Below are 72,089 nucleotides of genomic sequence, written 5' to 3' on the forward strand. Positions count from 1 at the left end.
TTGGTTCCCTGGGCCTGTCCTCCCCTGGCACACAGCACTCCTCCCAGTTTCTCTGTTGTCCTGTGCCTCTGTCCCCTGAACCGTGTGTCCACTGCCATTGACCCCAGGTCTGTGATTGTCTTGGGTATGAGGTTTGCTCTGGGGTCCCTGTAGAGGTGGACACACTGCTGATTGACGTGTCCTGAGGACATAGGTATGGGTATGCTGGGTGGGTGCTGTGGTGGTGTTTCCTGATGGGGGAGGCTCTGTGGTGGTGTGTAACGGGGCCTGGGTAACTGGCTGTCCAGAGGTCCCTGATGGGCCAGGTTGGTCATCCAGATCCTGAAGTCCAGAGCTGCTGTCATTACTGTGGGCCTCTTTTGTCGGGAGACTGGATATTGCTGGCACCTCCTCTCCACTGACATTGGCTGGGGTACCTGTGGGGATCTAAATGATGTGTTATAATTTCAGTGTCTGACATATTGTGCATTCGTGGCTTGCCCTCTTTGGTTGTTTTGGCCCTGGCAGCTTTCACTTGTGTATGTTGGTATGTGGTGGGATAGCTGATTCTTTCTAGTATGCATGCTTTAGTGATAGGTGTCCATGCAGGACTGTGAGTGGTGTCCATGCTTTGGTATGGCATGCAGGGCTTGACATTGGAATGAGTGAGATGTGATGGTGGGGGTGTGGGATGTGGTGATGTGATAGGAGTGAGGGTGAGAGTATGTGATGGCATGCAGGTAGGGGGGTGATAATAGTTGAGAGTTGACTTACCAGAGTCCAGTCCTCCTCCTACTCCGGCCAGGCCCTCAGGATGCATGATTGCCAAGACTTGCTCCTCCCATGTTGTTAGTTGTGGGGCAGGTAGGTATGGGTCCCCCGCCAGTCCTCTGTACAGCGAGTTGGTGTCTTGCTGCAATAGAACGTACCTTCCCCAGTAGGTCATTCCCCCTCTTCCTGATGTCATCCCTAGTTCTTGGGTGCTGTCCCACGGCGTTGACCCTGTCCAAGATTCTCCGCCATAGCTCCATCTTCCTAGCTATAAATATCTGCTGCACCTGTGCTCCAAATAGCTGTGACTCTACTCTGATGATTTCCTCCACCATGACCCATAGCTCCTCCTTTGAGAATCTAGGGCATCTTGATGGTGCCATGGGTGTTGTGTGAGGTGTGTAGGTGAGGGTGTTTAGGGTGATGTGTTGGGGTGTGTGATGTGGTTAGTGTATAGGTGTAGGTAGTGTGTGGCTCTGGTTTTGTCTGTGGTCATAGTGGCTGTCTCGTACCAATGGTTTGTAGTCGTAAAGGGTTGTGGGTAATGTGGGTGTGTGTATTATAGTGGTCTGGGTGTGTGTATGGGTGTCAGGTGTGTGTTGTTTCAATTGTCCAATGTGTTGTTGTTTTGTTTGAGTGTGTGTATTTTGAACGCAGCAGTATGTACTGCAATGTCCTACCGGCTGTGAATTTCCGCCGTGGTGATTAGTGGGTCATAATGTGATGGGCGTCGTTCTGTTGGTGTAATGGTGTGGATTTTGATACCGCCATTTTATCACTAACCTTTGGACTGGCAGAATTGTGTCTGTGGCTGAATAGTGATGTATTGGTGTGTATGTGTGTCATAATATGGTGAACGGATATCCACTGTGGCAGCAGCAAGTTGGAGGCAGTCAGCGTGGCAGTAATTAGGATTTACCACAAATGTTATAATGAGGGCCTATGTGTGCGAGGGGCCACCTGGCCCCCACAGCCCAGAGGATCACCACCTCTCGGGGGCACTAATTATAAACAGTGCAGGGGGCCATATGGCCCCCTTCAAGCCCTGGGGACTGTCACCTCCCCGGGGCACTATTTATAAGCAGTGCAAGGGCGCCCGACCCCCCGCCATAGCCACAGGGACCACAACGTCCCTAGGGCTACAATAAAAGAGTGAAGGGGGTCTGTTTTGGACACCCGCAGCCCCGGGGACCACTACCTCCCTGGGGCTATACTGGTTGGAGGGGGGGCCATGCAGCACCCCTCAAGGAGCCACTGATGGCCCTGGGTACCACCACCCCCCAGGGCCGGCACCTGCTATGCCCCTGGGTGCAAATCTTTGGGACATAACTGTTTGCTTTTGCTTGATGGTAGCTAACAGCTTCCACCAGGCAAAAGCAAACAAAGTCCACTTTCTGCAAGAGAGAGCTGTCAAACATCTCTCCATTGCAGAAAACATAGTTTTCATCTGTCTTCCCTGCATGCAAATATGCGTGCAGGGAATACAGATGAAAACATTGCTCCCAAAAGCAGAGGACTGCTATTAAACTATTAAAAGGAGCTTCCTTCTAGAGGGAGAAATGCTGGCTCCCACAGGACATGGGAAGCCGGCTATGCCTGCTGGCACCTTGAGGCTCCCCCTGCAGTCCTGTCACTCTCTCTCTCTTCCATCGCATAATGGAATGAGTGAGAGAGAGAGAGAGAGAGAGAGAGAGAGAGAGAGAGAGAGAGAGAGAGAAAGAGAGAGAGAGAGAGATAGTCATTGCAATGGTCTTTCCATGCAATAACTATAACAAAAGTTACTGATGCCCTAATGTTCTGGTCACAGACCCTCTCACTGAAAGTTGAGTGTTCTAGTCCAGGCGTGTCTATGGTCATTTCACTATTACAAGCTTTAAAAGTTTAAGGTTCATACTGAAAGGTTATCTCACTCTTTTGAATTGAAAAATACATTTTTCTTTTCTATTTGTTCATAAATATCTTATTCAAAGTATATCATTCACCTAAGCCTAAAAACTCACTCTCTATCTACCTCTCACTTTTTTTTTCTCTCTCAATTTCTCTTTTTCAATCTTTCTCCCACTCACATACCCACTCAGACCCTTAGGCACCCACTCACAGAACCACTCAGACACATACCCACTCAAAGACCCACTCAGACCCTTGTGCACCCCCCACAGCCTCACAACCCCACTCAGACACACATGCACCCACTCACAGGCCCACTGAAACCCTCTCTCACTCACAGACCAACACAGGCACTGACACACACACTAAGACACTGATGCACCCACTCACACCCAGACAGACACTCTCACAGCCACTGTCACACCCAGATAAATCCTCTCACACCTATTCTCACACCTAGAGACAGACTGCAGCCATCTCCTGTTATGCATGGCCAAACGGCAGTGAGCAGTGTGGGGTTGGGGGTTAGTGGGGTTGGCCGCAGGGTCTGGCCACAGTGACTGGATTAACATATAGTAATGAAAATTACTTTAAATTAGAAAAAAACATAGAAATTCACTGAAAAAACAAAGATTACAGGGATGTTGTAGTTAGGAATTAGAAGTAAAAACATGGAAATTCACTTAAAAAAACAAAGGTTAGTGGGATGTTATTGTTAGGCTCACATTTTAAACATACAAAACCAAAGAAGTTACTCTGTCGGAAACATGACAGATATTCTATCCACCTCGTTATAATTGACATAGGATAAAATGCACTTGTGATACAGCCGACGGGATAGCTAAATATTTGTGAGGAAATAACATATCCTTCAAAGTCCAAATCAGTCCCCAAGTCTCTACCATACATCACACTTTGCAATAATTGAATTCAGACACAGTCTTGCCAGAACCATTTGCAAATGATTGCTAACTCAGAAGAAACAGAGTGATTACCTTCTTTAAACTCTGGCAACTTTCTTTTATCACACTAGGGGTAAGGAGGCAGGACAGGCAGAGTCAGGAAAGTGAAGAAATACTCTTTGTACAATAAAAGTGAGATGGTCCATGTATCGGTGTAAATGTGCCTATGTGTGTATTCTGTTTCCCTGCCACTCTTGGTGCCTGAGTTGCAGCCATTTAAGTAAAAAAAATGTTTGTGCTGGCATGCTCCCAAGGGTGTGTTTCTCTATCCAAGTTGAGAACGTATTTCCCCTACAAGTGAGGTGCTGTATTGGCTGTACACCTCTCTGAGTGTGCCCATGTGAAGACAGGCATGGAGTCAAATAGTCCACCATAAGAAACCCCCACAGTTGCTTATTGTACCCACACACATGTTAATTCGTACACCCACTTAAAAATTAGGCATATCCAATTCACAGTGAAGAACGGAGCTGCAGTTTCAATTTGCGGTTGTGCCTTTTCCTGTTGTGCTCCCCATTACAGATGTGAACTGTCAGAAATGTCATCTGTACTGTGGACAATGCCATTTGTTCTAAAGTGTGGTGCACTATCCTCTTTTGTACTAGGCATACCCTGTTAAACGTGGGGTATTGTGTACACCAGCACAGTGTGTGTGGGATATGTAATTTGGCTCCTCTTGGCCATGTAGGGGAGAAGACATCTCTATCTGAAGAGGTTTCTTACCAAAACTGTGAAAAAGGCCTGTCACAGTTCAAAGTTTGTGTTACAATGAGTTGTTATGGCTGCTTTAGAGCTCTCATGGGAAGCCGGTGATGTATTACATATGTTCTAAAGTGACAAAATGGGTTACATTATATAAAGAGGTGTGATCTAACATTCTCCTAATCAAAATGTACGTTACACTTTCAGTCATCAGAAAGTCATTGGCATACAGCTTTAAAAATGTCACACGCACTTCAAGGACAATCTGTCTTTGCCATCTGCAACAATAGAAGAAGGAATCACAAGATGTTTCCAAAATGTTTTTGCATAAACTCATAATCAGCTCATATTCGGCTTAGGCTATCTATGTCAAGAGGGAAATAACACTGAATTGTAGAGAATGTTCTGCCACAATAGTAATTTATATGGTAAAGTTGAATATTATTACCATACCTAGCTCTAATGTCCTTTTAGTTTTAGATTTTTTCATTGAGTTTCTAAGCTTTTCAACATAAATTAAGAACTTAACACAGATGTCACTTTAACCTTTTATTTGTCTGTGAATTTCTGGGGATTTTGTTTCAACACAGCAGATCCTAGATATATAATATCAAAACTAAAGTTTCTTAACTAAATGGGTATTTATTTACGGCATTCAGGAAACGTTCTCTTAAAAACTATTAACAAAGGTGGCGGGGATGTTAAATGTACTCTCATGTGTGTGATACAAATATGTGACAAATGGTGATGAAAATGCATATCTGAAGACAACAACAGCGTGGCCTGTTCATAATTTGTAAACAATGTAAATAGGGTCCATGATCAAAGGCAATGTTTTGATGCTTTAAAAGAATAGCAGGATCATCATCAGGACTCTAAGCATAATTATGCATGAGAACAAAAGGGTGAATAGCAGCGTTACAAAAGCCCACGTTTGTTTTTTTAGCCCCTCCCCATTGGACCAGTTTCCGGGGAACTATTTATAATAATGTGGAGGAGATTTATGTGCCCCCCCCCCTCCCCAGGCTGCTTTTGGTTTGGGGAACCCACCCCTGGGGCCCAGCCAGTGCAGTACAGGGGGAAGGGAACTGTGCGGCCCACCTCCATGAACAATCAATTGCCCTGGGGACCCCATTCCCCAAGACCGGCTCATGTGCTATATCGTGGAATGCCCACACCTGCGACATAGCAGTTTTCCTGCCCGCACTGGCATGGACAGGGAAACCTTTGTTTGCTCTCGCTCGGAGGGAGCAATTTAAATCCCCTGCCAAGCAGGAGCAAACATGAAGTTCACACCCAGTGTGCATTAGCAGGAAAAATGCTCCCACCCACTGGGAGTAGACTTCAGATCCGTTTTGTTGCCTACAATGATGCAAGCAGAGAAATAGATCTCAGTAGTGGTTCCACCCACAGAGAGTAGCATTTTTAGCAGGGCAGGAGCAATGCCGACTCCCACTAGATGCAGATGGCAAGCTGGGGCAGCGGGGGCTATGGGGCACCACCACAACCCCCAATGACGGTGTGGTGGGTCCCCTGTGTGGGTGCCGGAGCACCAATCCTTTGTTGGCTGGGACTTGGGGGATGGGGTCCAAGGGGCCGAAATTGGTCTGCAGATGGAGGTGATATGTCCTTCTTCCCCATAGTTATAGTTTGGGACCCCAAAGGACTGAGACTCGGAGGCCAAAATCAGCAATGGGGCACAAGCCCCCATCCCTAAAACAATATACCAAGCCCCAGAGGATGGGTCTCCTGGGGCCACACACAGCCCAGGGAGAGGCCCATATGCCCCCTTCCCTAAAAGAATGTACCAGACCCCAGGAGATTTGTCTCCTTGCAAAAAGAAGCCCAGGGAGGAGATTAACATGCCCACTTCCAGCAAAAACTACACAAGTGATGGAGTCTCTTGGGCCTAAAGCTGCTTGGGGAGGGGGGCCATGTGCTACACTCCCAAAACAAATGTGCTGAGTCATGGAGGATGGTATCCCTGCCCCCTCCCTGGCTTGATTCAGTTAGTTCTATTTGTGGCCATAGGGAAAAGGTCACCAGGACCTTTCAAGACTTGGGAAGGGGTACACATGGCCTCCTCCCTTTTAAAAGTGATAGTTGTCCTGCTGGCAGGGTCCACAGGGCCTTAGGAGGGGTGTGGATGGGGGGACCATGAGGTTGCTATCGCGTGCTGACCTCAGCTTCCAGTGCGACGAGAAGAGATATGCTTCCTTTTCTCCTCCAATCAAGTGGTGGGAGATGGCAGAGAGGCATCAAAGGAAAGGAAAGGACTTTCCTTTCTTTTCATGTCTGTCTGAGCATTTTTGATGCCTGATCGTGAAGCGACTAGGCACCAGGGGTTTGTGTTTACATAAAGTAAACAATAAAGGGGAGCATGGGAGCATTTTTTTAAAGACCTTTTCTGCCCCCCCCCCGGGTCAGATCGGCCTATTGTAATTAGGCCAATCTGCACCAAGGAGGGGGGTAGAAACCTCTAGACACCAGGGTCTTAGGTGCCGGCTGAGATAGAGACAAAAACCCACAGCTTGGTGTGTCTATTTTGCGTTTTGGGGCGTGTCCTGTCACAGGCTCTAGGCCTACCAACACTAGTGAGGTACCATTTTTATTGGGAGACTTGGGGGAATGCATGGTTAAAGGAAATTTGCAGCTCCTCTCAGATTCCAGAACGTTCTTTCACCGAAATGTGAGGAAAACTTTTTTTTTTTTTTTGCCAAGCTTTGAGGTTTGCGATGGATTCTGGGTAAAATAACCTGGTGAGAGCCCCACAAGTCACCCCATCCACAATTTACCTAGGGTCTAGTTCTAAAAAATGCACAGGTTTGGTAGGTTTCCCTAGGTATCTGCTAAGCTATAGGACAAAATGCACAGCTAGACACTTTTCAAAAAACACGTCAGATTTCAACGTAAAAATATGATGTGGCCATGTTGCGTTTCCTGTCATGTGCATTAGACCTACTCACAAACATGAGGTATCATTTTTTTCAGAGGCTTGGGGAACACAGAATAGAAGAACAAGTGTTATTGCCCCTTGTCTTTCTTTACATTTTTTCCATCCAAATGTAAGACAATGTGTAAAAAAGACGTCTTTTTGAGAAATGCCCTGTAATTCACATGCTAGTATGGGGACCCTGGAATTTAGAGATTTGCAAAGGACCACTGCTTCTCAACACCTTATCTTGTACCCATTGTGGAAATACAAAGACTATTGTTCACTCTTTATAGTTCACCAATTGAATTGCTGTATACCCAGTATACAATGAAAACCCATTGCAAGATGCAGCTCCTTTAGCGGCTTTGGGTACCTAGGGTTCTTGATGAACCTACAAGCCCTATATATCCCTGCAACCAGAAAGGTCCTGCAGATGTAACTATATTGCTTTAAAAAATCTTCCATAGATGGAAAAAGTTATAGAAGAAAACGTGGACAGAAATGGCTCTTTTGTCCACCTCAATTTCAATATTTTATTATTGTAGCTGTTACTTTCTGTAGGAAAACCTTGAAAGATCTACTCAAATAATCCCTTGTTGAATTCAAATTCTTGTCTACATTTCAGGAATGTTTAGCTGTCCAGGATCCAGCATTGGTTTTACACCCATTTCTGTCACTATCTGGAAGGAGGCTGAAAGCACAACAAATAATAAAAATGGGGTATGTCTCAGTAAAATGCCAAAATTGTGTTTAAAAATTTGGTTGCCTGATTCAAGTCTGTCCATTCCTGAAAGCTGGGACGGTGGTGATTTAAGCACCCCAAACCCTTTGTAGATGGCATTTTCAGGGGGAAAGAAACACTAGCTTTCATCTGCAGCTCTTTTTTAACAAAACAAACACATTTTAGCTGTATTTTGGCTAATTTCTAGGTCTTCTCCAGGGCAACCCACAAACTCTGGGAATCACTAGAATCCCTGGGATGTTGAAAAATAGGACACAAATTTGGCATGGTTAGTTTATGTGGACGAAAAGTTATGAGGCCTAAATGCGAACTGCCCCAAATAGCCAAAAAAAGGCCTTCCTTGCACCTGAGGGGGAAAAGGCCTGGCAGCGAAGGGGTTAATAAGCACTTTACTAAACAACATACCAACAATATTATAATTGTAATGTAGTGATATTCTAAAAACAGTAAAAGGTTGAAAAAATTTCATTTCAATTACTCTGACTTACTCAATTTTCACTTCTATATTCTACTATGGATATCACATCCTCCTCAATACAAGTGCATTATATCTTATGGCACTAATAGTAAGGCAGACTAAATATTCTCTCACATTTGTAATGGTGTAACTCATCTAACAAAGTCAAAATCAGGACTGTAGGGTCAGTCTTGCTTTTGGATAAAACAAAGGGCCTCATTACGAGTTTGGCGGTCAGACTGCCAAACTACCATGTTGGCTGCCTGAAAAGACCACCCTAGTAGTGGTCTTACAGACTGCCGTATTACGAGTTAAACAGGCAGGACTGCTGACTGCCAAACAAAAATGTTGGACCTGCAGCGGAGCAGAGGCCCAGAAATAGGTGGTCTGAACTCCAATCCGACAGAACAACGACTGACCACTGACCTTTTTACAAGCCCAAAGTCACAGTGGTTGGTACCCATGGTGGTCAGCCAATGACGGTCTGAAGTACGACGGTTGACAGTCACCAAAATAATACACAACTGCACATTGGATGAATCTGAAACCACACAGCTGAGTCACTTTGCCACAAAGGACTCTATAGAAAACACCCCTTCACACACTACAATCCTTTGTATTTACACTGCAAGACCCAGCAAGACAGAGCAACTCTTCACTGCACAGATACCAAGCACCTTTTTTTTCCACCATCCCTTACAGCACCCTGCACATACTTTTATACAGGCATCTACTTTAGCACTACCCCACTATAGTAAGTCACTGTCAGTATTCTAAATTTCAGTTTTGTTCCTTTTTTTCACCATGTCATGTTCCAAAATCCCCGTTTAACAGATGAAGAGCTAAGTATCATGGTGGTCCTCTCAGCAGGAAAATGGAAATGTGGGACAGGATAGTTGACAGAGTGAATGCTGGAGACACCACCCTGCGCACAAAAGAGGACTTTAGGAAGAGATGGAATGACCACAGGCAGCAGCTGGAGGCCTAGAAAACTGGTGGTGGCCTTCTCAGTACCACATTACAACTCTATCTCTGGGAGGAAAAGTACTTGGCCGTTCTGTATCCTGAGGGCTTGACAGGAATACCTGGGGAAGTGTATTCTAGTAATTCAAAACACTACAAATGTCACTAAAATTCTTTGCCCTGCATGGTCATTGTTCACGTTTTGCTACCTTCACTGTCACTCCACTCACCAGCCCAGTGTTCACCTGTCCAAAGACCCCTGCCTGACAATTGAAGTGTACTCATCTGGGGGGATGCCATCTGTGTATAGTGTGTATATTATGGAGAGTTACATGACTGCAGCTCCCAGCAGGAACCCTTCTACAACTCCAAGCATCAGACCAGTGTATCCTTCACCAAATACCCTTGTTTGTAAACTCCCAATTGTAGTGTACTCACCTGGGTGGATAACATATGAATAGTGTGTGTAGTACAGGGACTGACATGAATGCCAAGGCCAGGAGGCACTGTAACTGTTACTGCACTCAGGCAGCCCTGTGTCCTCTTCAAAACATACCTTTGTTTGTTAACTCCCATTTGTATTGTACTCACCTGGGAGGATAACATATGAATCATGTGTGTAGTACAGGGACTGACATGACAGCCAAGGCCAGAAGGCACTGTTACTGTTACTCCACTCAGCCAGCCCAGTGTCCTCTTCACCAAATATCCTTGTTTGTTAACTCCCAATTCTAGTGTACCCATTTGGCAGAGTAACATTTGTCAAGTGTGTAGTACAGGATATACATGACTACCAAGGCAAGGAGGCACTGTTACTGTAACTCCACTCAGCCAGCCTATGTTTTCTTCACCAAATACCCTTTTTTTAAAACTCCCAATTGTATTCTTCTACCCTGGGAGATTAACATATGAATAGTGCGTGTACTAGAGAGGTGACATGACTGTCAGGCATTTGGAACGGAAATTACACTGCAATGAGACTGACATAAACGATGTAGCTACAACAAGGTGGAGATATGTCAAATGCTAATCCTTCAAGTGCCCTTTGGCTGAATTTTGCAGAGTATTAGCACCCCAGTTTTTGCCAAAACACTCTACTCCACACATTCTAACAGCTACAGTTATTTGTACAGTCGCAGTCATTATCTTTGCCCTGTTCAGCGGTGCTTAGCCATGGCGGTCTTTGCCCTGGTTAGCGTTCTTCACCATGGCGGTCTTTGCCCTGTTCAGCGGTTTTCACCATGGCGGTCTTTGCCCTGTTCAGCGGTCTTCACCATGGCAGTCTTGGCCTTGTTCAGTGGTGCTTAGCCATGGCGGTCTTTGCCCTGTTCAGTGGTCTTCACCATGGCGGTCTTTGCCCTGTTCAGCGGTCTTCACCATGGCAGTCTTGGCCTTGTTCAGTGGTGCTTAGCCATGGCGGTCTTTGCCCTGTTCAGCGGTCTTCACCATGTCGGTCTTTGCCCTGTTCAGCGGTCTTCACCATGGCAGTCTTTGCCCTGTTCAGCGGTGCTTTGCCATGACTTGGATCATCAGTCCTAGGTACACTATTCCCAACCCTACACCTGTGCCTGATGGGGGTGGACAATCAACTAATAATTTCCAACAACAAGGACACCCTGGAAGCTTTGGAAAGATGGACATGGGTTTGGCCAGCACACCACAGGGAAGGAGGAACTCCAAATAGGATACACCCAAACCTTGGACAATGCCATCAACACTTATCTTTGGAAATGCATACCTTTGTCCACATCAGTTACTACCAGTAAGCCATGACATACAACAAACAGATAGATGCAAGCACACCTCTGGCCATAAGCTGAATGCACACCTAGGCCATTGTACTCAAGTGCCTCATACTCGTAGCACTACATGTGGAGCTACATGCTGCTAGGACGTTTAACATGCAGTCAAACATGTCCATTAGTGAATAGGGAAGCTGAAATCTGTGGCTAACACTTTGGTATCCCTAATCTGGGAGAATCAGGGTCGGACTGGCTGACTAATTCACTAATATGGTGCACTGCCACTTTTTCAGATTCAAGTTTTATCCACATGACTCATCCCTATTCACATTGCCGTGTCTACAGGACTGACCTAGAATCCCAAATTATGACAATACGATAAGGATCGGCCAACTCAAACATGGTGATAAAATGATATTCCACTAATGGAATAAAACAAATGATTGACCAGCGCATCACACCTTGCTAGGTGTCCAACACACAGGAGTCAATCACACATCATCAGCTAACACAACACAGAACATAAATTTCAACACTTACTGGAGATGTCTGGGTCCGCAAATTGAACCACCTCTCCAATAGTGTAGGGTGCCGGTCCACCTGTAAGGCATGGAAGCGAGAAATGTCCTCAATGTCTGTGCACTGTACTACAATTCAAAATATAAATAGTATGTGTAATGTGTACTCAGAAGGTAAAGCCTATCAGACATGATGATACTGCATCCTACATACCACTGCAAACATGTATAGATCCGGGGACTCCAGTGAGTGATACACACATATCTGCACACATGCAGTGGCCCTAACTATCATGTGGTGGCAAACATGCTCCTTCATTAGTGAGCAGACAAAATCATGGAGTGTATTCCTCTCATCATGTGTATACATGAGAGACATCCAAAGCCACTTTCTGTGAGGACTGCAATAGCAGTCACCCAGACATTGTGACTAAGACCAATTTTAGACACACAGGTACAATGTACAGAGGGCAAGGGATAGTTGTTACGCCTCAATTTGTATAATTTTCTTCAATTGATGTGCCACAGCTATGGTGAGGTGCACCAACCATAGAGATATGAACCCATGTGCATACCTTTTGTCAGCCATCCCTAATTGAAATGTGGCACTACAAACTTCAAATATCAGTCTAAGATGTTAGCTGAACGCAGCTATAACTTGTTACTTATGTGTCCAAATCCAGTTCAGACATGTATCCGAAAACAGTGGAGGGACACAATATTTCAGACAATTTTCGGGATTTCCATGATCTGTTCCCTGACACACTCACCGACCACAAATGAAACATTTGTTTGGGCCACATTGCCATCATCAATTGACGTGAAGGCTGCACTAATTGTCTGGCTACTATTGCATCAACAAATGACGGTAATGTGTCAGAAATTTCTACACCACACAGGCAACTGTGGCCCATATCTAAACATATTTTTCACCACATTTATGTTGCTTTTTGACACACATGTGGCACAAACTTACTAAATACAATTGTATTTTGTAAGTTTGTGCCACTCTTGCTTCAAAACAGCTCACAATTGCGGTGCTAACAAAGTAGAAAAATGGCCCTGTATGTTTCACTAGCATTCCACATGTTCAAAAACATTGCCAGCAGATTCTGAAAAAATCAGCTACTGTCACCACAGAGCATTTAATGTGCACATTACCCTGATTTGTACTCACCAACAGGGCCACCAATCACAATGCCCAGGTGGTCCAGCAGATCTTGCTCCCTGGATACAAGGTCAGCCCAGCGGTGCTTCAGCTGGTGGTCATTTTGTGGTGTGTTGTATATCCTCTGCAGATGGTGCAACACCTTTGTCCACCGGAGCCTCCGTGCCTCGGTGTGATAACCTTGGATCACACAACCACCTGCCTCAATCATCAGGGGTAGAAAATGGCACACCAGCCAAATGAACCCACCCAGCTCCTTCTCTCCCATCCTGCCAAGACGAGGCCTACCCAACATTATATCAGAAAAATAAAGAGGGGAGAAACGGAGAATAGAGAGAAATTAGGACAGAAAAAATGCAAAAAATAAAATAAAAAACACAGCCCAACTATACCCAAACTACCACTACCCACAACAGACTCCCAACACAACAAAGACAAATGTTGACAACACAAATGACCACAAAAACACTCAGACAGGATACCACAGACAGTTATTATACACAAAAAGACAATTTAAAGACCACACTGGAGACAAAATCACAAAATGCACAGAGAGACAATTCTAGACACAGCCACACAGTCAGGAAATATCAGACTGCAAAGTGAAAGGGAAAGTACGCCCACTTTACCAATTCTGTAAACAGGATATCCTATTACATCACTTCGTGCCTCAAATGCGGTGCGTTTTTATTGTTATGCGTCAAAATATTATGACGCTTACAGTCTGTGCGTCATTTTATTTTACGCACATGAGTAGATTTAACCCCGCATCCATATGGTTAAAAAAAAATTCCAACTTAATTAATTTCAGGGGGTACAGTGTGAGAAATACCGCTCAGGGCCTATGTATGTTTCAGGGCATTGTGCATCATATTTCTAAGCATAAGTGTAATTTTTTGACCCATGTGCGTCATTTTTGATGCGTATGCATCAAAATTTCTGACATAAACTGGGTTTGAGTCATTTTTCCATTTGAATGGTACATGACAGTTGTGACAATACAGAGATAGGCTGATTGCAACCACTTTGGGCATTATGGTGTATGGGCACATGTGACAGATCATACTACTGCGGACCATGATCCGCTACTTGGTGTACAGGATTGTCACTCTTCACTGACGCAATAGATGGCCAAACGTGTGGGCTACAAATAGGTATTACCCAATTTGGGCATGTTTGGCATCAAGAGAGGATAGCAAGGCGACGCACATAAGTACAATAAGTCAATGCCTATGGGTCAATGTGTGTGATTTGGCTACTATTGTTGTTGACCCACTGTGTGACCATCACAAGATGCATTGTAGCAAATATGCTTGTATGCATGTGGAGTCATTGTGTCCAACCCTCAGATGCAAGTCAGTGTTGAAATGAGAGAGGACATGTGTTAGTCATACATGTAGCAACAACTCCTGGGTGCACTTTCTAGTTTTTTTGTAACATAAACACCACACGTGACAAAGCATGCACTGGATAGATAGCAGATGGTTGTTCATGTAACTGGTCCAAAACCTGGCCATCACATGTCCTGGAATTTTGGATACTACTTCCCAGGCACTTGTTTGTTGAGCCACCATGAGTCAGGCACGGGTACATACTATGTGGGTACCATGTTTGTGTCACGGAGAACCAAAGATAAACCACATTTGTATTGTTACACCACAGTTGAAGTCATATAACTGAGCCATGCCTCTCCTGTGGCAGTGGAGGACCAGCAGACCAAGCAGCACATGTTCACATATTTCCAGTGGTCAAATGCACAGAGGTGTCTGGTTCATGTGTGTGGGCCAATGTTTCGCCTGTATAGTTATTGGGATCTATGTTGTCACAGTTATGTGCAGGTCTAGTCATGAGTCTGTGGCGCCATTTCCTGTATCTACAAAGTATCCTTCGCAGATCTATAGAAGTAAAGCCAATGAGGATTTGAGAACACACAGACATGTTATGAGACTGTCAACAGGGCAACCTTGATGTGCTGACAAAGTTAATATCTCAAGATTATTGTACCAGCAGCTGTCATCACAACATTTGTACACAGGTTGGCCTCTAAAATTCCCATTACATCTGGGAACATCATTGCCTCTGTGCTGATTAATCTCACAGCCATTCACCACGCATGCCCCATCAATATGTTGGGAGCAATGTGAATCAGTGTGTGGACTGTCAGGGTCCTAACATGTGTAGACATTTCATGCACATTAGCTGACGTTGTTGGTTCTGGTTGAGGCACCATACCCAATCCCTGCATACAGCCATGGTACATTGTCACAATTTGTCACTCATGCATACATGAGACCCAGACAAGGGATAGTCTATGATTCATGTATTTGGAGATAGGTTCCCACCCATGGTACGATACATAAACTGATTATGCTATACAATGTATTTGAGTATGCATTGTAGACTCACCTGACACAATACCCCAGGAGGAGTATGAGGTTTGGGAAACCAACTATGATACAAATGTAGCCACAAGGAACGTTTAGGGTAACGCAAAGAGAGGAGCCAGTCAGGCTGACAGGATGCAGGGCAATCAGGATCCAGACAGTTCACAAGGTAAATACACAGTGGTCAGACTGAGACTGGTCAAAGGAGGAACAAGACAGTTGAAATAGAAAACTGTTTTTGTCCTGTGTTTTGGAAGGTAAGACATTAACCCAAGGTCTGTGTTACACAGCTGAGTTAAACAGCAAGGCATAACAGTGTTATAGATAAAATAGCAGCTTCTATGCTGTTCCAAGCATCAGCAAGTGCAGTGCATGTTCAAATGGCTGGTCTCCATGGAGGTGCTCACAGGTGTGTGCAATATCAGTCTCTCACAAGTCCTGTATGTGAGATTCAAGTTCCAAGGGCCAACAGTACCTTTCTCATGGGAATCACTGTACAAGTGATAACAGGTCTTAGAAACTACAAGCCAGTGCATTATTTAATGTGACGTCCATGCAGACAGAAGTACAATGACTATGGCATACCATACTAAAGGGTAAAGCACACTGGATTTAGATTGTGAGTCTGGGAGTGTGTAGAGGAGGGATTATCTGGGCACACATATTTCCATTCCAGGGACTTCTGAAGACGGGTGAGGTGAGACCAGGAACATGGGTGTGTCAGGACTTAGGACATGGGCTGACATGTGCAGGGGATGTCATGTGAGCAATGCTTGTCATACCTGGGGCACTTGTGCTATGACTTTGCTGCTTATATGGAAATCTAGTCACACATTGTCCTTGCAAAGATAGGTGATGTAACAGTTACTGCTGTCAAGGGTCTGGTCATACATTCCTGTTACTAATTCAATAGCACATCCACTGTCTCATGTATGATAATTTTATTTTTCCATTATTGACTGATGGTGTCTTAGTTGTGTGCCATGTGCTGAAATGAACCTTGTTGCCAACATGTATGTGTGAAATAGGTGTGGTCCTCTGCTATCGCCCGTCAAATGTGACATGTACAGGATATATGTCATTTACAGTGTGAGTGAATGTGGCTGTACATTCATACGCATCTAACTAGTTTAGCAATGTTCTGTGTCCTAATCGGTATTTCAGCAATGCTCCATGAGGCTACACTCTGAGGCTGATAGTTAGAGATAATGTTATGCAAAAATGATTTTCCAGACCATGATATGGTGATTAGTATAGGTGTTTATTTACATATGGTTAGACAGTGGTGATGGGTGAGTAGGGTCAAAAGAAATTTTGTGCAATCTGTTGTCTCCGATGAAATCCTGCTGCTGTGTTTGGATGGTCCCCCTCATGTTGAGGGCCAGCATCCTCCTCTTCCTCGTCTTCGGGCATTTGTGGTTCAGGTTCATATAGGGGAATGTTCCTTCTTACACATATGTTGTGCAGGATGGCACAGGTCAAAATTATTTTGCACACCATTTCTGGTGAGTATAGGAGGCTGTCTCCGGTGATATCGAGGCACCTGAATCTTGACTTCAGGATGCCAAAGGTCCTCTCGACTATGGTGTATGTCTTCCTATGTTCCTCATTATAGGCACGCTCTGATGCAGTGCTTGGGTTGCCAAATGGTGTCATATTCCATGGCTGGATCCCATACCCCTGATCAGCTGAAAGAGAAAATGAGTGAGAGCACGTTGATGTAGCTTGCCCCATAAATATCACCTTGCATGGCAGTAGGTCTCTTGTGTTGTCTGTGACTCATTGGTGTTTGTGTTATTGTGTCGATTACTATGCTTCTAGGATGCACCATCAGCACTGGATTGTTTCCTTATCTGAACGGGTGTTTGGCTGTTGACTGGATGTCAGCAGTATTTTTGGAAAGATGCAGTAGAGTGTATACTCCTTTGCATTGTGACTTGTGATACAGGTGTCCCTGTGTCTTAACTGATGGTGAGATGATAGTTGCATACACAGAATCAATTAGACAGTGGTGGTAACACGGTTGCATCTATGTACCTTGGACATCCCATACAATTTGACCTGTGCAATAGACTAATTTAAGCATCAGTGAGACCCTTTGATTTGGAAAGGTGACATTGTGCAAATTATCTCCGTACGTTGTGAGCACTGACGTGTTAACAATTGACTATACACTAGTTTCACATGTGTGACAAGTTCACTGCAGACCTATTTCTCTGCCTTTGCCAAGTCGACTCAGGTTGTTACGTGTTCCTATACTACTGAACATGTGCAGGTTCCGATGGCTAACTTGGTTGTGAGGTTGTCATTTAGAGTTTCATAAGGTCCGTATGGCAGTACATCTGTTGTGTGTGTGTTAATTTGTCGGAATGCGTATGTGCAGGAATGTGCACTTTCAATATTGTCCCATCAAGATGTGTTCTTTGCAAGGTCCACTTGCTCCTTAGTAGTGGGCAATGTGAGAGCAGGAGTGATGTGAGATATTGGAACAACCTTAATGATTGCACGTGACCTTCATTGTAGTCGTCATCATGCTATGTGTGTCATAGTGTTTGACCTGCAGCTAAAAACATTACACACCCCTTACACAGTACGTATTGATTTGAAGGGTGTTGTTGATGTGATATTGAAAGTTTCATCTTCCCAGATGGACTGCCAGTTGGGGTCATGTGTTTGTCATTGTGTTGTTTTTAAATTGTTCCCTTGTGTCTGTGGAGTGGCATCAGTTGTTATTTGGAACAGTCATTTGTCCCGACGCGTGTCTCCCACTGTGTTGGGGAAGCAGATGTGGCGGGTGTGAGTGAGATGAAGGCATCCAGTACCTTGGGGAGGAAGGCAGAGAATGATGGCTGTGAGATCCCAGCAACCAGAGCACCAGTGGTTTGAGAGGAGCCACTTGCCAGCATGTGTAGTACAGCTAGCAGCTTGGTTTCTGGTGGAATGGTGCTGGTGGGTGTCTGCAAGCTGGGTGCCAACTGTGGCTTAATGTTGCGCAGCAGCTGCTGACTGGCTTGCCAGTTCAGCCTGTACCTCTGAATGATGTCTTGTTGGTGGAGTCCCATAAGGGTTGTCCTGGCGCGGAATATCCGCTTCTGCCTTCTGCGTTGCCTTTGGGGTCCCTGCTGGTGGTGTGGAAGCTGCTGTTGTTGTTCCTGTGCTCTGCGTCTGCGTGCATGCTGGATGAGAAGCACCTCCATGTCTTCCTTTTGGAGCTCTGCTGTTGCTTCTGTGTGGTTTCATTAAATACAGGTGTGTTTGCCCCATTTTAACACCTGCCCTGACCCAGGCAGTATTTTTTGACACAAATCGGGTTGAGCGTCATTTTCCACCTCCGCCTCCTGGGCGTGCGTCATTTTTACACGGTAGCATAAATAAGGCGCACGGGTGTTTAAGTAATTTTTGGGACGGGAACGCCTATCTTGCATGTCATTAACGCAAGGTGGTTTCCCGCATCCACAAAATGATGCACACTGCGGATTTTGGCATTCGTGGGCTCGGGAGTCAAAGTTTAAATATGGTGCACAGGTTGCGCCGAATGTGCGTCAACATTTTTTATTCACATTCGGCGCAAACACAGTATAAATATGCCCCCAAAGGTCCTCTCCACCACATTTCTGGTCCTTTTGTGGATGTTGTTGTATACCCTCTTGGCATCATTATGTAGGTTATAATATGGGGTCGTGACCCATGGCTGGATACCATAAATTTGGTCTGCTCCAATGGAAGGGGAGAAACGGTGTCAGACTTGCATTTACGTATTTTTTCAAACTGACCTGGCAACATATTTGTCAGTGGAGTGGAGGATCAGACTTGCATCTGGCATTGTGTGTGTTCCTGTTTGCATGCATGGTCGTAGTGGCATGTGGTGATACACTCTCCAGTCACGGGTTGCGCTTCAGGATAATGGTGATTGTGGGATTTGTCTGGCATGGCAGTTCACCCATGCAGGATATATGATATTTAAAGACATTGACTCCTAGTCCCATGACTTTGACCTGCAAAAAAGCCATGTTGTGTACACTTGTACCTATTTTGTGTGTTGAGTGCCTTGAGGCATGTGTTGTGCACTGTGTGTTGCCTGTGTCCCCACCCCCTTGGACATGGTACACCTCCCTTGCACACATAGCTATTGTAGCAATTTCCTGGCTAGCATGCATGTGTGTAAGCAGAAATCATGCAAAGTGTGGCAGAGTAGCTGGAGATGTTTTGCCATGTATTTGACAAGCTTACATACACCTATGGCACAGGACATGGCATGGGCTGTTTTTCTTCACTGCCTTGCATCGCCAGTATAGGCAACAATGTGCCATGTCACCATGACATGTTTGATTTCTGGCCTCAGCCAGGGCGCTGGCAGTAGTTCAGCTGCCAACGTCCACTGAAGGCACGCTTGTAGCATATGAGGAGATGGCTGCTCTGCATATTTAATTGTTTCTGTGCCATAAAGTGTCCCTTCTTCTACATGATCAATCAATGATGGCAAGTTCCAATTTCAATGTGTGTTACACTGTGCACCACACATGGAAAAAGAATACAGATTAAGAATTTCAGGTATTTGACTCAATGGGACAATGGTGGGGCCAGCCCCAGGGTGGAATTATTTGATGGTGCGACCTCAGGTTTCAAGATTGAAGTAACTATGTGGCAGTGCCAATATGCAAGTTTTGGAGGCGGCATGCCCAGTGCAAAACCTATTGCTCTGTGGACCGCTGCAGTGGAGGTGGCGGTCACACCACTGTGGCCTCAGTGGTGAAGACCACCTCATTACGAGTCCGGAGAAGGCAACTGCAGAACACAGCCAAGTTACCGTCTGAACCGCCACTGCGGATGGACTGCTGCGACCGAGGGTATGCATCATCAGGCCAGTGGTCTGCCTGTTTCTCTTTCTCTCTCTCTCTCTCTTTCTTTCTCTCTCTTGCTCTCTCTCTTTCTCTGTTTCTCTTTCTCACTTGTCTCCTGCTTCAAATTCTAAAATATAGTTTTCCTTCACCATGCGCACAGAACCATCATTGTGGGGACTTGAACAGGTGTTACTAACCTTGTGAGGACTTACTACGCATTGTCATTTGTGGTTGAATATACTTAGTAAAAAATGGGTAAATAAAGTTTTTCAGTGCTTTACCCCTATGACACAATTGTTTAGTCATGTAGGAATAGCCCCATTGTGTCCTAGAAGCACATAGAAAATGGATTTTTATGGTAATATATTTTTCACAACAAAGCCATAGCATATCACGTACATGGAAGGGTATTCACAGATGGTAGCCTGGTACTGAGTGCTCACAAACTTTAAGCGATAAGAATAAGACACACGGTTAAATTAATTTAGATGCCAAAAATCCTGCAATGAGATCTCATAGTAAAGCCAGGCTGGGATTATCTGGTTCTTTTTCATTAACTTCACCACTAGGCATCATCTTCCTCATATGGCTGTACAATATTAGTCTCCAAAGATGGCTTTGATTTTAGTAATATTCAAGTGCCAGCGGAGATAGTGTATGATAATAGGGGTATCTAGATCACTATAGAGATCATGTATTATTATAGTGTTTCCCAGGTACTCACAGAAACAGTGTGTTTATAGTTGTGGTCAAGTCCACACAGAGATAGTGTATGATTGTAATGATGTTTTAGTCCTCATAGAGATAGTGTGCGATTATAGAGTTGCCAAGGTCCCAACCAGAGATAGTGTATAAAGGTATCCACATCCTTATAGGGATGATATATGATTAGAATGTTACTCAGGAACTCACAGAGATAGTGTGTGTTTATATTCATGTTCAAGTTTCTGCAGAGGTAGTGTGTGAGTACAGCTATGTTCAATTCCCCACAGAGGTGGTGTGTGAATATAGTGATTTTCAAGTCCCCACAGAGATAGTGTGTGATTATAGTTATGTTCAAGTCCTCATAGAGAGAGTGTGTGAATATAGTTATGCTGAAGTCCCCACAGAGATAGTGTGTGAATATAAGGTTGCCCAGTCCCAAAACAGAGATAGTGTATGATTATAGTGATGTTTAAGTCCTTATAGAGATGATGTAAGATTAGAATGTTACCCAGGTACCCACAGAGGCAGTGCGCTTTTATAGTCATGTTCAAGTCTCTTCAGAGGTAGTGTGTGATTATTATAGTTATATTCAAGTCTCTACAGAGATAGTGTGTGATTATAGTTATGTTCAAGCCCCCACACAGATAGTGTGTGATTATAGTGATGTTCAAGTCCCCAGAGAGATAGTGTGTGATTATAGTTATATTACGTTCCAGCAGAGTTAGTGTGTGATTATAGTTATATTAAGTCCCAGCAAAGACAGTGTGTGATTATAGTGATGTTCAAGTCCCCAGAGAGATAGTCTGTGACCATAGGTTGCCCAGTACCAAAACAGAAATAGTGTGTGATTATAGAGGTATCCAAGTCCTTATAGAAATGATGTAAGATTAGAATGTTACCCAGGTACTCACAGAGGCAGTGTGTGTTTATAGTCATGTTCAAGTCTCTCCAGAGGTAGTGTGTGATTACAGTTATATTCAAGTCCCTACAGAGATAGTGTGTGATTATAGTTATGTTCAAGTCCCCACACAAATAGTGTTTAATTATAGTGATGTTCAAGACACCAGAGAGATAGTGTGTGATTATAGTTATATTAAGTTCCAGCAGAGTTTGTGTGTGATTATAGTTATATTAAGTCCCAGCAAAGATAGTGTGTGAATATAGTGATGTTCAAATCCCCAGAGAGATAGTGAGTGATTATAATGATGTTTAGGTCCCCAGAGAGATGGTTTATGATTAAAGTGATGTTCGTGTTCTCACAGAAATGGTGTGTAAATATAGCGATGTTCAAGTCCCCACAGAGATAGTGTGTGATTATAGTTATTGTTTAAGTCCCCACAGAGATAGTGTGTGACTATAGGGGTTCCCAGGTCCAAAACACAGATAGTGTGTGTTTATAGGGACATCCAGGTATGTATAGAGATGATATTGAATTATAGTGTTCCTTAGGTTCCTACAGCAATAGTGTGAGATTATACAAATATTCAAGTCCCCACAGAGATGGTGTGTGAATATAATGATGTCCAAGTCCCCACAGAGATAGGGTGAGATTATAGGCATGCCAAGGTCTTCACAGAGATAGTGTATTTTTATAGGGTTGTCCTGGTCCCACACAGATAATGTGTTATTATAGGGATATCCAAGTCCTTATAGAGATGATGTATTATTAGAATCCTACCAACGTACTCACAGAGATAGTGTTTTTATAGTTCAAGTCCCTGCAAAAATAGTGTGATATTATAGTTATGTTCAAGTCCCCAGAGAAATAGTGTGTGACTATAGGGATGACCAAGTCACAAACAGAGACAGTGTGGGATTAAAGATGTATCCAGGTCCTTATGAAGATGATGTATGATTATAGTGCTACCCACGTTCTCACTGAGTGGATTATGGAAATGCCCACATCACCATAGAGATAGGTATTATAGACCTGTACAGAAACAGTGTGATGACTACCAAATTTCACTTACTGTAGAGATAGTCTATTATCATCAATCAATCAATCAACAATCAACATTTAATAAGGTACACAGCTCTTTCAAACAGAAGCATCCCAGCGCTCAGAGCAGACAACAAAAAGCTAGCCGAGATATCTTAAGAAACTATAGAGTTCAAACAGTCAGGTTTTGAGTATTCTTTTGAAAGTGGTCAATGATTCAGACCACCGCAGATTAGATGGCAATCTGTTCCAAAATGTTGCTGTAAGAACAGTAAAGCTTCCTCTGTGGCATGTCTTCAAATATTTTGAAACCTGTAGCAATCAGTGTTTTTTTAGACCTAAGTTCTCTTTCTTGAGTATATGGGGGTCAATCTATTATCAGGTAACGACGGGCATCTCTGCAGACAGCTGTGAGGGTCAGCGTCAACACTTATAACTTAATCTGCTGTGCCACCAGAAGCCTGTGCAGTTTTCTCAGAGGGGAAGAGATATGTTTGCGACAAGGGGCTCTCCTGATAAGTCTGGCCTCCGCGTTCTGGTTTATCTGTAGTCTACGTGTCACATTTGCAGGAAGGCCAGGGTAAAGACTGATAGAGTAGTCCAGACAAGAAGTTACCACCAAATGGACTAACATTTTGCGGATCTCCTCAGGGACCAAATGAAGACATCTCTTTAAGGTTTTCATTTTCATGAAGCAGACCAACAAAATTTGTTGGATTTGAGTGGTGAAGGAGAGTGTAGAATCAAATATTATCCTAAAGTTTATAGCAGAAGGAGTCAGTGTTGAGGGGGGCGGATTAAATTCAGCAGGCCACCAGAGGGTGGATGTTGGCAGTTGGTTTTGACTGAGAACCAAAACTTCAGTTTTATCGGAATTTCGTTTCAAGCTATTTGTCTCTATCCAGATCACAACTCTTTAAGGCATTCTTTGATGTTATTAAAGGCTGCCTCCAAATTGCCTTTAAAGGAAAAAAAACAGGTGAGTGTTGTTGACGTATGAAAATGCTTAGGTGAGTGAATCAGTTCAACTGGATGGAATGGGACACTTTTAATTCCTTAGGACACCAGAATCTGCATTCAGCTTTTTAAGGAACTGCTGAAATGACGTGGCATGAGCCTGAAAATGTGTGGGGGGTAGGCTTCATCAGGGGAGCCTGACACTTTATTTTAGCTAATTTAGGGTGATTTCTTCAGGTACAGGAGCAAATTCTGAAAAAGACGGCTCGACACACAAACCAGACTGGAAGCTAAATCCCAATTGGGTGCCTCTGGAAAGGTGGAATAAAGATTCTGAATCTTCTTGTCAACTAAGGCAAAGTTTTTTGCAAATATCTGCTGAAAGGATGATGACAATTTTGGCCACTTTGGGGAAAATGAAAGATTTCCCTAGAATTATTAGCAGCTGTCTCAATATGGTGCTCAAAGTACTCTTTCATAACATTGCGTGCTTTCTTGCAGAAGGTTTCAAGTGCTGCTTTATTGAGGATCTTAGTACTGGAATCATATGATTTACTCCAATTGCACTCTAATTTATTGTACATTCTTTTCTGAGCCCTTAGGGTGGAAGAACACTGGGGTCAAAAGGGCTAGATCTTTCTGCCAAATGCTTTTTCAAGGGAACAATAAGGTCTGGGAGTTAGTGATCCATTTGTCACACAGAAAGATAGGTCACCTATCTCTAGTTGGTTGGGATGAGCTGACGGATTGGGCAAAAGAATCTTATAACATATTCTGCCATTTCCTTTTCATCTGCGGGGCGTTTGCAATACAAAGAGAGGATTCCTGAAATATTAACAAGATACTAAAGTGATCAGAGCTGACCAAAGTCTGAGTATTTAAACCACAAGCTGGGTACAATAAAGAAAATCAGATCCAGCATATGACCAGCTCTATGAGTGGGTAAGATTCAAACCACCCAAAGTTTGAATACTCTGGGGGGCTAAGGCAATGATGGGATCATCTTTGTGAACATTAAAGTCACCCAGGATGGTCAAATTAGTGTTTGAAGATAATGTTGTGCAATACTGTCACACAGTGCAGCATAGCAGCTGCTAAGGCAGTCAGAAGGCCTATAAATGATGATCCCAGAGAAGCAGAAGGTGGGGGGGGGGGTTAGGTTAAAACTGATAATTAAGACCCTCAATATTTCCACACTGGCTTAGCAGTGAGATGAACACTTGAAATATGTCTCTGAAAATATTAGCCACCACCTGCCTCTCTAGAATAGAATTGGGCAGCATGTCCGGCCTCGACCAATAACGGATAGATGCCAATGGGCTTGCCCTTGGTGCACATTTGGCATGCAGAGGGCATATCCATGACATGGTTTCCCTTTTATGGAAAGAAAAGGAGCCTGACAAGTCTAACCACTAGAGTGCTGACCCAAAATGGTGCCTCTATGCGACACGAGAGAAGGAGGAAAAATGGCGCTTCTCTCTTTGTAAGTGTTGATTATAATGAATGAATTTGATTGCCAAACAACTAGCCATCCCCCCCAACCTTAAAAAACAAATGTACCTGCAAGGATAAAGAGCAACAGTTCCAGCAGTAAGAGAGATCAACTGAAGCTCTCTTAGTAGCAGCATACAATGTGTACAACTATATTGTACCGCGTTTTTCATTGCAGCAATCAAGTTCACATTCACATTCAGGTTCAGTTTAACAGTAAAAGCAATAAACACAGTTAAACACATGCGCAATATGTAGGAGGCTGGCCTAGTTTGCAGTGGTACCAAGGGGTACTTACACTCTGCACCAGGTCCAGTTATCCCTTATTAGTGTAGAAGAGGTGTCTAGCAGGTTAGGCTGATAGAAAAGGTAGCTTAGCAGAGCAGCTTAGGCTGATAGAAAAGGTAGCTTAGCAGAGCAGCATAGGCTGAACTAGGAGACGTGTAATGCTCCTACTATTCCACTGGTGTCATATGCACAATATCATAAGAAAACACAATACACAGATATACAAAAAATAAAGGTACTTTATTTTTATGACAATATGCCAAAAGTATCTCAGTGAGTACCCTCAGTATGAGGATAGCACATATACACAAGATATATGTACACAATACCAAAAATATGCAGTACTAGCAATAGAAAGCAATGCAAGCAATGTACAGTCACAATAGATTGCAATGAGAGCACATAGGTATAAGGGCAACACAAACTATATACTCTAGAAGTGGAATGTGAACCACGAATGGACCCCAACCTATGTGAGCTTGTAGAGGGTCGCTGGGACTGTAAGAAAACAGTGAGGGTTAGAAAAATAGCCCACCCCAAGACCCTGAAAAGTGGGTGCAAAGTGCACCTAAGTTCCCCAGAGAGCACAGAAGTAGTGATAGGGGTATTCTGCAAGGAAGACTAACACCAGCAATGCAACAACAATGGATTTCCAGACGAGAGTACCTGTGGAACAAGGGGACCAAGTCCAACAGTCACACCCAAGTCGTGAGTGGGCAGATGCCCAGGAAATGCCAGCTGTGGGTGCAAAGAAGCTGCCACCGGATGGTAGAAGCTGTGGATTCTGCAAGAACGAAGAGGACTAGGAACTTCCCCTTTGGAGAATAGATGTCCCACGTCGTGAAGAAGCTTGCAGAGGTGTTTCCGTGCAGAAAGACCGCAAACAGGCCTTGCTAGCTGCAAGGGTCACGGTTAGGGTTTTTGGATGCTGCTGTGGCCCAGGAGGGACCAGGATGGCGCCAATTGCGTGAGGAGACAGAGGGGGCGTCCAGCAAGACAAGGAGCCCACTCAGCAGCAAGCAGCACCCGCAGAGGTGCCAGAACATGCACTACGAGGAAGAGTGATCCGGAGCTCACCCGAAGTCACAAAAGAAGGTCCCACGACGCCAGAGGACAACTCAGAAGATCGTGCACTGCAGGTTAGAGTTTCGGGGACCCAGGCTTGGCTGTGCACAAAGGAAATCCTGGAAGAGTGCACAGGAGCCGGAGCAGCTGCAAATCATGCAGTACCCAGCAATGCAGTCTAGCGTGGGGAGGCAAGGACACACCTCCACCAAACTTGGACTGAAGAGTCACTGGACTGTGGGAGTCACGTGGACATAGTTGCTGAGTTCCAGGGACCACGCTCGTCGTGCTGAGTGGGGACCCAGAGGACCGGTGATGCAGTCTTTTGGTGCCTGCGGTTGCAGGGGGAAGATTCCGTCGACCCACTGGAGAGTTCTTTGGAGCTTCTAGTGCAGAGAGGAGGCAGACTACCCCCACAGCATGCACCACCAGGAAAACAGTTGAGAAGGTGGCCGGATCAGCGATACAAGGTTGCAGTAGTCGTCTTTGCTACTTTGTTGCGGTTTTGCAGGCGTCCAGAGCAGTCAGCGGTCGATTCCTTGGCAGAAGGTGAAGAGAGAGATGCAGAGGAACTCTGATGAGCTCTTGCATTCGTTATCTAAAGCATTCCCCAAAGCAGAGACCCTAAATAGCCAGAAAAGGAGGTTTGGCTACTTAGGAAGGAGGATAGGCTAGCAACACAGGTAAGATCCTATCAGAAGGAGTCTCTGACGTCACCTGCTGGCCCTGGCCACTCAGAGCAGTCCAGTGTGCCAGCAGCACCTCTGTTTCCAAGATGGCAGAGGTCTGAAGCACACTGGAGGAGCTCTGGGCACCTCCCAGGGGAGGTGCAGGTCAGGGGAGTGGTCACTCCCCTTTCCTTAGTCCAGTTTCACGCCAGAGCATGGCTGGGGGATCCCTGAACCGGTGTAGACTGGCTTATGCAGAGATGGGCACCATCTGTGCCCATCAATGCATTTCCAGAGGCGGGGGAGGCTACTCCTCCCCAGCCCTGACACCTTTTTCCAAAGGGAGAGGGTGTAACACCCTCTCTCTGAGGAAGTCCTTTGTTCTGCCTTCCTGGGCCAAGCCTGGCTGGACCCCAGTAGGGCAGAAACCTGTCTGAGGGGTTGGCAGCAGCAGCAGCTGCAGTGAAACCCCGGGAAAGGTAGTTTGGCAGTACCCGGGTCTGTTCTAGAGACTTGGGGGATCATGGAATTGTCTCCCCAATGCCAGAATGGCATTGGGGTGACAATTCCATGATCTTAGACATGTTACATGGCCATGTTCTGAGTTACCATTGTGACGCTATACATATGTAGTGACATATGTATAGTGCGCGCGTGTAATGGTGGCCCCGCACTCACAAAGTCCGGGGAATTTGCCCTGAACGATGTGGGGGCACCTTGGCTAGTGCCAGGGTGCCCACACACTAAGTAACTTAGCACCCAACCTTTACCAGGTAAAGGTTAGACATATAGGTGACTTATAAGTTACTTAAGTGCAGTGGGAAATGGCTGTGAAATAACGTGGACGTTATTTCGCTCAGGCTGCAGTGACAGGCCTGTGTAAGAATTGTCAGAGCTCCCTATGGGTGGCAAAAGAAATGCTGCAGCCCATAGGGATCTCCTGGAACCCCAATACCCTGGGTACCTCAGTGCCATATACTATGGAATTATAAGGGTGTTCCAGTATGCCAATGTGAATTGGTGAAATTGGTAACTAGCCTGTTAGTGACAATTTGGAAAGCAAAGAGAGAGCATAACCACTGAGGTTCTGGTTGAGACACTTAGTCATCACACAGGTAACACATACAGGGCACACTTATGAGCACTGGGGCCCTGGCTGGCAGGGTCCCAGTGACACATGCAACTAAAACACCATATATACAGTGAAATATGGGGGTAACATGCCAGGCAAGATGGTACTTTCCTACACAATACTACATAGGTAACATTTATTTAAAATATAATGACGGGCAGAATTACAGTCATGGTGAAGTCCAAATTCAATACCCTGTAGAGACAGTACTTTATAATAGGAATTTCGAAGGTCTTGTAGAGATACTGTGTGATAATACTCAAGTTCAAGTCTCCACAAGGATAGTGTGCAATTATAGGGATGCCCAGATCCGCTCAGAGATAGTGTGTGATTATAAGGGTATCCAGATCCTTAAAGAGATGGTGAATGATGGAGTGTCACCCCGGTACTCACAAAGCTAGTATGTGCTTATAGTCATGTTCAAGTACCCTCAATGATAGTGCATTATTGCAGTCATGTTCAAGTCTCCACAGTGATTTGTATGATTGTAGTTATGTTAAAGAACTCAAACAGATGCGATTAGTTGATAGCTCAGTGGACCTCAGTGTACCCTCTTTAGGGATCTGTGTTTGTCCTCCTACACACGTTTTAATCCTGCTGCTTCCACTCAGGCTTTTATCCTTCCATGGTTAATAAATTGTGCATCATTGAGTTAGGGAACAATAAATATCTATTTTTCAGCAGCAAGATACCTCAGGAATGAATGTGCACTTTCTGACAACACATGAGATGCTGTGATGTAAAAATGGTGGTATGCAAGTCCCTACAGGAGCTTGACTGGAAGTATCCCATAGATTTAATAATCTCACTTCAAATGCAACATTAACTGACTTAAACTGTGTTAATCCAAGGAGGTCACACTTCCTTAAATACATGAGCTCTCATGTCTCTCCTAGCCACCACCTTAAGAACAAGTCTGAACAAGGAAAATACAATTGTATTTCTGAATGACAATGAAGAGACAATGCTCTAGGCTGTTTCCCACTAGGCCAGTGGGTGGAAACTCAGGTTTCCACCCACTGACTTAGTGGGAAACTCTTAATGGCCCTGATGTGGAGGTAGCGACTATGTTGGCAACCTCCCCATCGGAAGTTCGGCAGATGGTGTAAACCGTCCGCTGAACTCGTAATGGGCCCCCATATTCTCAAAATGTACCCGTATAAAACAAGGGATACTTTCAAATATGAAAAATCTGTACAGGAACCAGCATTTTACATTTGAGGTGTAAACTAGGAATTCCTGAACAAGGGTTGTGTTTTTTTTCTACAAGTGTAGAGAAAGGTAGTTTGGCAGTGGTGCAAATGGCTTCTTCATGGAAAAGTGGACATTCTCAAAAGTGCCCATGTTAACCACAAGAGTCTTTCATAATATAGAAGGTCCTGTTCTTTGAGGGCCAAATCCTATTAGTTTTACAAATTGAATTCTTGCGCTGAGCTGCTTTGCTTATTATGAAAGAGAAGTGAAACACACAGCGGACTTTTTCATGTGAATTAACATCTCAAAATGTGCCTAAAATGTGCCCAATTTAATTTAAGGATCCTTGCACAATGTTCATTTTTTTGAGGAGCCCAAATGTTATATGTTGGTGTCTTTGGGGTGTACAACTGTGCTTCCTCAAATGGACTGGTAAATCCTTTGTCCAGAAACAGAGAAAGTCAATTTGACAGTTTTGCACCTGTACTTTAATGGGTGAAGAAATTCTAAAATATGCCACACTTAAATATAGAAGTACTTTATAAAGTTGAAAAACACTTTTTTCAGGAGTGGGCATTTGGTACACAGTCTTAAACACTATTTTCTGACTAGGGCGTATGGTACTTTTGTGCTGGAGTAGGGAAAACCACTGAAAGGTGTGCAACAGTGTTTTCATGGGAAGAGGGACATTCTCAAAATAGGAGCATGTTGAATATAGTAGTTTCGCAAAGTTGAAATAGTGGTTGTGTTTAGAAGCACATATTTTGTATGTGGGGCTTACAAGAATATTTCCTAAATGTTGATAGGTTTACCTTAATGGAAAAGTAGATAAAGTCACATTGACAGTAAAACAATGGCTTTTTCATTGGAACAGGCACATTATTGAAATATGGATATTTTAGTTATAGGGATCTTTTGCTAAGTTAAAAAACAATATTTTGGAGGCCCACATTTTTTTGTGGTTACGTAACATGGGTTGCTCAATAGGGCTTGTGGTTCCTTCGTTCAGGAGAAGAGAAAATTACCTTTAACAATCATGCAAAATAATTTTTCGTATGAAAAGAGACATTCTCAAAATGTTACTATGTTAAATAAAGAACTCTTTCCCATAGTTAAAAAAGGATATTTTTTTAGGATGTAAAGCATTAATCTATATTTTCTAAAAGAGGCTGATGATCGATATTTGCCAGGTTGGAGAAAGTCACTTTGAAACTTGTATAACTGCCTTTTTCAAAGGAATAGGCATATTTTCAAAATGAGCACGTTAAATATGGGAGTTTTTCAAAATGTTGAAAGATTAGCTGTGTATTAGAGCACAGATTTTATACTTGGGGTGTGCATATGATTTCCTAAATGGTGCTGGGGATCCCTTTGTGCAAGATAAAAGAAGCCTAGGTTGACAGTTGTGCAACAGCCATATTATTAGGAATACAAACATTCTTGTAATTAGCTGTGTGGCCACCTTCCCCGATTTTGGTCCCTGGGACACCATCTCCCAGGGCCCAGCTAATTATTACAAGAGGAGTGAGGCATGTGGCCCCCGTCCCTGGGCGAATTCTGGCCCTGTAAACTTCATCCCTCAGGGCCCAGCCAATTATTAAAAGGAGGAGGGCCCCCCTCCCTAGGCCAATTTTGCCGTGGGGGACCCCATCCCCATTTGTCATTGTGCTGTTATTATTTTTATTTTTTACTAAGCCATGATGTAGAGCAACCATGATGCTGTACAACATGGCTCAAAACAAGGGCAAAGCCAGTAGGTCTCATAGGGGAGACCTATTGTTTCTACCAATGTTTTTATTCAAATATTCTGGCAACATGAATTCCAGGTGGTTGGGTGTTGCCTAGGTCAGTAAGACAGGAGAAGAGGAAGTGCTCCATGTGAGAAATGTCGGGGTAAGGGAGGTGAGTTTAATACACTGTTTAGCAGTTCATAGAACAAGATGAGAGTTTCTAGACTACAATTGTATTGGTGTTTGTTTCTCCTAATTAGTTCCAGAATTAGTTCTGTACATGTGTTGCAGAGATTCTGTGGGCCTGATTATAAGATGCACTGAAGTATACAAAAAAGTGATGTATGGAATACTTGAATAATTCTCAGCCAGTGATAATTACTCAGAGCTGCATTCCAGGCCATTGTTAGTTTGCACACCATGCCACCTCTGTTTGGACCCAGCCGTATGCAAATCAGTCTTGACCCTGCTTCAAAAGGAGCACCTATGCTTGTAGTACCAAGTTAGGTCCTCCCTGAACCGGAACAGAAGCAAATCAAAACTAGTTTCACAAATAATAGGTCTTATAAGTCTGGAACAACTTGGCTTCAGTGGTACAGTTTGCACAGGACCTACGTCAGGGTCTAATTATGATACATGCAATGTATGTGAAATATTGGTCTACCCTATTATAACTGGCTTGGTATTCCCGCACTTGGATTTCCTGAGTGCAGGAACACAAGAATCTAAACATCAGGCCCAAATTTAGCCTCCAGAAATCCCTGCTATTAAAATCACGTAAAGCTGAGCTGTAAGAGTATCATGGCCTCCACCCCACCAGCCCCACCCAAAGAAAGTCTCTCCTCTGACACTTTGAGGGGGGGGGGGGGGGGCATGCAATGTTGACAGCCCACTTGTTCCTTCTCCCTTGCCACCTTCCCCCGCCCCATTTCCTCATCTACCTCCTGCCTGCCCCATGGTCACATTTACTATCGGCTCAAAGCAGGTGGGAACTGTGAGAGTAATTGCACACAGATTTGAAATTTTGTGCAGAATTCTACCCAAATAAACTCATTAATGAGATATTCTCCATACTGTGGCAATCAACTTGCAAATGCATGGTACTGGCAGGGTGTTATCTCTCTGTGTTCAGAAGTACAGAGTTTCCACTCCACAAGTACTGTGTACTTTATAACCAGGTCCTACGTATTCAAGTAGACTGAGAAAATCATTTAACCCTTTTAAAAGATGAGAAAATTGATCTTGTCAGTGTGTCATATCTTTGCTGTTGGTGCAGCCATATGTGCAGTATCAAAGGTTGAAAAGACATAGGAATTCATGTATTTTATGAAATAAATTTACAATATATCAAAGTAACTTAATTGAAGTTTACCTGCCGCAAAAGGCACTGCTTTGCCAGTAGAAAAATAAAGATTTTAGTTACAATAATAATAATATTTCTTACCATTTCATGAACAGCCAAAAGCAAACAAGCCAAGTAGTAGGTGCAACCAGTACTCAACTAAATTACATTTCCCAACTCAAAACTTAATCTATCAGTGAACCCAACTAGTCAGGCAAAATTATGTGTAAATATACAAAATGCAAATCAAACATTTTACGATATATTTTAGAGCAAATTCGTCCTCACTTCCATTTTTAGTGCAAGGGCACATTTAAACAAAGCACCACAAACATCATCTGCTCGTGTACTGTTGCTATCACGGATTTGAAGAATGACTCAATACGTCAATAGCATAAATATAGTAATTTAGGGAATTTAGCATATTAAGCACAACACGAGAGTCCTGAAATTACATACCATAATTTAAATTTTGTCCATGCCTACTGTATATAAAACTGATGCTCCAATATGATTAGGGATGAGTGTAACGCATGTACTTTGCGTAGAATAATTATACACAATTCACACAGATTATGTGAAATTACACAAGAAGCGCAACTCTTCATTTGGTGCCGTTTTCTTAGTGAAAAATGCACACTTGCATCAAAAATGGACCCAAGGAGGCATTTTCTGCTAAGAAAATAGAACTAAATGCAGCAGAACAGCAGCAGCCACTCGTGCTCTTCTCCTGTGCTCTGGTTATAGGAAGGTTTTTGCCAGATTACTCAAAATTACGCAGGTGTATGCATCAAAGTTACTGTGGCATAATTAAAACTTTACCCAGACCTAATTTAAAATACAACACATTTTATCAGAATTTGAAGTTTGTTACAGTTTCCCTGTTCTGAGACATCCATTCAATCTGTGCTCAATGCACTTCAATGGGGTTGAGGCTGTTCTTCCTGACTCAAAGCATTGTGCTTTCCGCTTCCTTAAAAAAATACTTGGGGATGTGCAATTGAATTCGCAATTCACACTGTCACAGCTGACAGCAATTCATCATTTTCTATATTATCTCTTAATCTCCACCACAATGTTAGTAGGGCTGCGGGTGCGCCAATCTCAAAAAATAAAATATTTTGTGGTCGGTTGGCATTTCCTCTGCTTTCCTGCCATCTCTTTAAGTTGGGTAACAGTCACTCTAGCTGAACAAAGTTATGGGGTAACGTACTGTACAAACAGAAGTTCACAATATTAAACAAGGACATAAACGGACATAAATGAGCTGTACAAGTAGCATTTTACAAAATAAGGATACTCAAACTTTCCCCGGTTTCAGGACATGTTGGAGCAGGAGCGCTTTATTAACAATACAAAGGATTCTATGGAAACACCTTCAATGACTGATATTAAGGTGTGAATGTATACAAACTGCTTCCTTTGACTTCTCCACTTGGAGACAGGGGGCAAATTCAAAGCGCTGAACCCCACAATATACAGAAAAACCTAAGAGGAAGGTATTACATTAGATAGGGACATGTGTCACAGTACTATAATCCTTACACTTTTTATATGACGGTGACATTATTCTGTGCTGTTTATAGAGCTTCAGGATGATGTAGTGACTGACTGGTGCAGTAGCAGCGTAATGTTTCCTACAATCATTTAGACCAGTGGTTCCCAACATGAGGTCTGAGGTCCCTGGGGGTCCACAAAGCCTCCTCAGGGGGTGCAACTGCTCAGAAAATGAAATAATAAACAGATTAGGTTCCCAGCTTTCAGTAATGACTCAGTGGGGGGGTCCACGGATTCCAATAATGATTCAGAGGGGGTCCCCAGGTTCCAGTAATGATAAAGGGGTGGTCCGCAGAAGTCAAAAGCTTTGGAACCACTGATTTAGACCCTGTTTCAGTTTTTCATATTTTCTTGCGTGTTTGTCGCATAGCTGCTAAAAGCGCAGCAATCGTAAACAATGTAAAACACTATTATGTGTCATAAAAAAACACTTCTATTTAATTTTAAATCCATTCACTTCACTGTTTTTTTGCAGCAAAAGTCTTTTGACTCATTCACACACTTATGGGCCTGGTAGAACCAAGGTCAGCTGAATTTTATGAAAGTGTTTTGTATTTTTGTATCTGGTTAGGTTATGGTCTTTTATACAAATACAATTGCTCAGGTATTTTCTGAGCATTTTTTCCCAAAAAATGACACATTCTCAATTTTCCTTAAACACCCACTCTTGTTCTCTAGTCTGTTATATAAAGTGTCCATAAATAGGACCCAAATCAGAGTAAGCATCCTGCTCTGGTAAGAGTTGGTTCAAATGAGAAAAAAAAATTCTGCCACTTTCAAAGCACATTTACACTTTCATGGTCAGCACTGTACTATCCGTTGGTGGCCGTGCTCATGTCTGTATCAAAGCTGGTGTAATAATTGTTTGCTATTGCAGATGCTGTCATTGAAACCTCCCATGAGGCCTTTAAACTCTGTCTGGACTTACTTTGTCTTAGAGAGCTGAGGATGATGTTGTCCCTGGCGTTCTTGATTGTCTATTTAGAACCTCCTAATTTGTAAATCGGCAATCGGCCACATTGAAGCCTTAAGAGGTGTGAATGCACCTCTGTGGAGTTGTCTTTTGTACTTTAGCTAAAGAAAAAAGCATTTTGATAAATTAAAGTAGAGAACATTCACAGGGAGCATGAGACAATTTTCTTGTGACAAAATATGGTACTTTTACCGGATCAAAGTCAACTTTTGAAATAGCACTTAACCCCTTATGTGGTTCACTTTCAAAAGTTTTATTATCAGATAATGTAGTAATCATGTATTTGATTATATGAAGCCAAGTTACATTATTGTAAAGAGCAAAATACCTTGACGCTTATAGGCATAGTCTATGAACATAAAATGGGACACAAGGAGTAAAAGCTACATCTGAAGCAAGTATTCAGTTAGCTGACACTTTTAGCTTTTTTTTTTTTTAAATGGCACAATTTGGGGGTTACATTTCCAAGACCTGAAATTATTACTTATTAATTTTCAATAAAGTTAACTGCGGTAATTGCCCTCGTGAACAACATTTTGTGGTTTTTAAAATAGAATATTCTACTAGCCCACATTCGATGGATACCTGTGATCTCCTGCATTAGAGTTAGCTGATGTACAAAGTCATTTTAACTCTTTGTGGCAAAATGGACAGTCACATTTTCAGATGTGATCGGAAGTCAGAAGCCAAATATCTAAAGTCTCATGCACTCAGAGGTTGTGAGCTAAATCAGCTGAAGGAACTGCACCTGAGTGGGTTGATGCACATAATCGAGTATAGGGACTGGTGAATATTTCCGCTCTGCAGGCAGAGTTCTCGAGTTTAGCCCAATCCGCGCTTCGCTTGGAGTGCAGAGTTCCATCAGATTATTTTGACAATTTGAATTGACTAACAATAGTCCACATAGTTATGGTGATTACCTGTATCATCATACTTAGGACTTTCTGTTATTGGACATGTTTGAGCCATGATTTAACTTTGTCCTGAATAGTTTGAATGGATTTATAATCCTTGAGATATTTATACTTGTTATGTATGACATGTCATCTTTACTTAGTTGACTATACAAGCCTGGACCAATGATGCTTATCGCTATCCCGATGGGGCCCATCCTTTAATACAAGGAGGGTAAGGATTCATCCTCTGAATTGAGAGGAGTCGTTTGATTTATATTTCACTGTGTGATACACTGCACATTAGGGTTTCTCACAGGAATGAGCTCACTGTGCACATGGTTATATTTGTATTTTGAGTCTGTTTTTTTGCTCTTTGTAGGTTTTTGTGGTACGAAGAAATCCCGTATTGGGTTATAACATGTGGATTAGGTACGTTTTTTGGTCCTGACGAATCGCACCGATCTTAACAGACATTTTTTGCGAGAAACATGTTGACTCCGATGATAGAAGTATAGTTAGTTCTGTGCTCTAACTCTCCACATTCCCCTTATTTAGGGACTGACAGTTTTTTTGTTTCTGAGGGTGGACTAGACATTACTTCTAATCCTTACCCACACTCTGTTTTTAATCATGACATGGGTCTGGGTTGATTAAATACGATATTTCCAGACCTTTAGCCATTTTTATTTTCACATACCCATATACCAATCCCACATACTAGCACTCAGCTACCGGCATTATTTACACTCAAAAGATCTCCGGCAAAGAGCCCCCACGAGGGGCCCGTCGGGCATTGCAGTGCCAGCCTGACGAGGAGCAAAGGCCCGATGATGAAGCATGTCACCATTTGGTGAGTGAGGGCTCTTGTTCTAATAAGAGCAGACTCATAGACTCTATTACTTACTGTTTACATTTGTACTAGTCTATTGGCTGGAACTGTGTATGTTTGTTTTTTTGGCAATATTAAAAACTGACTGCTGGCGATCCTTAAAGTTACGTGGAACAGACATCTATTTAGAATCCTTATTGCAACTAGTTGGGAAGGAGAGCGATCTTTCAGAGAAGAGAGCTTGTAACTCATGTAGTCACCAGAAAGATGCTGATAATCTTTGACACTCACATCGTACATTCTGAGGATCCTTGAACCGATACTGTAGATGGAGAGCTCAAATGAAAATGCTTTGCTAACATGTGCCTCACTCTCTAATTCCTTCTGTCTACATCCCCATCAATGGTAAGTCACCAAGTCTTCACCAACATCTCTTTTCCTTACTACTGTATTATATTGTATTGTAATTGGAGTGATATTGGATTTATAGCACTTACTACCCCTGACGAAGCACTGAAGGTCATTACACCAGACAGCACCATACTCCATCTGTAGCTCCTACCCCACTAGTATGTGAATGTATTCCTTGCACTGAACATTTCTCCATGGTCCGATCATAGTAGGGTATGTGGATATGTAATAATCCCATAATGGTTCAAAGGATTTTAGTGTATAAGCGGAAGAAGCTTCTGTATCAGAGGTTCCTCTAAGATTTATATCCTATATTTCGGAAGAGGATCTAAATTTTCCAGTTTACAACCAGTGCCATTATTAACTTTGCTTCACTTTGAAGGGCCTGAGAAACAGCTTTCTGTGAAGTCAAAGCACAGCCACACTAGTCATTTCCAGCTGAAATAGAATAATTGTTGCATTGAACCTGCAACAGGTTAATTGTCTCATGCTCTACTGCAGACTAGACAGAATTTGGTTCTGTCTGCCTCCAAGGTACTACTGTAATTACAACTAAGGTGGAAGTTTCAAGGTCCTACTGTGAGTTTACTTCTGGATTTGCAGCATAATCATGGGAAAAATTAATTTGGGCCATAGCTCATCCAGCCCGACAACCATTGTGCCATTTCTTATTGGCATTCCTACATAAGAGATCACCTGATACCTATAGTAACTTCAGTTGAGAACCCACTGCTCCATACTTACCTCAGTAAAAGTATTGTGATTTGCATTGGAAGTTAGAGGCAAGGCCACATTAGACATTTAGCCATAATGTCTCACACCAGCTGTGTAAGAAATTGATTTATTAGTTAATCTGAATAAGTACCCACCTCAAGTAATAAGCACAATCTTTGTCAGAGTCAAACACTAAAATCACCAAATAAACCTCAGCTCAACCCCCTGTTAGCTACGGTACTGAACAATAACTTAGAGGCAATGTGCAAAGTATTTATGCAGAACTAAAACAACAATAAAGTTGAAATGCAAAACAATAAAAGTATAATGTAATAAACAAAATGACACAAAAATGAGAAAATTCCAAATAGAGAAACCAAATAATGGCATTTTTAAAGTTTAAGTTGCTTAGGGTTTTAGGTAGAACTAGTTGCAAGAGACACAAAAGGCCTCATTTACTAAGAAATGACACAGCAAGGCGCCACAAGCCAGCTTGGTGCGCTGCGTCATTTTGAAAGTGCAGGGATGCATCGTATTTATAGAAATACAATCCATCCCTGTACTTTCCTCAGTGCTAGTGCACAAACTGCTGCCTAGCACCACCGCAGGCTCCCTTGTGCCATGATGCAAGGATACCTGCGTTGAAGGGATGATTGTTTATGTGCAGGCAGGGACACCTTCCTGCACGTAAACAATCATTAATGGTATTTTTCTCTTTCTATGTGTGCTGTAGAATACAGCACACATAGAAGAGGGGAAAAACTGGGAAAATAATTGTATTTTTCCTTTTTGCACCACTTTAACACCACCACTGAGGTGGCGTAGGAATATGACGCATTCCCAGCGTTGTAAATCTGGGAATGTGTCAGATTCCGTCAGGTTCCCTCGGTGTTGCGTGGAAATACCCACAGCAACACCCGTGGAGCACCCCTTTCACGCACAGCTCTGCATGAAAGAGGGCCATATTTAAAAAAGGGCCATGAAAAGCCAAGCAAGGTGGCTTTGTGTTGCCTCATAAATATATGCCGGCACACTGCACCAATGGAGCATCAAAAAAAAGATGGTCCTGTAGCACAGTGCACCACTAGGGGTTTGTAAATGAGGCTCAAAGTGCAAATGCTAGTCAATAGTCACAGTAGAACAAGATGTAGGCTCAATTTGATTCAGACCATGATCGAGCACAGGGCAGATACACTACAAGGGATGTCCTGATCAAGTTTCACCTATTGATTTTAGTCCTTTAAGTCCCAGTGTACCACAGGAGCACACCTCTAATACCCCAAATACCTCAGGGGAGGCATGCCCATTTTCAGCTGGTTCAGCTGGGTAGTTCCAGGGCAAGGCTTTGTTGTGTCCTCTTAGTTTTAACAGGAGGCCAACCTCACAACCCTTGTAGTCCACTTCTTTAGCCTGGTTACCAGAGGGAGGGCAAGTCCAGCATTCTAGGCTCTTCTCAGGTCTCAGGCAGCATCCTCCAATCTTTCATATGTCCAGGAGTGTTTTGAAGTGGGTGCCTGAAGATGCCATATTCATGACTGACACAAGCTTGTGAGTGGGTTTGACCTATGGGTACGATCTACCCAGCAGGATAAGTTTACAGTGGCTAACTGTTGGACCTGGCTTTTTGACAGGGACATCCCCAAACTTTTTGCCTCCTTCCTCCTATTTTTTTCTGACCTGTTGTTGTTGGCTTTTGACCTCTGAGCACTTTACCACTGCTAACCAGTGCTAAAGTGCATATGCTCTCTGTGTAAATTGTACTATTGATTGGTTTATCCATGATTGACTATTTAATTTACCTGTAAGTCCCTATTAGAGTGCACTACATGTGCCTAGGGCATGTAGATTAAATGCTACTAGTGGGCCTGCAGCACTGGTTGTGCCACCCACCTCAGTAGCCCCTTAACCTTGTCTCAGGCCTGCCATTGCAAGGCCTGTGTGTGCAGTTTCACTGCCACTTCGACTTGGCATTTAAAAGTACTTGCCAAGCCTAGAACTCCCCTTTTTCTACATATAAGTCATCCCTAATGTGTGCCCTAGGTATCCCCTAGAGCAGGGTGCTGTGTAGGTAAAAGGCAGGACATGTACCTGTGTAGTTATATGTCCTGGTAGTGTAAAACTCCTAAATTCGTTTTTACACTACTGTGAGGCCTGCTCCCTTCATAGGCTAACATTGGGGCTGCCCTCCTACACTGTTGAAGTGGCAGCTGCTGATCTGAAAGGAGCAGGGAGGTCATATTTAGTATGGCCAGAATGGTAATACAAAATCCTGCTGACTGGTGAAGTCGGATTTAATATTACTATTCTAGAAATGCCACTTTTAGAAAGTGAGCATTTCTTTGCCCTAAAATCTTGTTGTGCCCTTCAATCCACGTCTGGCTAGGTTTAGTTGACAGCTCCTTGTGCATTCACTCAGACACACCCCAAACACAGGGTACTCAGCCTCACTTGCATACATCTGCATTTTGAATGGGTCTTCCTGGGCTGGGAGGGTGGAGGGCCTGCCCTCACACAAAGGACTGCCACACCCCCTACTGGGACTCTGGCAGACAGGATTGAGCTGAAAGGGAACTTGGTGCATTTCTTAGAGACTCTTTGAAGTCACCCCCACTTCAAAGGCACAACTTAGTATAAAACAACCCTCTGCCCTACCTCATCAGACACTTGCTGGAGAAGAAACCGGAACCAGAAACTACATCCTGCCAAGAAGAACTGCCTGGCTGCTCAAAGGACTCACCTGTCTGCTTTCTCCAAAGGACTGCTGTCTTGCTGTTGCCCTGCTGCCTTGCTGAACTCTTGTCTGGCTGTGAAAGTGCTCTCCAAGGGCTTGGATAGAGCTTGCCTCCTGTTCCTTGAAGTCTCAGGACCAAAAAGACTTCTGCCTTTCACGTGGACGCTCCGTGCGCCGAAAATTTCGACGCACAGCTTGTTTCGCGGCGAGAAAAACGCCGCACACCGACGCTGATCAACGCGACGCCCTCGGGACGATCGAGACTTCGACGCACAACCTCGCAAGGACAAAGCCGCCCGACTTCCAAGGAGAAATCGACGCGACGCCTACCGTGAGTGCGAAACTTTGACGCACGGCCTCGCAAGGACAACGCCGCCCGACTTCCAAGGAGAAATCGACGCGACGCCTGCCGTGAGACCAAAATTTTGACGCACGGCCTCGCAAGGACAACGCCGCCCGACTTCCAAGGAGAAATCGACGCGACGCCTACCGTGAGATCGAAACTTCGACGCGCAGCCCCGCAGAACGACGCGCAGCCGGAAAATAAGCAGGAGAATCCACGCACAGACCCGGGACATCTGGTAATCCCCGCGATCCACAAAAAGAGACTGTCTGCGCGCCGGAAAACGACGCCCGACTTCCCCGCGTGGAAAAGAACGACGCAAGTCTGTGTGTGCTGAGGAGAAATCGACGCACACACCCCTTTTTCCACGCATCTCTTCTCCTGTGGCCCTCTGAGGAGATTTCCCACCAGAAACCAGGTACGCTGTGCTTGAAAGACACTTTATTGCTTTTTAAAAGACTTAAAGACACTTAATATCACTTTTCAGTGATATCTTTACAAATTCGTATTGCAACTTTGATCGTTTTGACCTACAAGTACCCAGATAAATATTCTATATTTTTCTAAACACTGTGTGGTGTATTTTTGTGGTGTTATACTATGGTGTTGTATGATTTATTGCACAAATGCTTTACACATTGCCTTCTAAGTTAAGCCTGACTGCTCGTGCCAAGCTACCGGAGGGTGAGCACAGGCTGATTTTGGATTGTGTGTGACTTACCCTGACTAGAGTGAGGGTTCTTGCTTGGACAGAGGGCAACCTAACTGCCAACCAAAAACCCCATTTCTAACATTGGTGATCAGCGGTGAGGATAGGACTTGTGTTTGTGCAGTGACATACAGTAGCTAAGTATTTCACTACCTACCCACAGTTGAAGGTCAACTTGATTTTTTATCTCTTTTTTGACTTTTGGTCTCTGATGTCCTCCTGGATATACTATTGATATTTTGGACTTTGGATTTTGGTTTTTGCTGGTAAGATCCTATCAGAATGGGATCGCTTACCTACTTATTCTTTTTGCCTACTGACCACCTCACTAAGGCTGACCTAAGGAAGCTTTGCAGAGAATGTGGCCTTCCTGTAGCAAAGAGATCTACTAAAGCAGAGATGCTACATGCCTACATAGTCTGGGAGGAAGACAGATGGGCAGAGAGAGAGGCAGCAAGAAACCAAATGACTAAGTACCCCTCAGAGGAGGAGGAGGACGACTCAGATGAGGAAAGAGACCCTGTGAAAAAAGAATGGCTCATGGCTCAAGCACGGTGGATGGAAGAGCTAGATGAGTTTATTGAAAGGGCTGAGGCAGCAAGTCTCTTAGCCCTGGAAGAAGAAAAGATTGCAGCTCAAGAGCTGAGCTGTAAAGAGCTGAAACTGGAGGCCGGAAGGGCTGAGTCCAGTTCAGATGGTGGCAGCAAAAATCTTGCATCTAGTACTGCTGAAGAAGGGCACAAGCCCAGAGATGTGGTGCCCAACTTGAAGAAGGGAGTTGACACACCCCAGGCAGTTCAAGGGTATGAGATAGTTCCCGTTATGCACAGGGTCCCTGAGAAGAATTGGGGAACTGGCACAGGGAGTCATATTCCTACTGGGGGGAGGGACACTTTACTGACTCTAGCAGAGAGTGACAGAGAAAAGGGTTCCCCCCTGGTGGACGTCCTGGATATAGAGTGTAGAGACATCCCAGAAGAGTTTGGGTTGAGTGTCAGGGACAGACAGAAACTGTCTCACCAGTCTCTTGAGGGTGATATAGAGTGCTTTTCCAAGGCTGAGTTACTAGGTGGTTGGGTGAAGGGTACTGTGGTTAATACATGTGAAGGGCAGAGTGATGTAATTGCTGGAGAGCATATGTCTGGTCCTTATTTTCCAGAGCTACGCCAACACCAGGTGGAGTGTGAGTTCTCTGACCCCAGGGAACTTACAGTGGAGGCAGACTTTTGGGTGAGTACCAGAGAGTCTGAAGAGGCATTTGGGGGTGCTCCTGAAGGGAGTGGTCTAGGTGATTCCCGACCAAGTGAGGTGGGACAGGATTGTAGTGTCCCAGGTAGGTCTCAGAGCCTAACCTGTACCGTAGGGCCACCTTTTGAGGGAAGCCCCGCAGTGTCAGAAGAACTTGGGGGGATGACTGTAGACAGCATCCCAACAGTTCTGGTGTCTGGCAGTACCACTCCTAGTGAGGGGGTGCAGAAGTCCAGACATAGGGTTGAGAGGGGGTGGCAGACCCCAGTGGAGGATCTTGAAAGTCAGGGGTCAGCTCTGAGAGCAGAGCCCCCCAGGAATGACCCAGGTGAGACCGTTTCTGGTTTGGGGGAAACCCAGACTCTGCCGGATGGGCAGAGGTCGGGAGACCTGCGCCAACCAGACTCTTGTGTGGCCCTTGGGGACGGCGTGTCCCTTGTGGGGGGTGAGAGTGCCACCCAGGAAGTCCTGGCATGCCAGGCAAAGATTCAACCTCAGGGTGGTGACTCTGGGTTGGATAACCGGGTTCAGAGGTTAAACTTTGACCTGGTGGGGGGTAGATGTGCCCCCCAGAAAGTCCTGGAATGCCAGGCAATGGCTCAACCTCAGGGTGGTGACTCTGGGTTGGCTTACCAGGTGAAGAGGTCAAACTCTGACCTGGTGGGGGGTAGGTGTGCCCCCCAGAAAGTCCTGGCGTGCCAGGCAGTTGTCCAACCTCAGGGTGACTCTGGGTTGGCTAACCCGGTTCAGAGGTCAAACTCTGACCTGGTCGGGGGTAGGTGTGCCCCCCAGAAAGTCCTGGTATACCAGGCAATGGTTCAACCTCAGGGTGGTGACCCTGGGTTGGAGAACCAGGCTCAGAGGTTAAACTCTGACCTGGTGGGAGGTAGGTGTGCCTCCCTGAAAGTCCTGGCCTGCCAGGCAATGGTTCAACCTCAGGTTGGTGACTCTGGGTTGGATATCCAGGTTCAGAGGTTAACCTCTGACCTGGTGGGGGGTAGGTGTGCCCCCCAGAAAGCCCTGGTGTACCAGGCAGTTGTCCAACCTCAGGATGGTGACCCTAGGTTGGAGAACCAGGTTCAGAGGTTAAACTCTGACCTGGTGGAGGGTCAGTGTGCCCTCCAGAAAGTCCTGGTTTGCCAGGCAGTGATCCAGTCTGAGGGTACAGACCCTGGGCTGGAAGACCAGGTTCAGGGTGTCCCCCCGGACCTGGAGAGAGGGGCTACTGATAACAGTGCCCCTACCCTATTGTCTTCTGAGGAGGCCACTCCTAGTTGGAGAGTGCTGGACCCCAGAAGGGAGGGCAGGGGGAGGGAAGCCTCACCCCGGGCCCTAGTCCAACCTGAAGGTACAGACCCCAGGTTGGAGGGCCAGTTGCAGGTTAACAGCCCTGCACTGGTGGAGGAATGGTACAGGGCGACTTCTATAAGCACCCTGACCATGGTGGACTCTGGGGGTACCGCTCCAGGAGGGAGGGTACAGAGCCCCAGAGGGGAGGACCAGGTTCAGGCTGTCATCCCTGACCTGGTGGAAGGGAGAGTGGTTAAAGGGTGCCCAGCACCTGGGGCTACCGCCCCCCACTCTCCACAGCCACAGTGGTGGGAGAGCTTTGAGAGGCCTGGGGCCTGGCTCTCATCCCTGACAACTGTCAGTAACCACAGTGGCTTGCTGTCCGGGTGGACAGAGTTATCCCTGGGGAGGGGACAAGTGTCACACCCCGGGGATAGAATGGGTAACACCACTGTGTTGGTCCTGGTGGTACTATCCTGCTCCTGGGATACATCTGTGAGCAATGTCAGGTTAGGTGCTGCACAGATGGGATCCGCAGGAAAGGAGAAAGGTTCCCCATGGATGGGCTTAGTGGGCCCTGAGAGTATGGACAGAGGGATCCAATTGGAGTCAGGAAGGCGAAGAACTGGAGCATGCCCCTGCTGTTGTGGGCCTGGGTCCTTGTTCTGTCGCCTCAAACAGGGAAGTACATCAGGATAGTGATTGTTCTCCCCTGGCTTTAGGCTGGTGGGGGGTCATGTTGGACCTGGCTTTTTGACAGGGACATCCCCAAACTTTTTGCCTCCTTCCTCCTATTTTTTTCTGACCTGTTGTTGTTGGCTTTTGACCTCTGAGCACTTTACCACTGCTAACCAGTGCTAAAGTGCATATGCTCTCTGTGTAAATTGTACTATTGATTGGTTTATCCATGATTGACTATTTAATTTACCTGTAAGTCCCTATTAGAGTGCACTACATGTGCCTAGGGCATGTAGATTAAATGCTACTAGTGGGCCTGCAGCACTGGTTGTGCCACCCACCTCAGTAGCCCCTTAACCTTGTCTCAGGCCTGCCATTGCAAGGCCTGTGTGTGCAGTTTCACTGCCACTTCGACTTGGCATTTAAAAGTACTTGCCAAGCCTAGAACTCCCCTTTTTCTACATATAAGTCATCCCTAATGTGTGCCCTAGGTATCCCCTAGAGCAGGGTGCTGTGTAGGTAAAAGGCAGGACATGTACCTGTGTAGTTATATGTCCTGGTAGTGTAAAACTCCTAAATTCGTTTTTACACTACTGTGAGGCCTGCTCCCTTCATAGGCTAACATTGGGGCTGCCCTCCTACACTGTTGAAGTGGCAGCTGCTGATCTGAAAGGAGCAGGGAGGTCATATTTAGTATGGCCAGAATGGTAATACAAAATCCTGCTGACTGGTGAAGTCGGATTTAATATTACTATTCTAGAAATGCCACTTTTAGAAAGTGAGCATTTCTTTGCCCTAAAATCTTGTTGTGCCCTTCAATCCACGTCTGGCTAGGTTTAGTTGACAGCTCCTTGTGCATTCACTCAGACACACCCCAAACACAGGGTACTCAGCCTCACTTGCATACATCTGCATTTTGAATGGGTCTTCCTGGGCTGGGAGGGTGGAGGGCCTGCCCTCACACAAAGGACTGCCACACCCCCTACTGGGACTCTGGCAGACAGGATTGAGCTGAAAGGGAACTTGGTGCATTTCTTAGAGACTCTTTGAAGTCACCCCCACTTCAAAGGCACAACTTAGTATAAAACAACCCTCTGCCCTACCTCATCAGACACTTGCTGGAGAAGAAACCGGAACCAGAAACTACATCCTGCCAAGAAGAACTGCCTGGCTGCTCAAAGGACTCACCTGTCTGCTTTCTCCAAAGGACTGCTGTCTTGCTGTTGCCCTGCTGCCTTGCTGAACTCTTGTCTGGCTGTGAAAGTGCTCTCCAAGGGCTTGGATAGAGCTTGCCTCCTGTTCCTTGAAGTCTCAGGACCAAAAAGACTTCTGCCTTTCACGTGGACGCTCCGTGCGCCGAAAATTTCGACGCACAGCTTGTTTCGCGGCGAGAAAAACGCCGCACACCGACGCTGATCAACGCGACGCCCTCGGGACGATCGAGACTTCGACGCACAACCTCGCAAGGACAAAGCCGCCCGACTTCCAAGGAGAAATCGACGCGACGCCTACCGTGAGTGCGAAACTTTGACGCACGGCCTCGCAAGGACAACGCCGCCCGACTTCCAAGGAGAAATCGACGCGACGCCTGCCGTGAGACCAAAATTTCGACGCACGGCCTCGCAAGGACAACGCCGCCCGACTTCCAAGGAGAAATCGACGCGACGCCTACCGTGAGATCGAAACTTCGACGCGCAGCCCCGCAGAACGACGCGCAGCCGGAAAATAAGCAGGAGAATCCACGCACAGACCCGGGACATCTGGTAATCCCCGCGATCCACAAAAAGAGACTGTCTGCGCGCCGGAAAACGACGCCCGACTTCCCCGCGTGGAAAAGAACGACGCAAGTCTGTGTGTGCTGAGGAGAAATCGACGCACACACCCCTTTTTCCACGCATCTCTTCTCCTGTGGCCCTCTGAGGAGATTTCCCACCAGAAACCAGGTACGCTGTCCTTGAAAGACACTTTATTGCTTTTTAAAAGACTTAAAGACACTTAATATCACTTTTCAGTGATATCTTTACAAATTCGTATTGCAACTTTGATCGTTTTGACCTACAAGTACCCAGATAAATATTCTATATTTTTCTAAACACTGTGTGGTGTATTTTTGTGGTGTTATACTATGGTGTTGTATGATTTATTGCACAAATACTTTACACATTGCCTTCTAAGTTAAGCCTGACTGCTCGTGCCAAGCTACCGGAGGGTGAGCACAGGCTGATTTTGGATTGTGTGTGACTTACCCTGACTAGAGTGAGGGTTCTTGCTTGGACAGAGGGCAACCTAACTGCCAACCAAAAACCCCATTTCTAACACTAACCTTACTAACTTTGGGCATTTTCAACATGTCTGAGGCCTTCAGCCATACTAAACTTGGATTTTGAGGGCAGGGTGTGTGTATCTGGAGTGTATTTTGGTAGTCCTTGTGCCCTCCCACATGAAATACTAAAATCCAGTTTTAGGCAGCGCCCCAGCAAACTGAGGGGCAGATGTCTGAGAGAAAAAGCTGAGTTTCCAGCAGCCAAACAGTGCCCACACAGAGATTATTTTTGCATTATGTTTCCCTCCTTTGAAGTGCTGCAATTATATATATGTTCAGGTCTCCAAAGAGAACATTTGATTATATGGGTTCCCACAACAATAAGGTGTGAATTTAGGGATGCCCAGGTCCCCTTCCAGAGGTTATGGATGGTCATAGTCATGCTTAACTCCCTGCAAAGGGAGTCTACGGTGATTGCATTCATGTCCCTGTAGTGACAATCTGTGGTGATAAACATGTTCAGCCCCCAAGAATATATTAGGTGGTGATAGTCATGTTCAAACCTTCCTCCCCCCGGAACAGTGTACTAACCTAGTAATGCCTTAGTCTCCCAGAGACAATGTCTGATCACATAGACGCTTAAGTCAGCACAGAGAGAATGTGTGATAATAGTGATGCACAGCTCCCCACAGAGATAATGTGTATTTATAGGAATGCCTAGGTTTTGGAAAATGGGTTATTGGTAAGGGCAGGTAAGTACCTACACTTAGCAATAGGCCACTAACCTCCACTTAGGTCCAGTTAGGTCTCAGTAAATTAAACCTAGCTCAACCCTTGGTAGCTTGGCAACGAGCAACAAGGTTTAACTTAGGAGACATACGTGTAAAGCATTTAAAAATCACAAAACTGTAAATAAGTAAGACACAAAACACAATAACAATCCAACACCAATTTATAAACATAAATGATATGTTTATCGTTAAAATGACACCAAAAAGAATGAAATCGGATAAGGGGAACTGGAGATATTAATTTTTACAGAATTAATGTTTTCTAGCGCATAGAGACAAAAATCGCCAATCTGGTCATCGGGTCGCACCTCGAGCGGGGCAAAGTCAAAGTTTAAGGCTGACTGCGATGGAGCCCGGCTTGGCTACAGCCGGCGGGAGGCCGCGGTAAAATGTTTACCTTAGGACTTAGTCATTTTTCAGGAGATTTTCTTCAGCGGGACCAAGTCGCCAGTCCAATCCAACGTCCTGGAACTCTTCCTAGGATACACGTCACAGGGGCCTTCGGTGGAAATTTTTACCTTTGGACTTAGTAATTTTTTTAAGGTGAAAATCCTTCGACCTGGGCAGACCTGAATCTTGATCTGACTCCTTGAACCCTTCTTCGGATACACTGCCTGGGCAATTCCGGTCAACTTCATCCGTTGGGACTTAGTTTCTTTTTTTGGAGATTTTCATCACTGGGATGAACCTGCAAGTCAGGCCGGGTCGCGGTTGAGGCAAGCCGGCTAGAGTTACAGCAGTGGGTCAGTCACTTTATGGAGCTTTTTTCCAACAGTTCTCCAAACTTCTGGATCTTCTTCTGGATGTTTCTTTAAGGGTCTTTTGAGGTCCACAGTTCACCCCAAGGTTCCATAAGCTCTGAGATGCTCCTTGAGGGTGCAGACTACAACTCCCAGAATGCACCTGGCGCAAACTCCTTTTTGGCCACTGAGCAGTGGTCAGCTGGCTGGTTTCTTCAGGAGTTGGTGCAGGGGACTCTGATTAGCAAGTTTCCACCTGTAGCAAACAGGGAGTCCCTCCTTGAGCCAGTTGAAGCCAGGGAAAGTCCTTCTTGTGGTGAAGCCCAAGTGTGCAGCTGGTGCAGTTCTCCAGAGTGCAGTGTCCAGGTGCAGGTCAGGGGTCCAGCAAAGCAGTCCTTCTTCTTCTATAGTTATTCCTTGTTGGAATCTGATAGGGGTCTGAGGTGTGGGTGCAGGTCTGCCAGTTTTATCCTTGCTCCTGTGTGTAAAACAGGAGGGTACTGGTTCCTCAATCAGGGGCAGGGTCCTTTCTCCTGTGATGACCACTTCCTGGGAAGTGTGGCAAAAATCAATCCCAGGGAGCAACATTCCTCAAAAATCCATCATGGCTGAAAGTGAATTTTGGAGGTTACATCTGGCTGAGCCCACCCACTAGTGTGGCTAAAAATCCTAACCACATCCCTCTCTTGCCCTCTCCTAATCTAATCAAGGGGGCACCTAATTGTCTGGGTTTGCAGGATGTGAGGGTGCTGCTGGGTTGCTCCAAATGTCGTTCCCTGCCTTTGAAGACCAATTTGGCAGCCCTCCCCCCCTTCCTGCTTCCCATCTGCTGAGGGGAGATCTCCTCCCCCAGGCACATCTCTTTGTGTTGAGCCTGGACACTTCACACCTCATCCAGGCAGCCTGGTCAGGCTGCCACATGCTGGCCAATCAGAGCAAAGCAGCAAACACACTGCAGGACTGAAGTTAAAGTTTAGAACTCCTTACCTGAACAAGTTATATTAAATCCAACAACTGGAAGCTGTGGGATTTATCACAACAATTACTTTGATGCTAAACCTGTGGTATCTGTGACTGACGGGGACTTTTACAATCAAAATAAAGGCCCTCATTACAATCATGGCAGTTCGTGATAAAGTGGCGGAAATACCACCAACAGGCCGGCGGTAACAAAAATGGAATTATGACCATGGCTGAAACCGCCCACAGAGACAGCCACTTTAACACAACGACCACCACGGCAGAAGCAACAAGCACTGCAGTGGTAACCACCAACAGCCAGGAGGAAGACAATGTTCCTCCCACAGTATCACAACAGGACTATCCGCCACCTTTTCCGCGGCAGTACCAATGGCAGAAACAGTACATAGAAGGCAAAGGACTCACCTCTGGAGACTCAAGGAAGAACCACAATGCCATGCAGCCCAAGTTGCACATCTTCCCAATGCTTGTCTGGCTCTTCATGCACTACGAACAGCAACGCCGGTAAAGACGACCACGGTGAGTACTGCTACTAGCACACAAGGGAGGGGGGAGGAAAAAGAGAGTGACAAACACGCAACATGCAACACCCCCACCCCCAACACCATACACACAAACAGATGCAGTAACATTACATATTCACCCAGTATCCCTCAGGAATAATGCAAGGACAAAAATAATTGATTAAAGTGAGTGTAATAAGATAAAATACTAGAAAAATGTGCTTCAAAATCAAAACAGTATAAGCATATATACAAATGGAGGGACACTGCCCAGGCCTCAACGTCCGTGGGCCACAAGGCCACATCACATAGTCCAAGGCTTCACTTGACTCCTGCAACAACATGGAGAAAACACTGCAGGGGCATCTAGTCAAAAATACACAGGCAACTCAGGGGGCCAGGGAACGGGGGCACCTCAGCCGGAAGATGGTACAACACCACTGGTCCTGGAGTGGGCTACATGCCCTGTGCAATGTCCTTGGGAGTGCAAAGCCACAGTCTCTCTAGTGGGTGGTTTGCCCACTGCTTGGTCCTGGGGAGTGCAAAGCCACAGTCTCTCTACTGGGTGGTTTGCCCACTGCTTGGTCCTGGGGAGTGCAAAGCCACAGTCTCTCTAGTGGGTGGTTTGCCCGCTGCTTGGTCCTGGGGAGTGCAAAGCCACAATCTCTCAAGTGGATGGCTTCTTCCACTGGTTCTGGAGGGGGCCTTGTTCCCAGTGTGCTTCATCCTGGTAAGGATGTGGTGAGTGGATGGCTTCTTACACTGGTTCTGGAGGGAGCCTTGTGCCCTGTGATGCAGCACGTGGGGAGTGCAAGGTCACAGTCTCTCACCTGGATGTCACACCTACAGGAGTTGCAGGGTCCAGGATGCACTACAGCCCATGGAGGCAGGACTACACACTGTTTACCAGTGGTGACGGCTGCTCAGTAGTGGCAGTGGGGGTGCTGTTGTCGGGGATGCCAGTGGAGTGCTGGAGGCTCCAGCCCTTCCCCTACAGCCTCGGACGGCTGCCCACTGGGGCTGCTGATGCTGGCTGTGGTGCTGGTGGTGGTGCAGGCAGTGATGGGGGAGGCTCCAGCCCTTCCCCTGCAGCCTCAGACGTCTGCCCACTTGGGCTGCTGCTGCTGGCAGTGATGATGGTGGTGGTGCTGGTGTTGGGGCTGCCAGTGGTGGGGGGAGGCTCCAGTCCTTCTCCTGCAGCCTCGGATGGCTGAACTGCCATGGTTGGTGGTGGGGGCTCAGAATCAGTCCCAGCACCAGGCCTCCTGTCCTTCCTGCTCCCCTTGGCAGCTGGTGGTGCCTCCTTGCCCTTCCCCTTGGCAGATGGTTCAGGCACACTGTCAGTGCTAATGGCTTGTTCCCTGGAGCCTCTCCCACCTGCAGTAGCTGACGACACTACTGTGGCCGTGGTCTGGTAGGCTGAGGTGCTCGTCTGGGTTCTGGCCACCCTGGCCCGACATGAAGGATGGGGGAGAGGGGTAGGGAAGAGGTCAATGGCAGAGAGGAAAAGCGTCTTTGGGACAGTGGGGCTGGAAGAGGATGAAGGTGTGGGAGTAGAAGTAGAGGGAGTGGTTGATGGAGGTGTCTGTCTGCTGTGTTTGGGTGCATGGGCTGTATGCTGTTGTGAGAAGGATGGCTGTTGTGTGCCTGAGTGCTTGCGTTTGTGTACTTTGGGAGGAGGGGGCACAGACACAGTGGGAGAGGATACACGGGACTTGTACATGGAGGTGGGGGTGGTGACTGACAGTCAGGGGTGCGTAGTGATGGGCGTGATGGTGATGGGGTAGTGGATGAGGATGTAGTGCATGCAGGTGTGAGTGGAGATACCACTGGGAGGGTGGTGGACGAGGAGGAGGAGGGGGACACATTGGAGGCAGTAGATGTTGGTATGTCTGCATCTGGATGGTGTTTGTGTGAGTGCCTGTGGGATGATGTGTGGTGCTTGTGTTTTCCTGAGCCACTCCTGGTGTTTTCTTGTGTGCATGCTGGTCTGCATGTGTGCTTGGGATAGGTTGGGGTTGAGGGGAATGGGACTGGGTAGAGAAAGTTGGAGGGGGGAGGCTAGAGACAGGGGCAATGGCTGCCATCATGGAGGAGGCCAGAGCCTGGATTGATCTCTGTTGGGCCACCATGCCAGAGTGAATGCCCTCCAGGAATGCATTAGTTTGTTGCAATGGCCTGCGAGCCCCTGGATGGCATTCACTATGGTTGACTGCCCAACAGAGATGGATCGCAGGAGGTCAATAGCCTCCTCATTCAGGGCAGCAGGGCTAACTGGGGCGGGGCCTGAGGTGCCTGGGACGAAGGAGATGCTCACCCTCCTGGGTGAGCGGGCACAGGAAACTTGCTGAGGGGCTACTGGGATGGTTGTGCTGGTACGGGGGTGGGGGCTGTACCTGTGGTTGGGGTGGGCACAGAGGTGTCTGCCACCAGCAGGGAGCTTCCATCGGAGGAGGTATCACTGTCCGAACTGTCCCCTCCTGTCTCTGCTGTGGTGCTCCCCTTGCCCTCCGTCCCACGGGTGTCCTCACCTTCGGTGGATTCGGCCTTCTGGGCCCTGTGGGATGCAGCTCCCTCCTTTACTGGTGCCTCTGCTCCTCCACCAGCGATGCATATAAGGACAGGGTGACAAAACAAAAAGGGGGGGGGAGACAAAGGATACCCTTTGTCAATGGCAGCCCAACACAACCGTTGGCGTACACAACACACACACACAAGGAATAGCCCTACGTACTAGGCAAAGCACTACCAGTCACAATGCTTGTCACCAGCCCATGGACAGGAATACCTAACGCCAATAGCAGCATACCTGACACTCACAGACCCCTGCCCAGTAGAGGATGCCTACTAGCTTGGTAGGAGGTGGTGTTCATCAGCCCCTGCCCAACATGGGACCTACCCTGCAATGTCCGGCCTGTTCTAGGGGCGCCCACAGGTCCACATACCCTGCCCAGAGACCACTCCACCAAGCGCAAATAGTAAAGTGGGAAACTGTACACACCCCCTTGTTGTTGCTGTGATGCCCTCAAGCGCCCATCTAGCTCCGGATAGGTCAGAGTGTGACGGGCACCCCTTCCTCATTGGGAGACCATCCCCAGCCGTCTTCCTTGCCCAGCATCCCAGGTCCTCCCACCGTTTCCGACAGTGGGTGCTCCTCCTGCCGTAGACCCCCAGGGTCCGCAAGTCCTTGGGGATGACACGCCATATACCCTTTTTCTGATGGGCGCTGACCTGCAGAAAAAGAAACATAGAAAAAGGTATCAGTCATACCGTCCAGCCTGTTACACTCTTATGCACAGACATTGCCCACCATAGATGCAGCACGCTGCCCAGAACCCTTCCACCAACCCCCCTACACGAGACCCTCACACACAGCACTCCATGCATCCATGCCCCTTGCATCGTGCTCACAGTGTACTAACTTGTTGGTCTGGAGGCCCATACAGCATTCGGTACTGGGGTAGGACCCCATCCACCAGTCTCTCCAACTTAGGTGCGGTGAATGCAGGGGCCCTTTACCCAGTGACCCGAGCCATGGTAAGTTCCAGACACAGGTCACAGCAGCACTTGCAGTGTACGTCCTCTCCTGTTGAAGATCAGGTAGCAATTGAGTGAACAGAAAGAAAATGGCGGTTACGTCAGCGGTGGTGCGTACCGTCACCACCGGTGTACATCAAAATTGGCCACTGTAATCCATAGGGCCCAATGACAACCAATGAGGAGTTGCATGGCAGTACTCAAACGCCTCCCGCAACGGCGCACATCAGCGGCATTACATTTTTTCCACATGTCCATCCACACAGGACGAGTGTATGCCATTTCAGGGGGGGGGCAGTCCATGGCACTTAACTGCGTCACAGTACACATAGGCACCATTTGGACCCATTCAACAACATACTGTTACAGTCACAACATGTAATGCAGTGTAGTGTTTGGAAATGTGATATACTGACCAGCTGCTCCCTGTTTTACCCCCTAGATTACAACCGCTGCTGATGAATAGGAGATGGAGACATTCCCCAGTGTACAGACTCCTGGTGTACTTGGCAACAATGGAGGACAGGCACATCATCCTCACCTATAGACTGGACAGGACCACAATCATAGAGCTGTGTGCCCAACTGGAGCCTGACCTGATATCTGCTATCCATCAGCCCACTGGGATCCCCCTCTTGTGCAAGTCCTATCTGTGCTCAATGTCTTGGCAACTGGCTCCTTCCAAGTGACAGTGGGCTTGGCAGCTGGAATGTCTCAGCCAATGTTCTCAATAGTGCTGACCAGAGTGATGTCTGCCCTGATTAAACACATGCACAGCTACATTGATTTCCCCCAGGTGGAGGATTTGGCCACAGTGAAAGCTGACTTCTATGCAATGGGACATATCCCCAACATTATTGGGGCTATTGATGGTGCACATATTGCATTTGTCTCCCTCCCCCGGAGAAATGAACAGGTGTTCAGAAATCGAAAGAGCTTTCACTCGATGAATGTGCAGATAGTGTGCCTGGCGGACCAGTACATCTCCCATGTCAATGCAAAGTATCCTTGCTCTGTGCATGATGCCTATTTCCTGAGGAATAGCAGCATCCCATATGTGATTGCTCAACTCCATAGGCACCAGGTGTGGCTAATAGGTGAGCCCTGGTTCCCACCCAGTGGATGTTGGTGTGTGGGTATTGTGTGGGCCGAAAGGGTTAGTGTGTGGCTAACAGTTGTCCCTCAATATTTGCAGGTGACTCTGGTTATCACAACCTCTCATTTGAGGAATCCCAGGACAATGGCAGAGGAACGTTACAATGAGGCACATGGGCGAACAAGGAGAATAATAGAGAGGACATTTGGCCTCCTGAATGCCAGGTTTCATTGCCTCCATCTAACAGGTGGATCCCTGTACTACTCACCCAAGAAGGTGTGCCAGATAATCATGGCATGCTGCATGTTGCATAACCTTGCCTTGAGATGCCAGGTGCCTTTTTTGCAGGAGAATGAGGCTGGAGATGGCTGTGTGGCAGTAGTGGACCCTGTGGACAGTGAAAATGAGGAGGCAGAGGATGGGGATGGGGACAACAGAACAGTTATTATACAACAGTTCTTCCAGTGACACACAGGTAAGACACTGTAACTTCACTTTGCATTTAAATTTTTGTATTTGACATTGTACATGGCAGGCAGATTCTACCAATTATATGACCACTTACCGTACCCTTTGGCATCTCTATTTTCAGATATTTCTGCCTCACTGTGGCATCTGGTGTGTTGACTGCAGCCAACTACAGATCATTCCTATGTATACATTACTGTACAGTTGTATTGCAGTATTTAAACCTTGTTAAACGAATACAGAGTTAAATCATTTGACTTTTTCCATACTTGTATTTTTTCATAGAGTGTTTATTTAAGTGCTAATAAGTAGAGGGGTATGTGCAATGAGCTGGGTTGATGGTGGAGGAAAGTCCAGGATAGAGTCCAGTCTATTTGTATAACAGGTGCATTGTCCAAGGGGGCATAGGAAGGGGAGCAATGGCAGTTCAAGGTGGACAGGGTGACAGAGTGGGACACAAGGGTGACAATCAGGAGAGTCTTATTTCCTGGCAGGGGTCTTGGTAATGTTCTCTGGCTTCTGCCTTGATTCCAGGGACCGTTTGCAGGGTGGTTCTCCTTCTGCATGGAGGGTGCTGGTGGCCTGTTGTTCCTGTGGCGGGGCCTCCTGTCCACTAGCGGCAGCGGAGGGCTGTTCATCGGTGTGGCTAGTGTCAGGGGCCCAGTGGTGTGCCACTGCCTCCGCCATGGTGTTGGCCATGTCTGCCACCACCCCTTTAATGGTTGATGTCCTTCCAGTCCTCCCTGATCTCCAGGTACTGTCCCTTCTGCAGCCGCTGGGTCTCCTGCAACTTGTCCAGTATCTGGCCCATCGTCTCCTGGAATTGTCGTATGCTCACAGGATGTTGGTGAGTGCCTCGTGGAGAGTCGGTTCCCTGGGGCTGTCCTCCCCCTGTTGCACAGCAGTCCTCCCAGCTTCCCTGTTGTCCTGTTCGTCTGTCCCCCTGAACCGTGTGCCCACCGCCACTGACCCCAGGTCCCTGATTGTCCTGTGTTTTTGGGTTTGCCTGGGGTCCCTCTAGTGGTGGAGACACTGCTGATTGACATGTCCTGGGCACAGAGGTATGGGCCCCCTGGGTGGGTGCTGTGGTGGCATTTCCTGAGGGGGGAGGCTCTGTGGTGGTATGGGACTGTGCCTGGGTAACCGACTGTCAAGAGATAAGCCATGCTCTACTAGTACGGATTGATTGATTGGATGATTAATTGATGACAAATACATTTAGAGAGTAAAAAAAAAAAAATACCTCAAACTGATAAAAAGATCATAGACAGAATATTACCATTCCAGAATTAATTCTGCCTGAAAGAAGTCTTCCCTATTGTTAAATATTTTTTTTTAACTAGAGCTCACTCTTCTCTAACTCCTCATAGGTACTTTGTAATAATCTTGCATCCTGTTTATTGATAGAATTACAAAAATTTCTCTCAATTTTTCTTCACCCTGTTAGCTTCTATTGTTGCAGATACAATAACCTTTCCTGCATTACAGGTCCGTCCATCACTGTGTACCTCTATCCCTATTTTATCTGAAGAAACAAAAAATAGTATTCTCACTCTTAAGTATAGTTAACATTGTGATATGTGCCCCGCTCTTATTATGAGCATCATGGCTGGTGTCATCAGCCTGACTCTCACCAAATGTTTTAATAATTTTCTTGCTTCTATGAGGTTCGCTCCATTTGGAAACAGCTGCATGTATACCCACTGTTAACAGAGCTCTTTGCTGATCCTACCATTATGTGTAACTACTGACCTATCTTTCTTAAACCAGGTGTTTTGAAGATACATAGACAACTTATCAATGACTACATCTTGGATTTTCTGGAATCCAACACCCTCTTACACAAAACTCTATCATGGTTCTGGCCACAACATAGTATGAGATCTTTTGTGCTGGCAGTTTCTGAACATTTTTTTTAGATCCATGACTTAGGGGGCACCTCAGCACTTATTCTTCCTGATTTTCCAGCTGTGTTTGACACTGTCTCTCATGCTATTCTGCTTCAGCTGTTAAATTCTATTGGAGAGCATAAAGGTGCACTTGAGTGGATTCATACATTTCTTAGTGCACGTTCTCAAGCAGTGTCTTTTACGTCTTTTACATGTGCTTCCCTTTCACTGCTACACAGATTACCCCAGGGCTCTTCACTGAGCCCTACACTGTCCAATGCTCGTTCAAGGGCTGTTTGGCATCCTTATCCAATTGGATGAAGGAAGTTGTCTGCTGCTCCACACAGACAAAACTGAAATTCTTATTTTCAAAATCACTGAACCCATCTGGTTTGCATGCATTGTGGCCATCTAGCCGCAGTGAAGTTAGCAGGAATCTTGAGGTCAAATTTGACTAGAAACTTTGCTTTGGCCCTCACATCTCTTCAATTTCAGCTTTCTGTTTAACTATACAACACACCCTTAAGAAAGTGTTAGACATCCTTTCTTTCAGCACGCATAGACATGGTACAAGCACTCATCACGTTGAAGTAATCACAATTCACTCTACATTGTGGCTTTTAGGTAACACCTGTGAAAACTTCAACTGGTTCAAAATGTTGCCCACTTCATTCTCAACATTTTGCGTCATCAACCTATTTTCTTTAAACATCAAAAGCTTCTCTGGCCTCCAGTGCCTCTAGGAAGCTGATTTATAGAGCATGTTATTACCCACTTGCCCAGGTGATATATAGGATCTTCTTTTTCCAAAATATGTCCAAACCCTACAAGCCATCCTGGCAACTGTATACCTCATAAGCTAAATTTGTTGCTACTCTCATATACATTAGTAACAGGAAAAAGCAAGAAATTGCTTGCATTCGGGTCACCATTCACTGGAACAAGCTTCCTCCCATTTTGCAGTCTACCCCTACAGTGACTGATTCCAGCAAGCTTCTTAAAATTTGGCTATTCTGTATAACCTTCTGCATTTTTCTACAGCCTGTGGTCAGTCCTGTTTTCTCTACTGCCGGAATGTCAAGACACTGGCAGCAGTTCAAGCTTTACACATTTATCAAGTCAGTCAGATAAAGGCGGTCATTATGAACAAGGCGGTAAGCACCGATGACTGTCGTGGCGACGGTGAACGGAAGACCGCCACTGGCAGTGAATAGAAACCTGCCATATAATAAACCAAAATGTGGAATCTGCCAAAAATCACCAGTCCACGAGTCACTGCCAGGACCCGGTTGGCGGAAATGCTGGACCTCCCACCCCACCATCCGCCGAGCACACCCACATCCCGCCCTCCAAATAATGATGCACAAATCACCTTGGTGGTCAGTGGAAGCTGAACAACCATTGGCGGTACAGACCGCCATGGGCGGCAAGTGGACCCAACAGCAAGAAGTGCACACATTGGATAAGTTAGAAACTAACACACCTGACACACATCCACAACACCATAAAGCATTCACATACACACCCCACAATCCTTTGCAACGAAAGTAGGCCAACGAAGACAGAGAACACCAGAAGCAGACACTGAACGCCACTATACACTAGACTCACACCGAACCACAGAAGAGCACCCTCACCGCGATTCCACCCCGACACCATTCACCACACTCACCATGTCACCCCCCCAAACATCCATGCTTCACAGAAATAGAGCTAAGGACCATGGTGGATGAGATCCTGAAGGTGGAGCCACAACTATTCGGTGCTCAGGTGCAGCACACACCCATTGCCAAGAAGATGGAGCTATGGCAGACCATTGTCAACAGGGTCAATGCAGTGGGACACCATCCACGCACCAGGGACAATATCTGCAGGAAATGGAATGACCTGTGGGGGAAGGTCAGGGCCATGGCATCCAGGTACCATATTGCAGTCCAGAAGACTGGGGGAGGACCTCCACCAACACCACCCGACTACACCGACTGGGAGGAAAAAGTACTGGCCGTCCTGCACCCTGAGGGACTCACTGGAGAAATGGACTTGTGGAAGTCGTCTCCAATTACCCCATAGCCATCACACCTGGAATGCATGCACCACCCCACCCCTCCAACAGCCACCAGGACCACTACCCCACCCAGCCCACATTGACAACATCCAGTCACCCTGCGTGCCCACAAACCCACTAATAGGCCCACATCCCTCCCCCTGTGCACAGCCACCTACCCCTGCAAGGAATCACAATGGCACTACACCTCCCACAATGCAACTCCACATCCTAAGCAAAATGCAGTGTAAACCTCACAAAGGCACCCTGCATGGCCCAAAATTGTAAAACCTGCACAAAACAGCCCTGCCCTGTGCACCCCATCCGATCATGCATTTGTAACAGACATGTCCATTTCCCCCAGCAGGTACCACCACCCATGCCACCCTGACGGACAGGACAAGGAGTGGCAGTGCCCCCCAGGGAGACAGAGGCACCTCACAGGACATTGGTGATGGAACCCTGGGCACTGATGAACAGGCTGGCCCCTCACACAGTCCTGGACTGTCACTGTCCAGCAGCCCCACCCAGGATACCACTGACACCCCTACCCCCCAGCCAAGAACAACAGCCCAGGGCAACCATCTACACACCTGTGTATCCAGGACAGAGACTGGTAGAACACAAGGACAGAGGCCACAGTCACCCCCTACCAACAGGCAGGAAGACGATGGCCCCAGTACAGGTGGCACCAGACCTGTGCAGGGGACACAGGCACAGGGGGCTAGGCCCAGTGGGAGGGCATCAGTGGCCCAGGGGGGAGTCCACAGGATGGATGCTGCAGCCCAGGACGTGATCTCTGAGGTCCTGGGGGCCCACCAACATACCCATGACAGATTGGCCCAGATAGTATCCACAATGGAGCAGAGTCAGAGGATGCAGCAGGAACACCACCAAGAGGCCATGGAGAAGTGGTAAATGCACAACAACACAATGGGCAACATAGCAGGAGCACTGCTGCAGCTTGTGCAAACCCAGTCTGAGTCCCACACATTACAGGAGGCCCCCACTACAGCACAGGACACAGACCAGACAATGACAGCATCAGCAGCAACATTCCACAAACTACCCTCAGAGGAAACACAAGGAACATCCATGTCATCCCCTATAGGTCAATAGCAGGTGCACAAACGGACCCTCAGGCAAAGATATTGGACTGGAACCCCTGTCAAAAACAAGGCCCCATCAAAGAAGTGACTCTGCAACAATCTGTCCACCCACTATACCACACAATCAACTACCAAACAGTGGTAACAATCAATAGGAACTCATGTAATCATTGATGGACCCATCAATACTTACAATAAGGCTGCCACCATTTTGGCATTGAGGACAACCACCCATGACCAACTGCCATAACTGTAAATCACACTATTCAATCCCTGCACCAAATAAAATACATATCTCACCCGTAACACTGCCCGCTGTCATAATGTGTGAACTAAATGAAGTATAGATGCAACTGGCTGATAACTACTTTATTTGTACCTGCGTAGCATGAAAGTACACACTCACCTTACATGTTGTTGTGCCTAAATATGTTAACAAAAATAACCACTAAATTGTATTATGTCCTATGCAGACCTGGACACAGTTGCAATTAGTACATTACCTCCCCCCCCAGATGACAAGGCACACTGACAGTATGTTTCATAAACACAATGGCATCCCTTAGTCCCACATAGTTACTGGAAGTAGAGTTGTATCAGTTAGGTCCTGGAACTGACATCTTCCCCTTCCTCATCATCACCATCACTCTCCTCCCCTCTCTGAGGAAGCTGGTCAGGATATACAGCACCATCCACCTCCAAGAGGAGGATATAATTTCTCACTGCCACGTTGTGAAGCATGCAGCAGGCCACCACTATTCTACACACCTTTTCAGGCCCATAGACCAGGGAACCCCCAGAGATATGTAGACAACTAAATCTAGCCTTCAGGAGACCTATTGTGTGCTCTATCACCCTCCTAGTACGTCCATGGGCCTCATTGTAATTCCTTTCTTCATCTGTCTCAGGATTATTCACTGGTGTCAGGAGCCAACGCAAGTTGGGATAGTCAAAATCACCTAGAAAAAGATGCAAAACAAAGCAGTCATTTTCAAGCCTCTGAGTCAGACAGCCTGGCTGTCTTCTAGGTGGCAGTTAGTGACAGAAACACCTACCTATGATCCACCCTCTGTCCTCTTGTAGTTGTTTTATCTTGTGTGGCACACTACTGTTCCTCAGCACAAAGGAATCATGGACTGAACCGGGGAACATGGCATTCACATGTGAGATGTACTGGTCTACAGTACATACCAATTGAATGTTCATTAAGTGAAAGTTTTTTCTGTTTCTGTACACCTGTTCACTGACTCTTGGGGGTATTATAGGTATGTGGTTGCCACAGATGGCACCTATCACATGGGGTATGTTTGCAAATGCATAGAAGTCCGACTTGAAGGCAGGGAGGTCAGTACTTTGGGGAAACCTCACATAGGACTGTAAGTGTCGTACAAATGCATTCAGAAATCTTGTCAGTATCATGCTGAACATTGGCTGTAAAAATCCAGCACCCATGCCCACTGTCACTTGAAATGAGCCCGTGGCCAGGAAATGGAGTGCAGAGAGTATCTGTACTTCAGTAGGGATGGCATGCTGATTACGATTTGCAGGAGTCAGTGCAGGATCCAGTAATGTACAAATTTTGAGAATAGTTGCACGGGTGCGTATGTAATTCATTATGATGTGATGTTCCACCATGGTCCGCATATACACAAGTGGTCTGTACACCAATGGGGCCCTTTCCCACCACAAGGGTCGGTACCTATGGGGGATTTGAAACACGTGTGAGGAACACACATACATAGGCACACATTGTCAGTCATTGAGCACTGCTGACTTGATTGTAGGGACTCAAATTCAAAATGTTTTTGACAGAAATTCATCTAGACGTTAATGATTGCTCAGGGTTTGTCATATGTGGTATTGTGAATGGTCACATGCATAGGTGTGTTAGGTGAACAATAGGGCCTGCGTTGTGCAGATATCATTATTTTTAATACGTAGTTAATCCAGCACTGTTGTGATGGAAGAGACCTCATAACACTAGCGGTTGATGTAACAGCATAAGGCGGTGTTTACCGCCGTTCGCACAGTCATTGTTTAACATCAATGCCAATAGGGAATCCTGGCATATCATGATCGCCGCTGGCGGTGATGGTGCACACCGCCGCGGTACGTATGCAAATTTGGCACCCGAACTTCACTTGACTCCCTGATCTCGTGCATGCAGGTACTCCACTGAGTGTACTGCTGTGTCCTGCCTCTGGTCATGGAAGTGGCTCGTATTGCAGGGGAAGGGGCCCCAGACTTCACCCAGGATGAAATGGAGAGGCTAGTGGATGGGGTACTATCCCTGTACGCTAGGCTCTACAAACGGCCAGAGGTACAGGTGAGTCGGGGGATTGGGAGCAATGGTTGTGTGTAATGGATGGTGTTGGCAGTACATGTGTGTGCACCTCTGACCCTGCATGGCCCATGGTTCATGACATGCTGCATGCGTATGTCCTTTTAGTATGTTTGTACTGTCCATCCCATAGTGGACGTATATTCCCAGCTGTACATATTTTCCAAGTGCCTGACCTCAGTGTTACATTTCTGTGTGTCCCTTTTAGGTCAGCACCCACCAGAAGAGGGCACTTTGGCATGCCATCGCCAAGGAGGGGCGGACCGTGGGGGTCTACAACCGGCGGAGCAACCACTGCAGGAAGAGGTGGGCGCGAAAAATCTGTGAGGCCCAGCTGGGGAAGTCCTCCCAATGGGGAAGGGGTGCCCATCGGTGCCCACTGACCCCCCTAATGCTACGCATCCTGGAGGTGGTGTACCCAGACCTGGATGGGCGCTTGAAGGCTGCACAGCAGTCACAAGGGGGTGAGTACACATATCACAATCTTAACCCTTGATGGATGTCTGTGTGTGCATTAGGGTTTATGCTGCTTAGTTGTAGGGACTCTGACTGCATGATGGCCCCCGTAGGGTGTAGGTGTGTTTGGGTCAGGTATCCTACATGTCGGGTCATTAGGTAGTTCACGGGATGGGTGTAGAGCAGGGTTCTGGCCACTAGTCAGGGGCATGGCCATGGCCACTATGTTCACTCCTTTCAGCTTTTTACAAGTGTCTCTCTTGTTTTGTCTCCCCATCCCTGTTCTCTTGTGTTGTTTGTGTACATCAGCATCATCTGACGAGGGAGCTGAGGCACTGGTGAGTGGGGATGCAGCGGCCCACGGATCCTCAGAGGCAGAGTCATCTGACCCCAAGGGGACCAGTGGGTTGGAGGGCGAGGGGAGTACCACGGGGGAGGCAACTACCACTTGAGGTAGTGACTTCCATACCTCCTCCGATGGGGGCTCCCTGGTGGTGGAGGACCCTAGTGGGCACACCCCTACAGTATCATCTTCCACCACCCCCATGCCATCACCTCCCTCCCATTTACTCCCCACGAGTTGCCGGTGCCCGCTCACCCAGAAGGGTGGGTGTCTCCTTTGCCCCAGGCACCTCCTCCCCTGCCCCAGTCAGCCCTACTGCCCTCACGGAGGAGGCTATTGACCTCCTGAGAACCATCTCTGTAGGGCAGACAACCATCATCAATGAAAAAGTCTTGAAAAACCTCTCATACTATGTGAAGAAGAGTGTTAGAGATTACTATTTCCTCACCTTTTCCTATGCAAAAAGACTCCGTGCATTTCAGAGGCATCCACATCTGGGAGATGTGGAAGAAGTTGTTTTGTGCAAGGAAATTTGTTTTGTCAACTGCACATTTTCACATAACACTTTGTGAACACTGTTTTTATCTTATGGAAAAACAATGTTCTCAAACTATGCTCTCTTCTTCCACTTATAAAAGCTACAATGTTGTTAGCTGCTAGATATTACACTAGTTAATATTTTCATATGCATAGTGTACTGATTAAACACAAAAAAATGAGTTATTTGCACTTTTATTGGCATAATTTGCTGGCAGTACAGTTCAGCATCCAAATTTGCTTCTCTATGTTGCAAATGTCAAAAGCAAAATGCTGAGTTATATATCTGAGTTTTTCTTCTTGCAAAAAGAAATCCTTTGGGCCCATATTTATACTTTTTGACGCAAATCGGTGCATGGGCAGATTTGCGTCAATAAGTTTACCGCTGGCTAACGCCATTCCAACGCGCCAGCACAGAGTCTTTTTGCATAGGAAATGGTGAACGAGTGAAAGGTAGGTGGAGTTAAATCAAAGGCCTTCTGAAATAGTCATCTCTAACACTCTTCTTCACATAGTATGAGAGGTTTTTCAAGACTTCTGCAGATTACTAAAATGTCTGTTTTCTCTGATAAACACTTCTACAGAAGAACTTCTTTGGGGGCCTACACCTTAGCTTATTTGAACCCCTACCCCACGGTTAGACCTGTGCAGCAGGAGTTGACTTTGGATGGCTCACTGCTGAGCTGTGAGAGTGTCAAGCCCTTTGTTATGTTGAACCTGGTGGACAGCGTAATCACACCTGCTCTTTGGTCATTGTCATGACAATAGAGGCTGACAAGAGAAGTTCTTACTGCAGGAATTTTGGGGGAGGGTTGAAACCAAGTGTGAGACACCAATGCCCATATTTATACTCTGTTTGTGCCGGATTTGTAAAAAAAAAATTTAGCACCAAATTTATGGAGTTTGATTCATTTTTTGTACTTGAAAACCTACCTTGTGCTAATGACATGCAAGGTAGGCGTTCCTGTGTAAAAAATGACTCTAAGGCATGTGCGCCTTATTTATCCTCCGACGTCAAAATGACGCACAGGAGGAGGTGGGCCTTAAAACATGGTCGCCCAGCCAGATTCACAAAGTTTTTTAACGCCTGGGTCAGGGCAGGCATTAAGGGACCTGTGGGCTCACTTCCATGGTCTCTGACCATGGAAGCAGTCCACAGGTGCCCTTCCCTGCACCCAGGGACACCCCCTGCCACCCTCACCCACCCCTGGAGGACACCCATGGATGGGGGGACCCATCCATGGTGAGTGCAGTTAAGTTTATATATGTTTTTATTTTAGTGGCATAAGGGGACCTAACTTGGGCCCCATTACATGCCAATGTGCCCAATGGCCATGCCCAGGGGACAAAAGTCCCCTGGGCATGGCCATTGGGCAGGGGGGCATGACTTCTGTCTTTGCTAAGACAGGAGTCATTTCCATAGGGGTTGTGCATCACAAAATGGTGCAAGTCAGGTTAGATCCAATATTTTTGATTCTGATCTGACTTGCACCATTCTTTGGCGCACAACCTCCTGTCTTCCCTTCGCCCTCCCGGTTAGAGTCATTTATTTTGACGCTAACCAGGCCACAGCACCGGCTAACGTCAATTCTTAAATAGGGCGCCCGGCTGGCGCGTTGGAATGGCGTTAGCCGGCGGTAAACTTATTGACGCAAATCTGCCCATGCACTGATTTGCGTCAAAAAGTATAAATATGGGCCCAAAGATTTTCTTTTTGCAAGAAGAAACACTCATATGCAGTCATTGAATCGAATTCAATAGCTTAAGCGCATGTTCTGTATTTTTAGCAGAGACCAAAAAGGAAAACCTCTATTCATAGACCTGTAATAAAACGGGCCTTTGATCACGTTTATATCTTTAAAACTGTAAAAATCGGCATGAAACTGTGAGACACTTGTAGAAATAAAATCAAATTCACATCCCTACCTATATACCCACATCCCTGATAAAAGGCAAAACCTGTGTTATGAGTCTTCAAACATTTATGTACAAATAATGGTATTTCCTTGCATGCATTAGCATAAATGTATTCCTGAAAATCGCACAACGTGGAAGAGATTGTTTGTGCTTTTCCATTAATTAAATTTTCTTAGCTAAACTGTTTGTGAAGATCTTCTAATAATAGCTGCAAGCAGGAACAGCATCAGGCCCTAGCAAGTCGCTTCTTGCTTTTTTAAGGAGAATAGTTAATAAGGCAAACCTTTCAGCAGTTTGTCAAACTATGGCTTTATTTGTTGCATTCTGCAATCTTCAGTTTTGCTTTTATTCTTGCAAATATCGGAAATAGAGCACTAAAATGTTTTAAAAAACTGAAATGTGGGAGCACTGATTATTGATAACTTCAGAACAAATATATGACTATACAAGAATTCCGCTACCACATCTTGACTATACATGACTTTACCACTCATCCTTTAAAACGCAGTTTAAGGTACGTTAACCCATATGTGTGGTTGTGTCTGTGTGTGTGTATATATATATATATATATATATGTATATATATATATATATATATAAACGTTCACTGAAAAAACTAAAAGTTATTTGGACGTTATAGTTAGGTTCTGAAATTACTCATGCAAATCAAAGAAAGTCAGCATTTATAGTCCAGTTCTTTCAAGTAACTATAACTCACACCCTTGCCATGCACAGTTTTTTTTATCAATAATGTTATTGCAAACGTTGCAGTGATATCAAAGATGCCATACAAGATCTCATGAATGACATAATATGTGGAGTAATTAGCTGTGCATGGCAGAGGCGTGAGTTATAGTTACCTTAGTGTGCGAGTTGTAGCTACTTGAAAGAACCTACTCCCCCATTGAATAGAGGAGGGTCCCAGAGGAATAGGATCCCCTGGGCCATAATCGGCCCAGTGAAGGGGGGCCGCATGGCCCCACTCCTGCACACTAGCCATTCACCGAACAAGATAGCACTTACTAGCTAAAAGTTCAACAGTTGAATAGACATTTTCTACAAAACTGTGGACTCTTGTTGGATAAACGAGCAGTTGAGCTTCCGTTTTGGTTTAGTTTGTAGAGCTCTAGGGATAGTTTTTACATTAAGCAGTTCAAATGATTTAAATTTGATGACCTATTATGACGTTATCTGAGTATATCTTCTTAGAAGCTTACTAATTTGATAAGAACTTTCCTTTTTTATAAAAAATAAACTTCCTCATGCTATGGGCATAATATTGTTTCAGTTTGCTCTCTACAAGAATGTAACCCTTAGCACAATGCAAGGCTAGTCACTATCTCATTTAGCAATCGTCTAAAAGAATATATTAAGTAGTGGATACTAACATGTAAACAAAGGCAAAGCAGGATAAGACATATAAAAATATGTGGTCAAACACATGGTTACGCTGCTTTTCCTTTGGAATGTCTGTCCTTTCTGCTGCTAGTATGTGTTTCTGATGAGCAAAGTGTGTTTAAATGCAAAGTGCGTTAAAGGCTGCAGTACTGCCTCCTGTCTACAGGGGCAGAGCTGAGCAAAAATATTAACACACTTGATGAAATACAGGTCCCCACAAGGCAATTTTTTAAAAAAGTTGTAAAAATCGGCACAGATGTTCTTGAAGTCATTTTTTATCATGTAGAAGACATCGCCTTGTGGGGACCTGGTTTCAGGTCCCCACAGTGCAATCAAGTCCCCACAGTGTGAGTGTGCTATCATACCCTGGTCCCCACAAGGATAGTAACACAAACCTCCCCTCCCCCCTTACACACTCGCTCTCTCTCTCTCTCTCTCTCTGTCTCTCTCTCTCTCTCTCTCTCTCTCTCTCTTTATCTCCCCCCTCCCTCCCTTGGGTATGGGGGGTAACTTTGGAGTTGGTGAGGGAGAGGCATTGCAAGGACCAGAGGAGGACTGGGAGGTGGAAGGCAGGGTTTTGGGAAGGGTAGAAGGTCAGTAGTGGGGAACATGGAAAACTCTTGCAGGAAACGTTTCTTAGGGACACAAGGTAGATCACCGGAAGGATGTTTGGTAGTGGAGGGAGAAAGAATGCTTGAGAGGAGTGTACGTGGAGGTGCCTTGGGTGCAGGTGCATGGGTGGATGATGTCTGTGCTGGGTGACTATTGGGTTGGTGAGTATGGATGTTTATGTGTACTGGGAGGAGGAGGGAGGAGATGCAAGGATATGGCAGAGGAGATGTGTGAGTGAAAGTTGGGGGGATGTCTGCAGGAAGGATGGATGTGCTGTATGAGGGAGTGTTGATTTTTGTGGTCCTTGCACATGTGGTGTATAGGGTGCATGTATGGGGTTGTGACATTGTGGTGACGGTGGTAGTGAGAGCACATGTGGCAGAATCTGGGACTGATGAAGTAATGACTGCAGGTGTGAGTGGTGGACTATGAGGGGGATGTGGTGGGGGAGTCGGTAGAGGGAGTGGATTTTGGCATGTCGTCATATGAATGTGGTTTGTGTGCATGGCGGTGGTGGCGCTTGTGGTGCTTATGTCTGTCCTTGCGTACCATGTAGGTTGATGTGGATACATGTGGGTCAGTAAGTGTGACTTGGATGAGTGAGAGGAGAGGGATGTGGGTTTGGAATAGGTAGCTGGAGGGGGGACGGAGGAAGAATGGACACTGGCTGCCGTCAAGGAGGAGACCAGAGCCTGAAACAATCTCTATAGGCCAGCCAGGGCACTGTGAATGCCTTTTAGGAATGGATTGGTCTGCTGCATCTGGGATGACAGTCCCTGAATGACATTCACAATGGTTAACTGCACCACAGAGATGGACCTCAGGAGGTCAATAATCTCCTCATTGAGGGCAGCAGGGCTGAATGGAGCAGGGGCAGGTGTGCTTGTGGTGATGGAGATGCCTACCCTCCTGGGTGAGCGGGTACGGGCAACTGGGTGGGGAGCTATAGGGATGGTGGTGCTAGTAAGGGGGTGGCGAACAAGGATGATGCAGGCATGGGCCAAGATGGGTCCGCCACCAGCAGGGAGCCAACATTGGAGAAGGAATCTGAAGAGGGTGTGGTTGATCCTGTCTCCCCGATGGCACTCCCATCACCCTCCGTCCTACTGGTCCCCTCAGCTCTGCTGGAATCAGCCTCATGGGTCCCGTGAGCTGCAGCTTCCCCACTCGCCAGTACCCCTTCTCACGTGCTACAACAATGGAACACCATTGGTGAAACCACAACAATGCACATGTGTACTGCTGATGGTGACACAGATTCAATTGTGTACATGATGAGAGGCATACACGCCACACCTGTTCAGAACCTGTCCACTTCCCATGCCCAATGAGACACACAATTCCTGGACTACCAAACCAAGGGGGTGATTCTAACCCTGGCGGTCGGTGATAAAGCGGCGGCCAACCCGCCAACAGGCTGGCGGTCAAAAAAATTGAATTCTGACCCTGGCGGGAACCGCCAGCACAGACCGCCACTTTAACACTCCGACCGCCACGGCGGCACAAACAAACAGCGCGGCGGTCACCGCCAACAGGCAGGCGGCAGACAATGTACCGCCCACACTATCACAACTCACCAATCCGCCACCTTTTCCGGGGCGGGAGCCCCGCCGATAAAAACACGGCGGAAACAGACTACGAACGGGAAAACGCTCACCAAAACACACTCTACGAGGAAGGAGGACAGCATGGAACCCGAATTGAACATCATACCTGCTCTCGTCTACCTTCTCATCTACCACGAGTACGAACTGCGGCGCAGACGACAACGGTGAGTACTGCACCTACGACACACGGGAGGGGGAGGACGAAAGGTTACGGGCACACACATATGCGACCCCCCCCCAACTATGTACACACCAATGCAGAGCAACAAGTCACAGTGACACCACCCAAACACCCCTGAAAAATGCTATGACATAATCAAATTTGGAATAAATATTTATGTACCAAAAAGCTCCTGAAAATTATCGTACAACCATGAAAAATATTTACAGTAACAACAAATATATACACATCAGTGTATAACTGAAGTAACAAGTCCTGCACCTCCTACAAATTTATTATGTCCGTGGGCCAAAGTTTTGCGAAACAAGGGCAAAGCCCACACAGGAGACCTGAGTCCTTTGGAGAGAACACTGCAGGGGCATCTGATGTAAAAACTACAGGCACCTCAGGGGGAAGGGAAGGGGGGGGCACCACAGCCACATGAGTCCACGACGCCAGATCCACGAGGAGCCACCATGCCCACTGCACCATCCTGGGGAGTGCAAAGCCACAGTCTCTCAATGTCTCTACAGTGGGTGGGCTGCCCACTGTGCCATCCTGGGGAGTGCAAAGCCACAGTCTCTCAATGTCTCTACAGTGGGTGGGCTGCCCACTGCGCCATCCTGGGGAGTGCAAAGCCACAGTCTCTCAATGTCTCTACAGTGGGTGGGCTGCCCACTGCGCCATCCTGGGGAGTGCAAAGCCACAGTCTCTCAATGTCTCTACAGTGGGTGGGCTGCCCACTGCACCATCCTGGGGAGTGCAAAGCCACAGTCTCTCAATGTCTCTACAGTGGGTGGGCTGCCCACTGCACCATCCTGGGGAGTGCAAAGCCACAGTCTCTCAATGTCTCTACAGTGGGTGGGCTGCCCACTGCACCATCCTGGGGAGTGCAAAGCCACAGTCCATCAGGTGGATGACAGCCTCCACTGGTCAAGGAGGAGGCATGGTGGGCACAGTGAACCATAAACAGTGCTTGACAGGATGGGCACAGCGGAGCGGTGCTTGACAGGAAGGGCCCAGCGGAGCGGTGCTTGAGATGAAGGGCCCAGTTCAGAGGTGCTTGAGACGGCGGTGCCCAGTGTAGCGGTGCTTGAGACGGCGGTGCCCAGCGGAGCGGTGCTTGACAGGAAGGGCCCAGCGGAGCGGTGCTTGACAGGAAGGGCCCAGCGGAGCGGTGCTTGAGATGAAGGGCCCAGTTCAGCGGTGCTTGAGACGGCGGTGCCCAGTGTAGCGGTGCTTGAGACGGCGGTGCCCAGCGGAGCGGTGCTTGACAGGAAGGGCCCAGCGGAGCGGTGCTTAACAGGAAGGGCCCAGCGGATCGGTGCTTGAGATGAAGGGCCCAGCGGAGCGGTGCTTGAGACGGCGGTGCCCAGCGGAGCGGTGCTTGAGATGAAGGGCCCAGCGGAGCGGTGCTTGACAGGAAGGGCCCAGCGGAGCGGTGCTTGAGACGGCGGTGCCCAGCGGAGCGGTGCCTATCTTCACGGCGGGGCCCTGTTCAGCGGTGCCTATCTTCACGGCGGGGCCCTGTTCAGCGGTGCTCTTCTGCACGGCGGGCCCTGTTCAGCGGTGCCTATCTTGACAGGAAGGGCCCAGCGGAGCGGTGCTTGACAGGAAGGGCCCAGCGGAGCGGTGCTTGAGATGAAGGGCCCAGTTCAGCGGTGCTTGAGACGGCGGTGCCCAGCGGAGCGGTGCCTATCTTCACGGCGGGGCCCTGTTCAGCGGTGCCTATCTTCACGGCGGGGCCCTGATCAGCGGTGCTCTTCTGCACGGCGGGCCCTGTTCAGCGGTGCCTATCTTCACGGCGGGGCCCTGTTCAGCGGTGCTCTTCTGCACGGCGGGGCCCTGTTCAGCGGTGCTCTTCTGCACGGCGGGCCCTGTTCAGCGGTGCCTATCTTCACGGCGGGGCCCTGTTCAGCGGTGCTCTTCTGCACGGCGGGCCCTGTTCAGCGGTGCCTATCTTCACGGCGGGGCCCTGTTCAGCGGTGCTCTTCTGCACGGCGGGGCCCTGTTCAGCGGTGCTCTTCTGCACGGCGGGCCCTGTTCAGGGGTGCCTATCTTCACGGCGGGGCCCTGTTCAGCGGTGCTCTTCTGCACGGTGGGCCCTGTTCAGCGGTGCCTATCTTTACGGCGGGGCCCTGTTCAGCGGTGCTCTTCTGCACGGCGGGCCCTGTTCAGCGGTGCCTATCTTCACGGCGGGGCCCTGTTCAGCGGTGCTCTTCTGCACGGCGGGCCCTGTTCAGCGGTGCCTATCTTCACGGCGGGGCCCTGTTCAGTGGTGCTCTTCTGCACGGCGGGGCCCTGTTCAGCGGTGCTCTTCTGCACGGCGGGCCCTGTTCAGGGGTGCCTATCTTCA

This window comes from Pleurodeles waltl, chromosome 2_2, assembly GCF_031143425.1.
Source record: "Pleurodeles waltl isolate 20211129_DDA chromosome 2_2, aPleWal1.hap1.20221129, whole genome shotgun sequence".
Classification (NCBI taxonomy): domain Eukaryota; kingdom Metazoa; phylum Chordata; class Amphibia; order Caudata; family Salamandridae; genus Pleurodeles; species Pleurodeles waltl.